Raw genomic sequence first — 72,089 nt, forward strand, 5'->3', positions numbered from 1 at the left:
CCCCTCACTTAATGCCCAGACCGATCTTTTAGAAATGTTTGATTACTTAAATAGGTAGCCTTACCCCTATAGATTACTTGTTAGTAGGTTCTGTCGTATATATTTTTATGCGTACTCCGGGCCTTATGGATTCAGAACCACCACATTTATTATTCTTATCGTTTTAACTAACTGCCATGTTTTATATTGGCTACCTAGTATGGTATTAGACTTTTTTGAAAAAATTTGACATAAGGAATTGTTTATGAGACGTTCAGCATCCCCCACTCTTCACACTTTGTACACGTGATCCGGCCTCTGGCGATTCTCGTGCCACTGCGTGAGCGCTTTCCGGGTTTCGGCCAGTCAGTCAGGCCGTGTCCGCTGCGCGCGGCTCCTCTGAGCTTGCACGGTATGTTCTGATATGTTTACATGGCCCTATTTCCGCTGATTGTTCATGCTAAAATTCCGCTCTTCGTCGTTCGTGTTTAGGGGAGTTTTATCACCATCGTATTTTATTTTTATTTTCTAGGTCATTGCCGCTCCCATCATTTGAAAAACTTTTAGAAAAGGATTTTTAAATTTTAACTACCGCTTTCACCAGATGAAGGTATATTGAAGATGAATGGTGGAGAGTGGCTACAGGGCAATGTTCAACGTTACTATGTAATAAATTGCGTATGTTAGTACTTTCTTGTTTCATTCAAAAAACTAGTTCTTTAAAAGTTTAATTTATACCTCAGAATTGGGGAATCGAATAGTTTATGTGAGCTCTTATTATATTATTTTTTGTACAGATTGCCTGAGGAAGCACCGATAAGTAGAGCGAAACCGATCGCAGATTTAACAAAAATCATTCATACAGCCAGTGCGGAATTTTCTTTGGAAAAATGTCGAAGTTTGGATGTGGTTGCCCGTCCTACAAAACAACATGCTCTTACTATCTTTTCTACTGCCTCGTGTTGTGGGAGAAAGCGTCTTTTGGCGCTGGCCTTACATGTTGTACACGGCTGATAGAGCTTCAACATGTTCCCATTTCTAACGAATGGTGATTAATAATGAATTAAAAAACAGGATCGCTCATAAACTACAACGAGCAGCGTAGTGAACGCATTATTGTAGCCAAGACAGACACGAAGTAGACCCTTACCACAATCGTACAAGTTTACATGCCAACTAGTTCCGCAAATGACGAAGAGATTAAATAAATGTATGACGAGCTTAAAGAGATTATACAGACAGTGAAGGGAGCCGAAAGTGTAATATTCAGGGGGGGGGGGAGACTGGAAATCGATAGTACGAAAAGGAAAAGAAGGGAGAGTAGTCGGTGACTATAGAATGGGGGTAAGGAATGAAAGAGGAAGCAGCCTCTGGTAGAATTTTACAAAGAGCATAACTTAATAATAGCTAACACTTGGTTTAAGAATCATAAAAGAAGGTTGTATATGTGGAAGAGACCTGGGGACACTGAAATGTTTCAGATAGATTATATAGTACACCAGTGGCTGTAATCATGTGGCTGCGTCTCCATAGAAGCCCCCGCAAATATGTTGTTGAAAAGGCAGACTTCATTCTAAATCGCAGACAGCTTTTCTACCAGAATGTGTAACGCTATGAGCGACTCACATGTGTGCCTGTAGAACTAAGACCGTTTTCTATGCAGGGTGACGGTAACATAGTTGTTATGATCATGTTTTTAATAGCGCAGCCCTTATGTGAAACGTATGTTGCCAGCGTTACAACCCTTCTATGGTTAGCTTCAAATGTCAGTTCTGAATAGTGTACCTCGGAAAGAACATCTTCTTCCCTCCAGAGAGTCCCATTTTAACTACCTGGAGAGTGTAATGTGACTACTGAAAAAGAAAAATTGCTCTCCATCAGTTTAATTAATTAGTCTATGAACCTGATATCAATGACATGCCACCTGGCATGTGGAGGGGAAGGGTACGGTGCAACGGATATGATTCTTGACTTGGAGCGGCAAACAAGCGTTTTATCGTTGCGGCGATAACATTTAACGATATCTCAATCTCCCACTACACAGGCAGAGACAACCATCGTAGTAAAATCAGATGTATTACCGAATCTGCAAAGTGATACCTTGTATAAACCTGATATTTACAACTTCTCTGTGCTGTTAAATTAAGAGACTTCGTACGCGGCGAGGCATTTGGCTATTTTAAGAAAGAGTTCGATAGTGAGGATGTACCCTGTGACAGAGGTACAGCATGTTCCCGGCGCTCCACCATGAACCAAAAATGAGTTTAATATTGTCGTCCTATGAAGCATGATGTAACAGATAAGAATTTTTTTCTACCTGATGAGAGAATACTTAGAAGAAGTGTAGTCTGTGCCTTACTGTTACAGGATTTTCACTACAAGTAAGGATACTTCAGCGATGTGAAAATGCCTGTATGCAAAGATTTCCTCTGTCTTCGAAAATAAAGAGAGAAATCTAATTTTTTTTTGAGAATTCGAGGTTTATGGTCAATAACATCGCTGTCTCAGATTGGGTAAAGTGGATTCTTAAAACTGGGAGGTGGAATTGGTTAGAACTGCTGTACACGTCCAAGCTGCAGCTGCTTGTTTCACACTGCATCGTGGATGGCAGCGTGCGCAATCACGAGGAGTCGGCAACCAGATGTAATGGATTAGGTCAGCTTGTGACTGGTGGTTAGGTTCAAAGAATGTGACGACAAGTCTGCTGTTGCCCACAGCGGCGAGGACTGGCGAAGTGATCAATGTACCAGGTGAGTGCGATAGATGTGGACATTCCAGTCATCCCCGGATTCCCTCCGTGGCCGAGATGGTGCACTCTGGCATACAGGCGTGTCCACGACTGCAGTGTGATCGAGGTTATCACGAGGTAAGGAGAAGTTTTCACCGACCTCTGAACACTGATGAGGGGTTTGGCGCATGGCGTGTGGACTTCTGGACATGAGCACGTGGGATGTGCTAGTGTTTTAGCGATCTTTGATATCTAGCCATGGTATCTACTGCTACAGACTGGATCGTAGTTTAAGTTTTTAGTGCTTAGTCCTGCTCAATATATTTTAGTGGACTCTATCTCGCAGACGTACTTTTTGTTGTCTCTATCCTGTCACACATCACACCTCTTCCTCCATCCTTCTGTATGTAGTGGAGAGAACCAGTTTAGGGATTCTACAGTACTTTAAAAACCTATTTGCAACATCAAACTCCCGATTGATCCATTTATTGTTTCCTATAGTTGTGTTGTGAGTACGCATCTGTACAGACCCTCTTGCAAATTGTTTAAAGACATGGCATGCAACTGAGCTGGAATTTGAAATTTTCAGCTACCTGCAATGTGATGGACCTCCTAACAAATGTCTGTGCCGGTATCCACCGATAGAAGGCAAGTGGGAAAAAATCCAGTAGGGTTTGGAAACCAGCTGGTTGCTGGATTGAATCCCGCCAAATATTCCAATACATCCATCTACACGTAGCAAGAAAAATTGTTCCACACGAAGGATATATATTTAATTAATTAGTCAATCAGAGTAAGGGAATATTTACAAGGCGTCCACTGTTGGGAGTTTACCAGGTAAATACTGCTTTGTTTGCGATTCAGTCATAGTGGCAGTCGTACCCAACAGGACGAGAGACAGGGAGAGAGAGAGAGAGACAGAGAAAGAGAAAGAGAGAGAGAGAGAGAGAGAGAGAATGTGTTTAGATGGGAATTCCTTAGATGTCAATGTCAGAGGGTAGCCACCGTCTCACACTTTTGTTCGTGGATGAGTATGACATTTGGTCTGTCAGTTGCACAGCTCCGGACCACAAGTGGCCTGCGTGTGCATTGGTGCAATCTGGCACTATGTGTGGACTGGCAGATGAGGGGGGTGTTGTAGATGGCGCATGCTTCGCAATCCAAAGATTTTTAACAGTGTAATTACCTCTGATGACTGTCACATGACGCTATTCCTTGTGCAAATGGAATAAAAAAGCTTTCGATTTAATTACTTCCTTTCGATATATTTTACAAGACCTGCATCTACCCAAACAGCAGAGAATCACGAATAAGAGAGATTCAAACCCTGCAGATTTAATTTTTTATAAATAAGCAATACACCATCCGCTATGTAATTCAGTTTCCTGTCATGAGATCCTTCCACTCCAGGCAAATAGCCGCCTATTTCAAGGTAGGGGGAGGAGGGAGGAGGGGTGTGTTGGGGGATTTACCAGAGAGGGAGGATTTGATTAATATATCAATTTTATTAATTAGTCGGTCAAATTGGTAGAGTGGGAGAGGACTATTCGAATAACTCAGGCCAGAACGTGTACCTGTATCAACAAGGTTAAGGGGGGAGGGTTTGAGGTTTCCAGAGGGATTGGGAGGAAGAGGGGGAAGGGAAGAGTTTGGGGTTGGGGTTTCTCAGGAGGACCTAGGGGGTTATAATCCACTTAGTGGAACAATAGATTAAGGATCTGTCAATCAAAAGAGAACAATACCTTATCCCCTGAATGTATACTTACCCCTGATGTAGGCAACCCGCACTAACAAAACGCTATGATGCCCACTTTGTTCCTCTAGTCTCATGTAGCCGCCTGATACAGGTAGTGGGCTCTTGACCTATTTAGCGGAACCCAAAACCCAACCACACTATGACGCAAGTCAAGGAATCTGCAGCCTACATGGCTGCAGAAGCTTTTGACCCTCTGATTCAGACTCTTCTGCTTCGCTCTGTACCAGGCGTCCACAGTTGGGTCATGTCGACTATGCTGGAAATGGTGAAATCTCGGTTCATCTCAGAAGCAAGACTAGCAGCCTTTACCAGTTATGGTTGCTGCTTTAAACAAGAAAGTACCTCTTCTGGTCGAAAGGACACACATCTTTGGTGTGGAAGGGAGCCCCACATTCAGTTGGCTGCACTTTGTGTTCTCATGGCATCCGGAAGAAACCGTTACATGTCTCGAATGACTCCAGCCAGCATGCACACGCAGTGCACATTGGCTTTCTTCCCCTCCTTGGCAACCGAGTCGGTTAGGGACGCCACAACTATCAATAACCCCATCCTCTCTGACTGCCCTGATCTTGCAGGCTGAGAAGATTCTTCTGAAACAGGACAAGCGACGGCATCTGATTGTGGAGGGTGTGTGTATGTAGGATTGGTGGGGTGAGTTGTGAATGATCTAGGTAGTTTAGGGGTGTTCAGTGGGATTGAGGAGAGATGGGAATTTGATGAGTTGATAAAGGGTCCTTGTGTGCAGAAGGTAGATGAATGCAGCCCGTGGGGCCGTATGCATGATGTTCCAGTATCCGATGGGTTTTATAGAATGTGGGTGGGACAGAGATCCATGCAACATTCGCATATCAAAGGATAGTTGGGATCAAGGTGTGGAGGACCGTGGAGGGGTGCAGTCCCAAGTTTGTCCTATAGGCAGTCTTAGTGCATTGCGGGCTTTCTGGGAAATGCTAAATCTGTGATTTAGTATTTCACTGGTAAATATTGCTAGACATATATGACAACGTTTTGGTACATACAGGCTGCACCCTGAGATATCAGGACTGGGCAAATGGTCCCTCTTGCCTCCCACCTCCACCTCCCTTGCTGATACCTATACGAGTACTTACAGTATTTCGAAAAGAAGTTTTTATTCACCTGACGGCTTGTACCCTCCATCCGTAGAAGGACAATGTACAGTGGTCCACCAGTCCATGGATGACCAACAACATTCTCGCCATTGCCACTGTGAGAACTGCAGTGAACGTTGCCTTGATTGGTCGGCGATCGTAACTTCATCGCCCAAACGTCTTGTCTGTTAAATGGCAAACGTGCACGTTTTCCGCAGTGAACGTTAATTTAATTATGAATAACTAACGGCTGTTGTCATTCACAGGTTTTCTAATGCACGCGAAGGAATAGGCACTGCATCCAAATGCCTTCTCCTTAGATAATATATACAGTTTATATTTCCGTCTCAAAAGTATTTAATCTTCCGTTCGTCACTGAAATAAATCTGCTCTGGATGTAACAATTGGTTTATAGCTGTTCAATTAAAAACTGCATCGATAAGTCTTCTGATGGTTAAATTTATTACATGTTTCGTTACCCGTACCAATGACATAGAAATGTTAATTGTTGTGATTTCCATTCCTAAAACACAAGGTTCTGGGGGAATCTAAATGGCAGTGAACAGCAGTTCGTCGATGAACGGCAGCCACGGCCAGGAACCAAAGAAGTTGTGGAACTGGGGAAATCTCAGCGCGGTGCTGTTTGCGGGTTTGGCAGCCGGCGCGGCTGCTCTCAGCACGGCCTGCGATGCCTTCTGACGTAAATTCCGACGGCGGAGACGCCGCCGCCGCCGCCGCCGCCGCCGCACCTCCACCACTCACAATGAAAAACGATTTCCTTCCCGCGAAAAGCGGCGCCCTCGCGAACGGTGAGCCGAGCGCCACTACTCGGAAACCGATTCCCAGCCGCGTCGAGCAGCCGCCAGTTCCCTCCTGCTAGAGGATTCTGGAACATACACTGTGTTCGAACATTATGAGTTCCCTCGCAGAAAACGATCTATTGACACCTAGCCAGCACGGATTCAGAATACGCCGTTCTTCTGTAACACAACTAGCTTTTTATTCACTTGTAGTAAAGGCTGCTATCGTCAGGGGCTCTCAGTCTAAGTCCGTACATCTACATTTCCGGAAGTCTTTCGAGACCATTCATGACACGCGATTTCTAATCTGTTTGTGTACCTCAGTAGCGCCGCCTCAGTTACGCCACTAGAATCGTCATTTCCCGTCAAAAAGGCCACATTTTATAGTAACTAAGGAAAATCCATCAAGTAAAACTGAATCTTGTGTTACTCAAGGAAGCGCAATAGGCCCTCTGCTGTGCCTATTTAAATAAATGATTTATAAGACAGTCCGAACAGCCTTCTTCATCACAACATCAAAACCAATTGTAAAACGATTAAAACAAGATGTATGTACGGCGCAAAAAGTGGCACTGTTACACGTTAAATCACACAAACCTGAAGGTCAGGTCAATGCTTATGGATTATAATGACGAGCAACTTAAACTGGAACGATCACTAGATAAGATAGTGGGGAAAGCGAAAAGACAGCCTTTTCTCGACAGAACTCTTAGAAGATGCAACTCATCTACTAAAGAGCCTGCATACACTACGCTCGTCCGTCCTGTTCTGGAATACTGCTCTGCGGTGTGGGATCTGTGCCTTATAAGACTGACACAGGACATCGAAAAATTTTGCGAAGGGCAGCTCGTTATGTATTATCACGGAATAGGGGAAAGAGTTTCGCGGATATGAAACTTGGGTTGTGACGGCAATGTTGAAGATAAAACCTATATTCGTTGCGGCGAGATATTTTCTGGATATTTCAATCACTGACTTCATCATCATATTGCGAAAATATTTTGTTAACGCCTGCCTACATAGGAATAACAGCACATCATAATAAAATAGGAGAAATCAGAGCTCTCAAGGAAGGATTTCACTCTTCGTTTTTCCCTTGCGCTTTTCGATAGTGGAACGGTAGAGAAATGTTCTCAAGGTGGTTCGATGAACCCAATGACAGACACTTAAGTAGGAATTGCAGAACAGTCGTGTCGATGTAGATGTTAACTACTGGTTTTCATTTTTTCTCATTAAAATTATATTTCACACATTTATGTACAATTATTCAGATTATGGCACAGACATGTAACTATGCCCTGTTATGCCAGAACATGATTTGAATACTATACATATATTTAATACAGACTAAGTTTGGATACAATATTTGATAAGTCCTTAATGAGGATAAATTAATAGTTGCTTGTTACTCTAGGAGTGACAGTTCGGAAGGTAAACTGAATAACGATCAAAATGTAAGATGACAAACCACAAATTTAACTTTTACTTGAATATTTTATTATTTCATTTTTTATGTTATTTTACGCGACTTGTTCCGTGGGTCCTAACTGAAGAACTAATCCTCGTAGTCATGGAAAGTGTTAGTACATGAAGTTAATGTAACAGTATTTAATAGTAGGTAAAATGAATTTCACATTAATACTTTGAGACGACAAGCCGCTGAGTACATAAAACAATAATCAATAATTGCCAGGAACTCCTCAACAGAATAGAAGGAGTCAACCATGAAGAAATTCTTCAGTCAGGCAAGTGCGTGGATTACTGCTAATACTTTTTAGTTCTTGTGATAGCGGGTTGAAAATGGATGCAGTGGAATATCACATGCTATTCTGCTAAAGAGTCAAAACAGTGCAATCTAAATACAGACTGGATTTCTACCTCGTATTATATGACTGAAAGCTGCTAAATCTTGGGAAAAATTTACATTATTAACAAAAACAACAGTAAACAAAGCGAATGATGAGAGACCAGTGTAAGAGTTCCCAGACACCTAAACAAGAGGTTTGTCAGCTTAACACCGCATATTGCTGAAACTGAACCCATGACAACAGCGGACAGCGAAATTTTCTCCCAACCAGAAACCTGTCAAGTCTGCGTCCAATACCTACCCCCTTTGGGTCACGGGTTACCTGCACCGAGACCGTCGTAATTACTCTTAACTACCTGTTCTCCAGACACGACCGAACTGCGCACCGATAGACCTCCTCCACTACAGCAGCCAACTGTCTGAGGAAACAGCCTTATTACCGCTCTAGCTGTCACAACAGTTCCGATATGGAAGGTTCAACTACCATTCGCGTTAAGCTACGTTGCGCTATGAAGGTTATTCTTATATAGCGAAGAGAACGAAAGATGACGGGACTCTGACGTGGTGCTGTTCAACATAGAAAGCAAAAATGGTTCAAATGGCTCTGAGCACTTGGGACTTAACATTTGAGGTCATCAGTCCCCTAGAACTTAGAACTACTTAAACCTAACGAACCTAAGGACAACACACACATCCATGCCCGAGGCAGGATTCGAACCTGCGACCGTAGTGGTCGCGTGGTTCCAGACTGTAGCGCCTAGAACCACTCGGCCACAATGGCCGGCAAGATAGAAAACAAACCACTGCCGACGAATGCTCAAGACCAAGGATTCGACTGTGCATTTTAGCTTGAGAATCAATGTGGAGCTCCGGATGAAGCTCCGCTGGAAGTAAGTAAGACTTTGAACCAGACGAAGAAATGGGAACGAAAGGAAGGGGCTTCAATTTCCAAAATGTACCCGGAGGAGCTGGGTTGCCTGCATAATCGAGGGTATGATTTTGACACTAGAATGCCCGAGCAGTAAGCAACAATGAGAACTTCATGCTACCAGGGGAATGACAGAGATCGGCACACAAGAGAAAACACTGATCTCAAAGTAGAGTTACTAGGTATCTATGATAGCAGCAGTTTTCTGTTAAGCGCCGAGAAGTTAGAAGAAAGGATAATAGTTTCTAGCGGAAGAGCAGGTAGAGAGGATCTAACACGGAAAACTCCACATCGCACCCCTTCAGATTTAGTGGTGAACTGGAACAGTGGATAGCCCATCGAAAACTCAACATATATCAAGCATGAAAACAAGAAGAAAGTAAACTGGACTATGAAGCAAGAAGCAAAATAGAAACAGTGAACGGCCCAAGATCGTGATATGCAACATCAAGCGATCAGCAAAGACTATCAGCACATTAATAACCAGATGAACCTCCTCCTTCGCAGGCCAACACCATGACCACATAACAACGACGCTGCGGCTGTTCAACTTCATTCGATGTTGCACATCTTAATCTTGGACCGTTCACTTTTTCTGTTTGGCTAATTTTTCACAGTTCATTACATCTTCTTACTGTTTAAACAAGACTTTTTATGGATGGTTTGCTTAAGCGCGGTAGCATCGGAGTTGGAATACTGAGATAAATGTCTATCCAGTTGTCTTTGCATTATTGCCAAACAAAGTAGGGTATTTCCGTTCTGCCGTTGCAACTACAAGAATGTGAGTGGTTTTTTTTCCTTCTTTTCACCACATGCTTTTTGCTTTACTGAGATAAAGCATCATCGGTGGTCTTTAATTAAAGATACTTGTTATTTGATTTATTTTTGAGATCGAAAAACAGGTCAGCAACAATATGTTGTTTTTTACTTACAGCGATTTCTACTTGGTTCCTCGCCGGGAAATTCCGTGTGGAGTTTTTCTTTGTTGGACACTGCTACTTTTAATCTAATTTTTAGTTGCTCTGCAGAACCGAAAATTGGACTACAAGTATCAGTGTGTAACAAAAAAAAGACAAAAAACAGAAAAAACCGCATTTTCTTGTAGTTGCAACGACAGAACAAAAATGGCCTAGGAACTGTAAAGCAGTTACGGATAATATGGCAACACAGATGAAGAAATTAACAGAAAAGAGACTTAAATCCTTCGTTTCCGAAATCTGATTGAAATTATTCCAGAATGGAAACCTGCAAACCTGACCGTAGATTTCGAATCAGCAGCGATTTCTTCGATAGAGGTTTTACTACCTATAGCCGAAGTGCTTGGGCGTTATTTCCACATGAAGAAGTCTCTCTGGAGAAAAGCGCTAGATCTAAGAATTACTCATCAATATAAAGAAAATGAAGAAGTGAGACAACAAATCCGCATGTGTGCTGCGCTGAGATTTCTGCAGCCTGAGGATGCAAGTTATGACTGGCTCGAGATACATTCACAGGCACTGTATGTCCACAGCCTTTCTCAGGTTTTTGACTACTCTATAGATAGATGGTTGGAAAATGAAGAACATCCTTTGGAGCAGCTACGAATGGTGCCATCGAACGGTCGACGCTGTAGAAGGCTAGAACCAAAAAATTAATAGCCTGCTTGCTAAACCAAATCCTAAAATCATTGGCATAATTAGGTGTATGAAAACAGAAGCAAAAAATCCAACCTGCGCGTTAATGAGAGCAGAGCTGAGTATGGAAGGTAAAAAAAAAAAAAAAAAAAAAAAAAAAACGCTTGGAGAAAATTGTAAAAATGTAAGAAGAGGATGGTGAGATCATGGATTACTTGAAAACTATTTCCTACCTACAAAACTTTGACTACATTGATCAGAAGATGTATATAGATAGAAAAAGGTAAAAAAATTAAGTAGCAACTTATAAACAAAAAAGTTAAAAAAAGATATATTGACCATGCTTATAAGCTGATTTTAAACACGTCATAATGACAACAATTTTTTTTTTTGTCATTTAGCCTGTCCAAAGCATGGAGAAAGTGTGATGAAAATCGGATTACTTTTAAAAACCTATGCTCATTTCTATGACCAGTCATACCGAATTTGGTTTTCCGTGGTTTTTCAGATCATTCCAGATAAATGGTGGGATGATTCCTTAAGGAGGGCACGGTAGCTCCCTCCCCCACCTATAACCACAAATCTGGGAGAAAGCTAAATGTCTAACGATAATAGCAGTCGATTCGATGAAATACGCCAAAAGCAAAATTTGGATTCGCTAGGTTCTTATGACGATGAATGAATGTATTCTGCGCTAAAGTTAAACGTATCAGTGGAATGTAAATTTTGTTTCTGTGAGTGAACTTGACATTCCCTTTATAAAGTTTCTAATACACACACACACATACTTTAATAACGTAAAGATAAGACTTATGACTTAATCAAATGTTATTCAGTGTCTTTGTAAAGTTAGCTGTGATCAGTTTCTAACTTGTACAGAATGTACAAAGAATTCTCTATCTGGTTACCTACACATCCAATATTTTACTATGGTTCACACTAACGTTTGTGCAGTGGCGTAGCTAGGTACTTTGGTACCCAGTGCAAACTTTTTGTCAGCTCTCCTCTTAGTTGCCAACCTCATGAAGTCTAAAATACAACACCTCTGTGCAAGAATTTTTTCATATACGTGATTAATTAAACAAAATATAATGTTAACTACTTCGTAAACAGTTTTTATAGATGAAAGTGATTAAGTATAATGCATTAAAAAAACCCAAAAGTTTAACTGATTCTGAAGGAAGCAGGACAAGTAACCGAAGCTCACTTAGTGACAGGTGACTACCACGTAGCTTAGAATTTGTTCCTTCCCTCTTCGGCTGCAAATTTTGAAATTGTCTCATCAATATCTATATCTTTAGTAAGCCGATTTTTATTGAATAACTTCTAAATCACATGGTCGTGCTTGACTCATAGTGGAACCAAGATACTTCTTAATTGATCTGACTTTTGAAAAAAGAAAATACTCTTACTCACAGCTATCGAAACAAACGAAGTTAAGAAAAATCTTAGTGCCAAAATAAAGTTGGGAACAGTTTCTGGAGAAAAATCCTCTTAATCGTGAAAGTTGTGGAAGGACACCGTCTTCAGGAATGTTAGGATAACTGTCAAATGATTTTCGTATACTAGTGGGAAGTTTCGTTCCTGAAGTTTTAATCAAATGACTAGGATCTGAAACAGCATCAGACATAAGTTCCATTGTTTTGCAACGTGTACCTATTTCTTGTAGAACCCTTTCGATGCCCTCTTAACATTGTCCTTCTCAGTTCACAGCGTTCTGTTAGTATGGGTAGAAAATGCGAGCTCGGTAACTTCTAGGTACCGTCCGTCAACTCTTCTACCTACCAGGCAACGTGGTTCCTTCCTCGATCTTCTATGTGAGCAAATTTCAGTGGGCAAAGTTTTCGGTACACTTTTGAAACGGTCCACTACTGAGCCAATAATAGCTTTTGTCAATGGAAAGAATTGTGCCAGAGTGTAATGCCGTATGTCATAACTGAATGAAAATAAGCAACGTGGCCTAAATTTCGTGTTGGACTATCATTTATCGCAGGTACTCTTCTAATGGTGAATATGGCAGCATTCAGTTTTTGAACAAAATCCTGAATATGTGCTTTCCATAAGAGCTTTCCATCTATCCGAACGCCCAGCAACTTGGAGAGTTCAGATTAACTATTCATATGCCCACTCTATCTAATCAAAGTGTCAGTTTTAGTTGAATTATGTATTAGAAACTACAATAATTGAGTCTTCCTGTGATTTGGCATCGGTTTATTTTCTACAGGCCGTGAACTTGCGTCTTGAACTGCAGCATTTGGTACATTGGCTATGTTGCACTAATATCCTTCACCACCAATCTGGTGTCATCAGCAAACACAAATATTTGAGAATCGTCTGTCATATTACAAGACATATGATTTGCATACAGGGTGGTGAGAACCAGTCTGAAAACTTGTGAGGGTGTTGCAGTGTAGGTGTTGAAGTGTTGGCAGAAGAGCCAACACCGTGTTGCTAGAGGAGGCCGAAATGCACGCTTTTAAGCTCACGCAGACTGGCGTGAAGTCTGGAACATTACAAGGAAATGAGAACTTAGAAAAACGGACGCACTTGCTGTAATACTTAACTTTAATCCATAATTGTAGAACATCGGTCTGACGGTACAGGCTTCACATGATAAATATCAAATGCTATGGCGCCTTGCTAGGTCGTAACAAATGACGTAGCCGAAGGCTATGCTAACTATCGTCTCGGCAAATGAGAGCGTAGTTGTCAGTGTAGCATCGCTAGCAAAGTGTGCTCTACAACTGGGGCGAGTGCTAGTAAGTCTCTCTAGACCTGCCGTGTGGCGGCGCTCGGTCTGCAATCACTGACAGTGGCGTCACGCGGGTCCGACGTATACTAACGGACCGCGGCCGATTTAAAGGCTACCACCGAGCAAGTGTGGTGTCACCGCCAGACACCACACTTTCTAGGTGGTAGCCTTTAAATCGTCCGCGGTCCATTAGTATACATCGGACCCGCGTGTCGCCACTGTCAGTGATTGCAAACTGAGCGCCGCCATACGGCAGGTCTAGAGAGACTTACTAGCACTCGCCCCAGTTGTACAGCCAACACGTCAGTTGTGCTGAGAAATTATTCTCAAGAAAATAATATATACGCTGCGCTGTTCCCGACTTAATTAGAATTTAAGTTAGCCTGTCGAACCGTTGCTCCGGCTAATTCAAACTGCCCGCCAGAAATAATTAGTGCCCATTGCTCACATACCGCAGATGATAGCGCACGAGACTTCTCTGCGTTTGGCTCGGGTTCGATCCTTACTACTATCACATGTCCGATTTTTATATCGTTATCTTGTTCGGTTTTAGGAAACCAAACGAAGACGTTTGGCGACACCATCTCTTGAGGGAAACTCGAATTCGCGAGTTCAACGGCCTGATTGGTTAGTTTCAATACCATTACAATCTTTTCAAGCTGTTTCTGACCACCCTGTATGTAACAAACTGAAGTAGTTTCCGCACTGACTCCTAAGACATCACTTTGTCTCCCCCTCCCCCTCCCCCTCCAAACACCGACCCCCGTCTAACCGCTCACAAATCAGACTCCACATCACAGCCTTTATAATTACTGTGTAGAATGACCTTCGGCTGTCTGTTCTTAAATTTAGAGGCGAACCTCTTGTAAAAATGGAAAAATGATCCAGCTTCTGCCGTAATAACACATTCAGACGCTTCAGAAGATGCATAGTGTCCGCAACATTTTGTTTAACCTGTCTAGTGCCCCACAGAGAAAAGATAACACAGCATTTGCAGTTGATAAACCGCTTCTGAAGCAAACTGTAAGTTAATCAGCAAAGTATATGAACTGACATGAAGATTATCCTTATGTATACAGCCTTTTCAATAACTTCAGTAAACACCAACTGGATAGAAATAAGTCTAAGACTATCTATATTATACCTTCTTCCTTTTTTATAAAGCGCTTTCACTACTGCGTATTTTAGTCGTTCAGGAAACTGCCCATTTCGGAAAGAAGAATAACATATTTGCCGTAATTACTATGCGATTATATGGCTAACATATGTAACACAGTGCTTTGGTATTATACTACATTTTCCGTCGTATCCATGAGAGACCCTAGTCTTCAGTGATTAAATCATTGATTCAGTCTCCTCTTTTTCATTGTATCAGAAGTGTACTTCAGAGAGGAGACTTGGAAAACTATTTTCTAACAGAATTAAGTGATTCCCTGTAGAAACTAAGTGTTTATTTAATTCACCTGCTATATCAGAAAATTATTGTTAAATACTACACATAATCTGAATTACAGTACCAATAACAGTTCTTTAGGAATTACTGGCTCGCACGTTTTGAAGGCTGATGTTGACGTAGAAATGCACTAAGAGATCAAGATGAGGTCTTTCAAAAGTTAACCATGATCAAAAGTTGGCAGTACATCATTGACATAAAAAGCTAATGACAGATACGTTCTATGAGTACAACTGAGTGATCGATATCCGGCATCCTGTCCTATCATCTTCCGAGACGTTCCAGGAGGTACGGCACCTGGAAGCGCCGTTGGAGATGTGGTGTTGAATTTTGGCGTACCGCCACTATAAGTGTGTACACCCACTGATGTGATACCGGAAAAACTGTCTTGATGAGACGGTGGTCACCTAACACTCCGAGAAGGATTACAGTTTTGTATATCAAAGTCTTTCAGAGGATTTAACACTGTTAAATGGGGCAGAATTCATCAGTTGTCGTTTGACTGTAAAAATATAGGGTGTACTTGTAGTGAATTCTTCATTTTTATGTAATTTTCAAGTATACATACAGAGTGCCGAAGCACTGTTGCTCCAAGAATTCCAAGTCATTATTCTGTTTGAAATAGCACATCTACTCATAGCGAAGTGACATAATTCTTTTTCCTTTGAGTTATCACTCTTCTGACTGGTTTCATGCGGCCCTCCAGTAATTCTTCTCCTGTGCCATCCTCGTCATCTCAGAGTAGTACTTGCAACCTACATCCTCAATTATTTGCTTTATGTGTTCCAATCTCTCTCTTCCTCTCCACGTTTTGCCCTCTTTAGTTCCCTCTAGTACCATGGAAGTCACTCCCTGATGTGTTAGTAGAGGTCCTATATCCTGTCCCTTCCTCTTCTTCTCCTCGGCTGTTGTCACATTTATCTTTCCTCTCCGATTTTGCGCAGAACTGCTCATTCCTTTCCTTATCAGCCCACCTAATTTTCAACTTCATCTGTAGCACCAAATCTCAAATTTCCGATTCCCTTCTGTTCCGCGTTCTCGCAGTCCCTGTTTCACTATCATACAATGCTGTTCTCCGAACGGACATTATCAAAATATTCTGCCTCAAATTAAGGACTATGTTTAATACAGGTATAATTTATTGTCCAGGAATGCCTCTTTTGCCAGTGGTAGTCTGCTTTTTTGTCCTCCTGGCTCCGTCCATCATTGGTTATTTTGCTGCCTGGGTAACAGAAATCCTTACCTTCATCTACTCCGTGGCCATCAATCCTGACGTTAAGTTTCTCGGTGTCCTCATTTCAGCTACTTTTATTACTTTCCTCTTTCTTCAATTTACACTCATTCCATCTTCTGTACTCATTGGACTATTCATTCCAGTCATCAGATCTTGTAATTCTTCGTTGTCACTCAGAATAGCAACGTCATAGCGAATTGTATCATTGTTATGCTTTCACCTCGGATTTTAATTCCACTCCTGAACCTTTCTTGTAATTCCATCATTGGTCCTTCAATGTACAGATTGAACGGTAGGGGCGGAAGAGTACATCCCTGTCTTATACCCATTTTAATCCGAGCATTTCGATCTCGGTCGCCCACTCATATTTTACTCTTTTAACTCTTGTAAATATTGTATACTACCAGTGGTTCAAATGGCTTTGAGCATTATGCGACTGAACTTCTGAAGTCACCAGTCGCCTAAAACAACACACATCCATGCCCGAGGCAGGATTCGAATCTGCGACCGTAGCGGTCGCTCGGTTCCCGACTGTAGCACCTAGAACCGCACGGCCACTCCGGCCATATTACCCGACTCCCCTTACAGCTTACCAGAATTTTTCTCAGAATTTCTAACATATTGCACCATTTTCCATTTTCGAACGCTTTTTCCAGTTCGACAAATTGTATGAACGTGTCTTGATTTTTTGTAGTCTTGCTTTCATTATTAACAGCAACGTTAGAACCGCCTCTCTAGTGCCTCTATCTTTCCTAAGGCAAACGCGTCGTCTAACAAATCCTTAATTTTCTTTTCCATTCTTTTGTATATTATTTTTGCAAGCAACTTGGGTGGCTGAGCTGCTAAGCTGACAGTGCGATAACTCTCGCAATTGTCAGCTCTTGCAGTCTTTGGAATAGTGTGGATGATATTTTTCCGAAAGTCATATGGAATGTCACCAGACTCATACATTCTACACATCGACATGAATGAATAGTCGTTATGTTGCCACTTCCCCCAAGGATTTTAGAAATTCTGATTGTTGTCTATCCCTTCTACTTTGTTTGATCTTAAGTCCTCCAAAGCATTCTTATAGTCTGATTCTAATACCGGGCCCCCTACGTCTTCTAAATCGACTACTGCCTTTTCTTTTATCACATCAAATAAATCTTCCCCCTCACAGAGGCTTTCAATGTACTCTTTCCATCTATCAGCTCACTCCTCTGCATTTAATGTTGCAATTCCCGTTGCACTCTTACTGATACCAGACTTGCTTTTTATTTTACTGAAAGTTTTTCCGACTATGCTGATTCAGTCCTTCCAATAATCATTTCTTTTTCGATTTCTTCACATTTTTCTTACAGCCATTTCGTCTTAGCTTCCCTGCACTCCCTATATTTTTCATTTCTCACCGACGTGTTTTTCTGTATTCCTGAATTTCCGCGAAAATTTCTGTAATTCCTTCTTTCATAACGCAACTGAAGTATTTCATCTTTTACCAATGGTTTCTTTGCAGTTATCTTCTCTCTAACTACGTTTTTCTTTCTAACTACTGCGAGTGCCCTTTTAGAGATTTCCATTTCTCTTCAATTGCGCTACCTACTGAGCAATTCTTTATTGCTGTATCTTCAGCCTTAGAGAACTCCTATAATATCTCGTCACTCTTCAGTATTTCCGTATCCCACTCTTTTGCGTACTGCTCCTTCCTGACTGATCTCTTAAACTTCAGCCTACTCTTCATCACTATCACATTGTGATCTGAGTCTATATCTGCTCCTGGGTGCGTCTTACAATCCAGTATCTGTTTTCGGAATCTCTGCCTGACCACGATGTTATCTAACTGAAATCTTCTCCTATCACTCTGTCTTCCGAGCATACATCTTTCTCTTGCAATTCGTGAACAGAGTATCCTCTATCACTAGCTGAAATTTTTTAAAGAACTCAATTACTCCTTCCCCTCTCTCGTTCCTTTTCGCAAGCCCATATTCTCCTGTAACATTGTCTTCTGCTCGTTCGCCTACAACTGCTTTCCAGTTCGCCATGGCTATTCGAGGTTTATCTTCGTTTATATACTGTATTACCGTTTCCATATCCTCTTATACTTGCTCCCACTTTTCATCTTCACATTGCAACGGCGACATGTATCGTTGTCGATATTGGTTTGCTGTCGATTCTGATAAGAACAACCATATCACTGAACTCTTCACAGTAACACACCATCAGGCGTATGATGCCTTACTATTCATAACGAATCATTCGTAGGTTATACCATTTTCTGCTGCTGTTGATGTTACCCTGTACTCATCTGAACATAAATCCTTCTCATCACTCGATTTCACTTGACTGATCCCTACAATATCTAGATTGAGTCTGCGGCCGTTGTGGTCGAGCGGTTCTAGGCGCTTCAGTCCGGAACCGCGCTGCTGCTACTGTCGCAGGTTCGAATCCTGCCTCGGGCGTGGATGTGTGTGCTGTCCTTAGGTTAGTTAGGTTTAAGTAGTTCTAAGTCCAGGGGACTGATGAACTCAGATGTTAAGTCCCATAGTGCTCAAAGCCATTGAACCATTTTTACTGGATTGAGTCTCTGCATTTCGCTTTTCAGATTTCCGAGCTTCCCTACCACGCTGAAGCTTCTGACATTCCACGCCCGACTCTTAGAACGTTATCCTTTGTCTTGGTTATGGTTATTCAACCTTATCCTCATGGCATTACACCCCCCCCCCCCCCGTCGATCAGAATGGGAGACTATTCCGGAGAATTTTGCCAACAGAGAGATCACCATGATACTTTTTGAATTATACGTCATATGTCATGTGGATATATGCTATGTGTCTTTAATGCAGCAGTGGTTTCCAGTGTCTTCTGCATCCTCAAGCCGTTGATCATTGTTGATTCTTCCGCCTTTAGGGGTAGTTTCACAAGCCAAGCAAGAGAGTGCCCAAAATCTCTTTCCGCTCGTCCACCCTCTTTCACAAGGCCGTTTATAAAGTGAGGGTGACTTATACGCCTAAGGTCTTCGGTCGCCAATGCTGATTATCAATTAAAGTTTATACGGTGGCGGGTTTCGAACCCGGGACTGAGGACGTTTTACTAATCAAAGATGCTACCCCTGGATCATGAGCAGCATGATAATAATACTTCTTGCTAAGGTACTGCATCCTTACGGTAGATTATTCCAAAGGTAACTGAAATACATACTCAGCATTGTATAATTTGTATATAAATACAATGTATTAATGCTAGTAACTATTATGATTTGGGTAATGCAACCTTAATTAAGTAATGCGATTTCAGGTCTAGTCCGTGGCAAACAAATGTGTAAACAAATCAAAATGAGTTTTCGCTCTGCAGTGGAGTGTGTGCTGATTTGAAACTTAGCGGATTAGTAAAACTGTGTGATGAATCACAACTCGGGCCTGCGACCATTGCCTTTCGCGGGCAAGTGCTCCACCGACTGAGTTATCCAAGCACGACTCAAGACCCTTCCCCCCTCCCCTGCCACCTTCCCACTATTTGCTGATGACAGGCACTGAAATGTAATTCTTATTCACCGATAACAGGCAGCAACTTTTAATTAAAATTTCCTTCCCTGCACGGAAATTACTTAATGTGTGTACAAGTGCAGTTTGTGACGCAGGACTGACGACATGTGGAAGTTTGTGTCTAGCCGTGAGTCGTGTACGGACAGCCTAAGCAATTAAGGAGACCGCTGGCGTAAAAATTTTCACTGTCGTCATTCCCCTGTACAAGCAGACGGTTATTAGTATTTGCAATTACAAATACATTTCATCTATCTCTTGCTCTCTTTGAGGGACTAGCATTCCAGGAAGAAAGGATGATCCCGGCTCGTGTCCTGATCGGGCACACGGTTTTATCCCGGCGGGACGTTTCAGCTAAATAAATATTGCTATATCCTGCCATGTGCTATTCTTGTTTCCATATTAATGTAAATGCGGTATTACTGAACAACAATTACATTCCTAGTGCTTTTAACACCATGACACCTAGCTGTCTGGATCCTGGGCCTGTTTTCAGCCGTAATGAATAATTAGACCATATTCGGCAAAAAGAAAGCTCCCTGAAAGCTAAATAAATTAGTTTACCCTGTTTCGTGGTAGTCTAGGTATCATTCTTTTTCTTGTGCTTTTTCTCGCATTGCCGAACGATAGTCATGGTTATGGAACGGATATGGCATGGTTAGTTTATGGCGTGGCCGGGAGTCGTCAACCCAACCCCATTACCCACCCCACTACCCTACGGGATGGAATGTATGTATTCCAACTGTTTGCGAGTAGTGTTATTCGAGTGAAGATAAGCGAAAGTTTTCTACACGTTTCCGAATCATTTAACTGTGGTGGGACCTGCGTACCACCTCGACATTCACCTTGTGAGATGGGATACCAACTAAAAACAACAGCCAGGTGAGCCGGCACACCGACACTCGTTTAATTACCGGGCGGATTCGGTTCGGGGCCGGCACACTTCCCTTAGTTAGTACACTATGTACGAAATGCGTTTTTCCGATAGAAATACTTTATGTTTACCCACCAAGTGCTACGCACCGAGATCAGCCTACAACGAGTTAGAAGCGTGTCTAAAATTTGAAGCAAAGCATAAAAACGCTTTCAAATTAATCTAGCCGGCCGGGGTGGCCGAGCGGTTCTAGGTGCTACAGTCTGGAACCGCGCTACCGCTACGGTCGCAGGTTCGAATCCTGCCTCGGGCATGGATGTGTGTGATGTCCTTAGGTTAGTTAGGTTTAAGTAGTTCTAAGTTGTAGGGGATTAATGACCTTAGAAGTTAAGTCCCATAGTTCTCAGAGCCATTTGTGCCAAATTAATCTAAGCTTTAAGTATGACCAAAAATCAATATCGGCGAAGATTAACCAACTTATTGCTGGGAAGGTGATTACATAACTGAATACACCGACATATGAATACAATTCCCGCGCGAAATACGTAAGCATTAATTTAGAAACACAAAAAAGCACTTTGGGAGCAAATGAAACACAGTAGACATTAATAAATCGAGCACTGTAATAATGCGCTGAATAGACACGCAGACGCTTCACACAATGCACATTTATCAATCACCTCGAAAGCGGCGAAAAACAAGAAAAAAAAACAATGCATTCACTCACTAAAAACGTATCAGCTGGCTCATTCTGCGTTCAGACACGTAGACATAAATCATAGCACATTGTCATAGTAATCAATGTGGACCCGGGTTAGCCCAGCCACGAACGTACAAGTGGTCATCAACAGATTTAAGCAAAAGTGAGACAACTTGTTTAGTACAGATCAGCGTGAAACGATACTTAAATACGATGCTTTTTATGAGGGCACAGTACTAGCTACTACTTGCTAATTTTCAAATTTATCTTTGCAGTTTTTAACTCCAACAATGTGTACCTAATTACTGCACAAAGGAACTGATTTTAGTGAAAGGGACAAAGTAAGAACGTCGATGACATACTATGTATGTATCGATGTATGTTAGTAGTTAAAGCAATGAAAATGCAGCACATACAGCAGACCATAGACACGAATGAATGGTACTTTTATATTTGGAGGGAAAGAAGATTAGTCTGGTAGCACAAGAAATGGGATCGTTTTTCCTCTTCATGTTTGAGCACAATGTCAGAATAGAAATAAGAAATACTATTTTGTAGTGAGGCAGCTATTAGAGACTGAAGGGTTGGGTGGAGGGGAAGGAGGGGCGGACCAAAAATTTAATATAAAGTCGAGGCTGCGTTGCAAGCGGCACTCGTCAAAGCCTGTTCATCGCAGCACAGTAGTCACTTTTATTTCGTTGTATCAGGCCGCTGTTTCCTCCTGAAAATCTTTTCTGACATGGTATTGGTGCTGAAGCTTAGGCAAAGGAATTTTTATCTGAAGATTATTTCGTAATCATGGAAACATGTTTAAAGGAGGACCTAACGGAAATAGCTCCGATAGATTGTTTTCAGTGAACAAGAGAATTTCAGGTGGTAACAAACAGAAAGGTGATCATTAACAGTTAAAATATTTTCTGGTTGTAAAACTGGATAATAATTCTTCTTTCTAGTGAGGAAATATTCAAATATGTTCAAATGTGTGTGAAATCTTATGGGACTTAACTGCTACGGTCATCAGTCCCTAAGCTTAGACACTACTAACGTAAATTATCCTAAGGGCAAACACACACACCCAACCCTGAGGAAATATTCGTTGGAGAGTTTTCTGAGATCATCAGAAATGACGAAATACATTCGAAAATTGCGGGTCCAGTACCACCAGATATACGCAGTTTACGAGACGCAAATGAAAATTTGCGCCTGGTGAGGACTCGAAATCGTATTTCCTGCTGTACGCGAGCGGTCGCCTTAGCCGCTTCGGCTGTCCGAGAACGTTTCACGGACAAACCCAAACGTCCATTGTCAGTGAACTGCTACAGCATACTGCAGTAGGTAACAGAAAGACATATCAATGAGATGAACAAAGATGACACTTTTATCCAAATTAGAACACAATGTCGGAACAGAAATAAGAAATACTGAAACTTCCTGGCAGAATAAAACTGTGTGCCGGACCGAGATTCGAACTCGGGACCTTTGTCTTTCGCGGGCAAGTGCTCTACCAACTGAGCTACCCAAGTGCAACTTACGTCCACTTCTCTCAGCTTTACTTCTGCCAGTTCCTAGTATCCTAACTTCCAAACTTTACAGAAGCACTCCTGCGAACCTTGCAGAACTAGCACTCCTGAAAGAAATGATATTGCGGAGACATTTAGCCACAGCCTGGGGGATGTTTCCAGAATGAGATTTTCACTCTCCAGCGGAGTGTGCGCTGATATGAAAATTCCTGGTGGATTAAAACTGTGTGCCGGACCGAGTTCGATTCTCGGTCCGGCACACAGTTTTAATCTGCTAGGACGTTTCATATTAGCGCACACTCCGCTGCAGAGTGAAAATCTCCTTCTGGATAGCAAATACTATTTTGAAGTCAGACAGCAGTGAGGGTCTGAAGGGGTGGATGGTAGGGGAGGAGGGGTGGTTTACGATGGTTTCTTGGACATTACCAAAGATGTGACATAGTGGTTATTAGAGAGTGCGATGAGCACGGGTGGCAATGCATGTTCTGCAATTTGATCCCGTGCTGGTCTTAAGATTTGTGAGGAGTTCTCCTGGTTGGAAATTCCATTCCTCCACCAGCGCAGTTAACAGCTTCTGGATGGCCGTTTCGTTGATGCATTCGAACGTGATGCAGTACGTTTCCCCAACCCATGCTACAACTGGCCAATTGGGATTAATATGGGCAGGCCAGCCAGTCCACCGAATATCCTTACGTTCCATGAGCTGCCCCCCCCCTCCACCTCCCCCTGCGCTGTTCAATGCAGTCGCACATTGTCATCCATAAAAATGAAGTCAGGGTAGAATGCAATCTTGAGAAGACGCACATGGGAAAGGAGTACAGTCTTACAATGACATTGATCAGTGTCTGTACCGCGTTCGAAGATGTGGAGGCAAGGTCGTACATGCAACATTTGTGGTATCGATAGCTACGATGTCACGGCGTAGGTACAAGTTCTTAGATTGGCACAACGACACCGACACCGACGACAGCGCCCTCTATTCGGCGCTGTGCAGCTCCACGAGCGACGCTCCATATTCAGCCCATTTGTTCACGAGCAAACGACCAATCAACATTGTTTCTATTTCATAGTGGGCGAGGCACTACCGATTTGCCTTTGTAACTTCTAGTAGCTGTGGGCTTTGACACATGAACGGCTTCTCAACTACGTGCTCATCTGCACGCAATGTTTAGTAATATTATAATTTGTATGTGACCATACACCAGTAAAAGAGATTTAACCTATACGCAGTACCGAAGTACTTCACCTTTTCCTGCTCCTACTCGCGTTCTTCTCTCTCTGCCTATTTTGCAGTCACAGTTCGCAGTTGGGATACAAAACAACATTAAGCTTCCCCACACCATAAAAACTGGACGAACAATGCGATCATGTTCGATAATGTTTCTGGTTGTACTACGTGCCCCTCGCCATATCAGGGTATGACCAGAATCTGCTCTCATCGGAGAAGAGACGTAACCCCACTCCTCGTTGGCGCTGTTCCTATGTTCTTCGTACCATAGCAGACGGTGCCACTGATGTGTTGGTGTCAACGGAACACAACGTACTTGTCCTGGTCAAAGAGACCACTCCCATGCATTCGCCTTGCCAGTATATATCGTAAGACTGCGTGGACAGCATTATTGTTAAATGCAGTTGCAATTGTATTACCTGTTTGAGATGGATCTTTTCTTGCCTGTTGCACATTGTGGCGATTGTCTGCTGCTGTAGCTGACCATTGTCTACTACCTCATCTCATTTGGAGAGCAGTGCCCGTGGTTCGGAACACTCTCCAGCACGTGAAACAGTGCTGTGGCCAGTACCAAACTCCAGGATACACTCGTCATCCATCGTCCTCCTTCCAGTTTTCCGATGATTCTTCCTAGTGTTACGTCATACAAATGTGGTCCCCAAGTCATGTCGTACTGAAGAACACCACGTCAGTTCACTGTAGCTGCTCGCTAATTGTCACACGCTGTCTTTTCCCTTTCCCTTCAACTGTCTCAGTGGCGGAGCGCTGCCCATTTGGCGACACTGTTGCCTGCCCTCACGGTATGTAACATTCATCTTTCTGTGTGCGACACTTTCATCCATTTCGGCTGAGTTGTTAATATTTCTCCATCTATCTCAACCTTAATATCTGCAGGGCAGTGTACATAGGGGATAGAAAGGCTACAAGCTTCATAGAAAAACACGACAGATTCCAATGGGACACATTAATTACAGATACATATCCCTAAACGCCTGAGGACGCTGCAACGCGCATCAAGAAACGCAGTAAGTCAACGCGCATCAAGAAACGCAATGTCAACGCGCATCAAGAAACGCAATAAGTCCTACCCCATACGTGTGTCGTAAATAACTTCAACCATCCAGTATGTAATGTACTGCTCAGTCCACACATCATGAGTTTTCACACGATGCGTCATCCGTCACCCAAGGTGTCTAACTTAGCGGAGTACAGATTTAGACTGATGGCGTGTCGCAGGAGCAGATCCCGTGGGGCCGCAGCCGATACACTTTGCTGGCGCCTCTGTTGTCTCCCCACGGTGAAACTCGTGGGCGGCTGCGTCACCGGCCAGTTGGAAGAACCGCTTGGCACCTCTTGATCGATCGCGCTGCCGTGCCGTCCTTTCTGGGGAGAGCTTCGTTTCCGCAGAACTTCTAGGGTCCAGTGACAGCTCTCGCTCAGGACGACTTTTTTATCGCCACCTCTGAAAGAGAGACAGCCGGCAGCAAATGTGTTTTATTTGTCCAGCCTTTGTGATCTTGTTGGCTGTCCTGCTGAAACTGAATTACAGGACAGAGCTGTTGAAAAAATATTGAGAAAGGATACCTCGATCGAGTGACATAGATCACTAGTATCGCCTGTGGTCGAAATTCGAACACTTGAGTTCCTAAATTATTGAAACTCGAATGTTTTTATATACGTAATTAATTCAATGTATGATAAATTATGTCGTGTATCTCAGTGTTACACTCCATGTAAAACTGTGTCTGTAATTTTAAACTCAGAACTGATCTTAGCAAATGGTGCATTGTGGCAACGAGTATTACTGTAATTACTCTTTGATTTATTTTTAATTCCTCGATCATTAAAAGTGATTTCTTGACACAGTGATTTGAAATCTAAGATTTGTGTCAACGGTGGCTAATTTACTTTTCCCGTATCACATAAAGTAACCTCACATGAGAAACGTTTTGTATTACAAGATCCTTACTATAGATTCATCAAACCGCATTTCTAACCCTCAAAGTTGTTTTGGAAGTGTGTTCAGTGCATATTTAAATGTATGTTTCAAAACAACATTAGAGTTATCATCATCAATGTCCACATTGTTTCTATTACTTTGTCTGTGTAAAAATTGTGTCTCTCTAGATCTTCGTCTTTCAGTCCGACCTGTTAGTGTTGTTTTTCGAGGCATAGCCCAAAACAAATATAATGTATAATAAGGTAAGGCGTAGCTATTCAAAATGAAAAATGAGACATTAGGGTCTTACTTCAAATTTTGTGGTGATGCTGACTAATGAACACAAAGTTAGGTCGGTTTACACTTAAAACAATTAAGCGTAAACAACCAGCCCCATAAACAACGTTACATAGTCTGTGTTAGCCCCAAAGTCTCCGTTACTAAGATATTTTTTTCAACTGTTGACAACATCAGCGACCTAACGGTTGTGGCACTGTAGCTGCTCGGTATGCGTGTGTTACCGGAAATGAACCATCTGCAACACTTAAACGCTGACATCCCTAGATTATCATTTCACGAAAAGTTATTAGTTTCGTGTGTCATTTCTACCGTAGTACCTGATCAGTACGTGGGGTACCAGTTGGTAGCAGTGTGAGAGATAAAGGTGAAATTTTCTCGTTTTGGTCTTTCTACTTCATTTTACCTTTCTTAATGGCTACGTACACACATGATTTTTTGTGCCGTCTATGATTAAGTACCTTTCGTATTTATAACTTCCATGGGCCTCCTTACATAATTAATATTAAACATCGGTACTTCAATTTTTGATGTCACGTGTTAATATTATTATAACGCGAATACTGCAACCACGTACAGATTTGGCATAAATAAGTTGTTTACGTTTAACCATTATCGGTCTTGGATTTATAAATATCCATCGTCAGATGATTCTTCATCTTTCATGCTGGGTCCTATCTTTGTGTTTGTTAGTTAGCTAATTACGTAACTAAAGTTTATGTTATTATTACTCGTGTGAAGTTGAGCAACGGTTATTACGTCGATTATTAGTGAATCCTGTAGTAAATAATACATAGCGCACGACCAACAAAGCGAAGTTTAAAAATATACCGCAGACGTACTTGATTATTGCGCCGCTACGGAACATACAGTACGTCATTAAACAATGAATTAAAATAAAGTGGGTTATCAACATGGATGGTTGTAGGAGAAATCTTAATGCAGATTTAAGAAAACAAGTAAACAAACCCTTTTTGCTGTGAATGAGGCTGGTTGCTGTATACATGTTGTATTCATCTGAATTAGAGGAAGACCTTACTAAGAACAAAAAGTTGTTGTTGAAATATAAATTACTCTGACATAATTGTCTTACAACATACATAGACGATCTTTCTTTCTAAAACATTTCTATGAAAATGAATTTTTTATTACATCCAGACATGCTTCACTTATGGGATTGATTTTGTGTTTTTGGTAACCAAATAATAACACTCTTACAGTGAAGTTATATTTTCGACAAAAATCTACACTGAGTTTACGGGGGTAAAAAAAAGGCAACACTGCAAGAAATAAATGCTTGAACATAAATGCAAATGCTTGCCGAGCCAGGAGATTGTGCTTCTGCATTTCACCACGATCGGTGCCTATCCAATGTCCTCAGTTGTTGTTGCGTTAACCAATTAGCCAGAGAAGTGAGTAAGTACAGACTTCCTGTACAATGTCGTATATTTGGCATTGTAAATGACATTAATACTAGTTAATATTCACGGTACACTATTTACATACATACATTCACATCTTCTCACTTTGATCCTTCGAGTCTGACTCACTAGAGGATATCCGCTGCAGAGGCAGGTCAATATTGAAAATGTAACCATTATAGAAAGAACTATGAAATATAACGGTAAAATGTCCCTGCAAATAGAAAACTGTTTTAGGAAATCAGATGTCGTATGTGGCTTTCAGGTTAACAACATTCTAAAACAGCGAGCAAAACATAATCTGAAATGGACATATAACAAATCTGATCGCTCTGGAGTATATAAGACTGATTGCAGTACCTGTGACAGATATTATATCGGTTAAACGGGCCGTTCTTTTAACTTAAGGTTTACAAAGCATTCGCAGCCACGGAACAAAACTCCTTTGGGATAGAGTTTATCTGAAACTGGCCATATCACTGAGAACTGCATACCTATTCTCCACAGGATGGAAAAACGCCGTGTTCTAAATTTGTCAGAAGAACTCTAAATGTAAAAAATTGCTCAATTAGCGTAGCAACTTCGTGCCAATTTTTTTTTTTTTATGTGTGATACAGTACAATACAGCTTCCGCCCTCTAACTGTGTTGGTGAGGCAGTAAATTTAACCACGGGGCAGCGACGCTGCGTCGCTGCAATACACTTAAGAGGTGTGGCGGTGGGACTTAAAGAGTCCCGTACCACCCTCCAACAGTGACAGTACACATCATTCAGGCATAAAAACTTAGTCCGACGTGCGCGGAACGTAGTGGACGTAGAATGGGGGACTAGTGCCGCCATAGGCTGCATCCGTGGTGAGCGTGCCAGGCCTATCGTCAGCCATGGTCGGAATCTGATTTGTCTATTATGGTTAGAGGAACCGGATGCTGATGCCATCGGCGTGGAAGTGTGGTCCCAACGTGGCCTAACCCATCGACAGTGTCCCGCAGTGCATCCACTTTCCCATAGCGCCGCCGGGTGTTGTTGCGTGTGGTCGTCTTGAGGGTGACGATACCCGCTTCCTCGTGTAGAGTCACAATTCTCGTGAGTAGCTGGGCGTGCAGGCTCCACCTGAGAACCTTGTTCTGCAGGCGCTGCAATGTCCGCATCCTGGTGACACTAATCGTGGCCCCTGCAGCGGAGCCATATGTGAGGGCAGGCAGCATAATTCCTCGATCGATGCGGCATTTGGTATGCAGGTTACGTTCCCTAGTGCGGAAGAGGGTTCAAAAAGCCCTGGTCAGCTTTTTCCGCTTGTTGGCGACATACTCCGCAAGACAATTGAATAACAGCTTGTGGTCCTCTCGAACCCCTAAATAGGTGGTTGTCGGAGACCAGGGCATCTGCACGCCTGCAATCTAAATATTGTGGAGGAGTACTGGGCGCCGTTTGGTGAAATAGACTGCCATAGTTTTGGCGGCATTAAGAGCTATTTTGTTTTTCCGACACCATCTAATGGTGGCATTCACCTGTCGCTGGAGGCGGGCGACGACGGCATCAGTCATCCGGCCAGTGGCATTAAGTGCTGTGTCGTGAGCATGTTGTGCCAGGTGGCACTCGGTGATAACGGGCACATCATTCACATACATATTAAAAAGAATAGGAGACAACACCGATCCAACACCGATCCTTGCGGAGTGCCCGCCGACAACTGGCGAATGCCAGAACGCATTCCCCTTTCAGCCACTAGGGAAGTCCTACCGCGGAAAAAGTCATCCACGATCTTGACATAGATATCCGGTATAGGGGTCTGCGTCAGCATCTTGTGCACTAAGTTGTCGTGCCAGATCTTGTAGGTGTTCTGCAAGTCCAGAAAAACGGCAGCTGTCGACTTGGCGATGTTGAAGCCTTTGCTGAGGTGTTCAGTGATTCGTAGGACCTGAAGTTCGGCAGGGAGGTGGAAGGAACCCAAACTGTTGAGGTCGAATCGTCCCAGCCACCGCCAGAGGTTGGGAAATACGGTGGAGGATCATAGATTTAAGTATCTTCGCCATGGCTTATTTATTTGTTTTGCTTTAGGGTGCAAAATAACTAGAGTCACACACGCCCAAGTCAGAACTAGAGTACAAGAACACAAACGACTGTATGTCAGTCCCAATTAACGTAATATAGCTAAAAACCGTCACGTGGAAAAAGTGCTAAAAGAGACACTATACAGAAACGGAGGTTCAAAACTAAAAATTAAATGACCTTCGCCGTATTGCTTCGGCTGATATAAAGTAAAACGCGATCGACATCCCGCGCGTCATTCGCTAAAACGACGCCACTTAGCAACTGACGATGGCTAAAAAGTCAGTGCCCAATATGCAGCCGAGTTAAAATAATCTCCTCCCGGCGGGAGGGCCGAGAGGAGGTTGTCCAAGGCGCTGGGAGAGGCTTAATAAGCCGAAACGTATTCCCGTGTACAGAGGACCACTGGCGATGCCAAAGGGAATCACCGGAGAGAATAGAGGTACCTGCGGACTGAGGTACGAGGACTGCAGCCTAGACAGCAGTGTCAGCAGCGTCGTTTCCTGGGAGACCGACATGACCACGAACCCACAGAAACATGACACTGGCTCCACTAAGAATGAGCAAGTGACAGTTTTCCTGGACCCGCTGCTCTTAGGGATGGGCAAAGTACAGCACACACAGACTTCGAAGGGCACTGGGCGAGTCTGAGCGGAAGACACAATTGAAAAGCCTATGTCGCCGCATGTACTCCGTGGCCTGATATTGGGTTAAGAGCTCGGCTGTAAATACTGAGGAGTGTGCTGGAAGCCGATATCGAAAGGCGCGGGTGCCAATGACGAAGGCACATCCGACGCCATGGCCAGTCCGAGAGCCATCAGTTTATACAAAGTTTCTATCGCGAAGTTCCATGCGAAGGTCGTGAAACTGAAGGCGATAGACCGAGGCTGGAGTAGTGTCCTTAGGAAGCGAATGAAAGCCAACGTTAACATGGGCCGCTTCACGAAGCCAAGGTGGTGAAGGGTTCACACCCACCGGGAAAGTTGCATGTAGTGTGAAGTTAAGCCGCCGTAAGAAGTGCCCAAAGTGGACTCCAGGAGGTAACAGAGAAGAGGGAGGAGCCCCATACTGACGAACGAAGGAATCATGACAGAAGGACGCATAGGAGGCGTGGCCATGCATGGCAGACAAACGGCATGCATGCCTACTGAGGAAAAAGTCACGGCGGTAGGATAGTGATAGTTCAGCAGCTTCAGCATACAGACTCTCAATCGGCCTAGTGTAAAAGGCACCGATGGTGAAACAGACGCCACGATGGTAGATAGTGTAGAGATGGCGTAAGAGGGATGGGCGTGCTGACACATAAACAAAGCGCCCATAGTCGAGTTTCGAACGGCCAAGGGACCGGTACAAACGGAGGAAGGTGGTTCGATTGACACCCCAGGAAGAACAATTGAGGACACGTAGGACACTGACGGACCACGTAAAGTGGGCTACCAGGTGAGATATATGGGAGGACCAAGAGAGTTTGTTCAAATGTTCAAATGTGTGTGAAATATAATAGGACTTAACTGCTAAGGTCGTCAGTCCCAAAGTTTACACACTACTTAACCTAAATTATCCTAAGGACAAACACATACACCCATGCCCGAGGGAGGACTCGAACCTCCGCTGGGACCAGCCGCACAGTCCATGAGTGTAGCACCTGAGACCGCTTGGCTAATAACGCGCGGCCCAAGAGAGTTTCCTATCGAGCATGAGACCCAGGAATTTCGTAGTTTCAACGAACGGAAGAGGAAAAGCAAAAGCCATTGTCGATGCTCCAGGAGTAAAGGCGATGAAGACAGCGCTGAAGGCGCCACTCAGTGAAACATGTCCGTGGAGAACTGCAATTGATGGCAAAATCGTCAACAAAAAGGGAGGGCAGACATGCCATTATAGGGTTAATAGAGATAGCAAAGAGGACAACTCATGACGGAACCCTCAGGTACACCATTTCCCTGGATAAAAGGTGTCCAACAGGACAAAAAACACGTGCACCTTGAAAACTCGGTCTTGTAAAAATGCCCGAAGACAACAAGGCAGGCGCCCATGGAAGCCGCACACGTAAAGAGTATGGAGGATATCAGTTCTCCAGCAGGTGTCGTAGGCCTTCTCCAAATCGAAAAACACGGCCACAGTCTGGGATTTCCGCGTAAAACCATTCATGACATGGTTGAACAAAGTAACGAGAAGGTCAGTTGCAGAACGCCACGCTCGAATTCCACAATGTGCATTCGTTAGCAAATGTCGAGACTCGGCCCACCACAGTAGCCAGGCATGAAAAATATGTTCCTTCACCTTGCAAACGCAGCTGGTAAGAGAGATGGGGCAGTAGCTAGAAGGGAGGTTTCTGAGCTTATCAGGCTAAGGTATGAGTCTGACAGTGGCTTCACGCCAGCGTCAGGAAATGTGCCCTCCACCCAGATGTGGTTGTACGTGTTAAGCAGAAAGGTCTTGCCCGCAAGAGAAAGGTGCTGCAGCATCTGAATGTGAATTGCGTCTGGGCCAGGGGTGGAGGATCAGGATGAACTGAGAGCATGATCTAGCTCCCTTATAGTAAAGGCGGCATTATAGCACTCACGATTAGGATAAGAGAGGAGTATCGCCCGACCCTCCTCCACTTCTTCCCGATGGAGGAAGGCAGGGTGATAGTGGGAAGAGCTCGAATCTTCCGCAAAATGGCAGCCCAAGGTGTTGGAGATAGCAATACGGTCCACGATGACATCGTCAGCTACTGTCAGGCCGGATATTGGGGAATGGGTCGTGGTTCCAGAGAGCTGTTGGAGGTTTCTTGGCCCACACGACAGAGGAAGGTGTGGAACTGTTTAAAGAACTAGTGAATGAAATCCAGCTAGCTCTTTTGATATCCAGAAGAACGAGACGACACTTTGACGCATCTGTTTATTATAAATGCAGTTTGACTGCATAGGGTGGTGGTTAAAAACGCGGAGAACACGTCTCCGTGCGCGAATTGCGTCGTGGCATACCTCAGTCCACCAAGGGACTGGGACACGATGCGGTAACGTTCTGAAGCAGTAAGGATAACGTTTGTGAGATATTCCACCTCGTCATCACAACAAGAGAAATCTCGTTCTTCGATGGTCGACGGCGAGGAATAAAGCTGCCAGTCAGCCTTAGCAAGCTGCCATATGGGTGTGCATGCAGATGGGACAGGAGTCAGCAAACGGAAAGCACGCTGGAAATGGTCACTCGAATAGGTGTCAGAAAGAACGGACCACTCAAGACGAGGGACAAGATGGGCAGTGCAGGAGGATAAGTCCAACTTGGAATAAGTGTGAGAGGAGTGAGAAAGGAAAGTGGGTGCTCCAGTGTTAACACAGAAGAGGGTAAGTTGGTTAAGAAGGTCACCAAAGAGGGCACCTTTCTGACAGGTCCTGGGAGAACTCCAAAGGGGATTACGCTCATTAAAGACACCGAGTAGCCAAGCTGGGGGGGGGGGGGGGGGGGGAGAAAGCTGCGCAATATGTTGAAGGAAGTCAGACCTGGTGACAGTGAATGATGGTGGGACATATAAGGTACAGGGGGAAAAAGTCATATGGGGAAGGAAAAGGCGAACTGCAACACCATGAAGATTGGTAGTCAGGGAAATGGGTTGAATATGAATGTCATGAGCAGCATGACGCCCCCATGAGATAGCATATCGATCTCATGTGTAAGATCAAAAAGTATCGGTAAGAAACGTAAAAGCTCAAAGTGGTCGTGAGGGCGCAATTTCGTTTCCTGAAGGCAGAGTACAAGGGGACGCTGAGACGCTAAAAGCAGCCATAAGTCCTCTTTGTGGAGCCAAAGGCCGCAAACGTTCCACTGGAGGAGAGTCATGATGATGAAGAGATGGAGCGGTTTCACCTCGGTGGCTGACGAGTGACAGCTCGGAAAGAGGTGCTACTACAGCACACAGAAGCATCAGCTTGTTTGTGCAGTCGGTATGTGGAGTCCAACGCTGTACAACAGTTGTTGGTGTGCACCGGCGGCACAGAGGCTGATTGGGCTATGGAATCATGTGGCGATACCATTGAAGAGGATCTTCGAGGTGGCGAAGCAGAAGACTGTTTGCGCCTTTGGTGGACTTCTTTAAGCCTTTCCGGTTGGATGAAGACTCAGATGTTGTTTGGTTGGAGAGATGGAGGAAGTCTTCACGAGAATACTCCTTCTGTCCTTTCTGGTCTACTGGTTGTGTATCTGGTGGCTTCGCCCCTTGGGGCGAAAATTTGATGGCTTGTTCCACAGCTGGGTGGGGGGATGGCGATGCAACCTTGACACTGGACGATTTCACAATCTCCGAGCTGAATTGGAGGTTGCATGCCGACATGACCATGTCCTTCATGGAGCGAGGGATAGCAAGAACAGAACTATACGGACCAGATGGGAGAGTGCAGGATTCGTGACTAGCCAGTAACTTACGGACGACTGGATAAGGCACCTTTTCCTTTACCCAGATCTCTTGAACAGCTCAATCATCAAGATACACTGGACAATCCCGAGAGGAGGTGGCATGGCCGCCACAGTAGTTGATACATTGGGGAGAAATAGGTGGACAATCGCCCTCCACAAGTGACACATGTGGATGGGTGTTGACAAGATGTTCTAGTGTGCTTGAAACGAAGACACTGATAGCAGCGCATCGAGTTTGGAATGTACGGCCAGATGGTGATAATTTCGTTTCCAGTTTTGAGCTTGGACAGAAGCACCACTGTATCAAAGGTGAGAAAAAGAGTACAGGTGGGCACTAAGAAGGAATCTACCCTAATGAGAGAGGTAAGACTGTACTTCAGCCTCGGTTACACTGTCGAGCAGCGTGGTGTAAATTACACCATGGGAAGAACTGAAAGTTCTATGGGCCTTCACATGAACAGGGTAACCATGGAGAAGCGTCATTACGTTTACTTTTTGTAGAAGTGGGAAGACGATTGACTCATCACGAGGAAATCATCCATGATGGCCAGCGTCTCCAATGGCACACTCCTTCCAATTGGGGGCCCCTTCGCAAGGGGGCGCACCTGCCCTAAGGTGATTGTTCACACCTCAGGTCACACCTGTCAAACATCTGACAGAGGGACCAATCGGCAATTTGGGAAGGTTATAGCTCAGGCAATTACCCCTCCCTGGATCTGGCCTGTACCAGGGGATACATGCAAACAATACCTGTCGACCTGGACCTGGATAATACGTGTTACCATGTCACCTGTTATTTGTCAGTCATGTGGGTCAGTCTTCAGAAGCGCACACGGAGAAAGAAGAAAAAGGAGGATCCTCAAACGCCGAAGTGGAGGAACGAGAGTAGCAGGGAGACAGAGACAGGAAATGGGAACGAAAATCAAGGGTGAGACTGTTCACTCATCAGGAACAGAATGCAAAAGGGAAAAAGAATAGCAAGAGGATAGACATGCAGGACGGAAGGGAAAAAATGCTGCAAAGGCTAGGGCCCCATGGTAGCCAAGCACAAACACACCAAAGATTGGCAAGCCCCAGGGTAGATTTAGGAAGCTGATGGGCCTGTTGTTGGTGGGGACTGCATGGTCCTGGAACCGCTTGAGGACTGCAGTCAGCTTGGCTTGCTTCCACTGAGGGGGAAAAGAAAGACATGACGCAACAATTTAAAATATTGGTGAACAAGATGAGAGGCAAAGATGTTCATTTAAAATTCCGTCCAATTCAGGACTGAGCAGCCACGTTTCAGTCATAGGATCTGGTAGACTTATGCAATGGACGTCAGTTGGGGGCCAGACAGAGGTGGCAGATTGCGAAAAGTGGCAACAGCTTTCAGGACATCATGTTCATCCTGTAGTTCGTCCAGAGAAAGATCCTGGGCAAGAGGGTGATTTTGCGCCTTGACTGCATCCTCCAGCACTTCCACTATTTGGAGGGTATCATATGACAAGATTTATGCCATGAGAATACGATGGGAAGTCGCCGGGATAGAACATTGCAGGGCGCTAATGACAGCCCAATCAGACTTATCGTGTAAGAGGGAAGTGGACATCCAGTTCTCCCATTGTTCAGACCTCCAGTCAGCGGCCCAGTGGTATAATTCGCGCTGGAGGTGTCTCATTTGGCGTTTGTCACGAGGATTGCGAAACTGCTTCCACCACGGGCGGTGGCGGTACTTTTGCACCTTCAGCTTCCATAACAGGGAAGCAAATCGTCTGGTGGTTAAGTCTGAGGTACAGTGGAGATGGAGAGCTCCACTGCTTTCTGTATTTTGGCAGTAAGGTAATCCACGGCATGGGCTGTATTGGCCAGTGTTGTCAAGTCGAAGTCCTGCCGACTGGTGTTATTAAGTACCCCGGCAAACTTGTCCCAATCAGTGAGGGTCACAGTAAAACGAACATCAAATAAAACAGGAGCATCAGTAAAGTGCAGGAGTACTTGGTCATGGTCGGAGGCCACATCATGGAGAACTTCCAGTGAAAACTGAGCAGTTTGTTTTTGAATATGGTCACATCCAGAAAGTCTGGCTGGCATTTAGAACAGACTGGTATATGGGTAGGTTCGTGGGGCCATAGGTCGACAGTGCTAAGGTGTCCTCCAGGTCAAGGAGCTTACATTTCAGTTAGGTAATGCCCGCCTGCAGGTGGTGACAGTTTATACAGCTTGTCTTTGTGCTTGTAAATCTGTACCTTGGTCAGTAAGGTTGTCTTATCTGTCCTCAACTGATAACGTTTGGAGCATTATAGGCAGAGCCCTTCAACCAGCTCGGGATTTTGACGATTTAACACACCTGTTGGACAGAACTTGCTAAGATGTGCCTCGAGGGTATATCCAAGAGGTCTAGCAATCAAAGGCCAAACCGAATATCTGCTTGCTTAAGCGCTAAAGACCAACGCTTTACTGACTCGTTCAATTTGTGAATTTCCTTCTCTTGAAGAAAACATCCCATTTTTCTCAAATTTCAATCATTTGTTTGTCTGTACTTGTACATCACATCTACCAATCTCAGTCCTACTCCGATAACTGCTTTGTGTTGAATCGTTTTTTGTCTTAGAGTCTATATGGGTTATCGTATGAGACAATTTCAAAGTTTAGATTTACAATTAGAAATGTTCACGAACCTATCAATCTGTCGTGGCTTATTACACTTTATTATGTTGCTAGGACTGCTGCTGGGCATATTCGGGAAGTTAAACATTCTGACAACAAGACAACAAAGGAGATATACTTTGTTCTTTCTTTCTGCGATGTTATAACCTATTTCCGTCGCAAGCCAAACGACTGTCTACGGTGCCAGCTTAGCTCGTGTAGCGAGAGTCATCTAGCAGCCGCCAGGCTAATTTGTCAGTGTAAAAATGCTGCCAACAGAAGGAAAAAACGTCATATTATGTTTTCTCGTAGAACTGAAAAGCAGTACTGTGGCTGCCAAAGAATGGTAACTAAAAATGAAAGACATTTTGTACAAAAACATATCAAATATGGTTCTGCAAGGCGAAAGCTCTCATTGTGAATAACAACGTAGTTCACATTGTGTAAAGAAGGATTACAATTTTCGTTCACTTCTTACCTTACGCCTCCCAGGGCTGGTTCACTCACGGTGAAGTCTCGTTGGCGCATTGTTGCTAAATTTTATTTGCGAATTAAATGAGTGTAATCACTCGGAACCAAGCCAAATTTTTAATATTAGTAATTTTGAAAGCTGCGAAGGTTATCTGACGTAGTCGTTTTGTGGAACCATTAGGAATTGTACTAACAAGTAAATGTGGTCATACAACTTACCGTTGCATGAAATAACTTCGATACACAAAGATAGGGATGTTCACATTTGCTCTCAAACCAAAACATGACCATTTACAATAGTATACGTTGTTCGAAATAGAGAATTAGTTCACAGTACATGTAACTAATTTTCTTTCTGATATTTTGTTAGACTGTTGGGCATTCTGCAGCAACGGCCGTCGGTAGCACCATTGTTGCACATTACAATTTGAATTACAGTTAACAGTAAAAGTGCGAAGAAAATTAACCAAGACAAACGTTCTAACAGGGTAAAGTAGTAGCTGAATCATTACTTAGTTCTACTCATTAAAATCTCTACGTCAAGGTACGGTTTAATATCAAATCATACCTTCACGATTCTTCTAAATGTCAGTGCTCTTGATGCACGCTAAATTAACACGTCGTATTTGAACATAAACCAGCTTTTTATTCATTTAAAAAACAGTCACAGTACTTTATTAAAAAATGTAAGGTATTATTATTCTTGATAAGAAGGACGTGATGTAAAAAGACGATACTGCAAACCCAAAAACTGTGAAGTGTAGTTAAACTTACATTGCAATAATACAGCAAGCTTTTGTGGAGTCTACCTTTCCGGATCTCACATCTTGCTCTAGGGGACTGAGCGATGAGACGATACGGAAAAGAGGTCTAATAAACTTACGTCCAGAAATGCTGGCTTCCATGCTACAGAGCATTTATTCAGTCATGAATTGTTACAGACACTGCGATCTAATACGCGCTGTACCATGCAGGGGAGGCAAAGTCACCCGCAAGAAACGCCCATAGTTCTCGCCCGTCGGGTGACGTGGAGGGAAGACTGGTCCCAAAATACAGTCGCCAATTATCTCGGCCCATATATTCCGGCTGCCCATTGCTGGTAGATCTAGTTCGGTCACAGACTTGGATAGCATCAGTCCTGATTACTAGGAAGACGTTACTTAGCTACGTTCTTCGAGTCGGAATTGTGTGTAACAGTACTTGCACGTAGAGGGCACTCGAAGCACAGGAAGCAAGTTAAGTTACACGATTCTTTTCTTTTTAGAAATAAAGTGTATATACACATCACTTTGAATTCCTGCCACCGGCCATCGAAACTTCTGTCTTTTGTTTGTGTTTATGCTGACTCCCACTGTAGCCGACACTACAGTGCACCTCACCAAGTAGCATATTAGGGGGGAAGATGATTATTTTTCACTTTTTGCATTACAAAGATACATTTGATCTCCACTACAAAGATATGTTTGACATTAATGACTAGCTGAAACACGGTATTATTAGTTTCGATTTTAGGCCAAGTTGGTTACGTTCCACGGGTGGTATAAAAAGTAGTTTTGAGTAAGGCTGCAACATTTATCAGTCGGTACTATTGTGCCAAGTAACTCCAAATTTTTTTTCACATCAAAATTGATGTCAAAAAAATAGGTTAGCAACACACACAAAATTTTAATATCAAGTGTCACAATGTTATTACCGTTATTACTACATCTCCCTGTCGCCTAAAACGTGTCTGTGAATTCTAATCCCTAAACCGTCATTAATATTTGTCAAATTACGTAAAGATGTTGGCATTTCGATCACAGGCTCACTATAGGCTGTTTTTCTGGTGGTCCAGAGATCTAACATTCATCACTTTCTGTTTTTAGATGTTTTTCAGTAGAACAAAATTATTTTATTTCCGTCTATGATCACAAAATTGTTAATTGCTTAGACCACCGATGTAGGTCAGCGATGACCATCTTTAGATGTGATTTAAGGCAGGTCCTGATATAATGAAGCCATGCTGGTATCGTCAATAGATAGTACTACATGTCACTAACTGTTATGTTCTACACTAGGAAAATATGATTCACGTTATGGACTTGCTTATATAGATTTTTAATTACGTCTTTGAACCAGGACCAACATGCAGTTATGTTTCACTGGTTTTCTCATTACCTAGACCACATTTTCCAATCTTTTAGCACAACCGACCATACTAAAATGATATGTTTTGATGACATTATTAATGCGTTGTATCACATAAACTACAGATTTTCGTAATACGCAAGGAACATCACGTAATGCATGAAACATGAAATGTAAACACAACACGACACGGTCAAAGAAAATGGTGGTCGTGGTTCCCCACAAAGAGGAAAGCTAGAAATCTCGAAAATATGATCATGCATCAAAATAAAATGATGAACATATTTCGGGTACAAAACATACGCTGTTTGATTGTCCTGATTCGAAACTACATTTACACATTTCTGACTGAGAACGAAAATTCTATCTTGCTCCAAAATGTAATAGTTTATCAAGGTTCCTAAGAGTTCGAGTAGAAACTATACGTGCCACTACCGCCATAAAAAGCTAATTAGTCATGTAGTAACAAATTCTATGTTCCAAAATTGGTTTATTGAAGGCAAAAGAAGAGTTCCTACAATCCACTGTAGAGCTGATACGAAAATGACCCATATGAAAGTAAGGGAGAACGGAATCAAAGAACAGTGGAAGATGTTTCATTAAAATTGTAAGTCTTAACATAACAGCTGTCCTATTGAACATCGCATATGCTCTACTGTTGGATTCACATTAGGCCACTGTTTTCAATGATAATAATAATAGTAAGAGCAATAGTAGTGGTCCATTTGCGGCAAGGTACAGTCGAGGTATAATAAACTGTCGAGATGAAATGTTTATTTATCGATACATTTATGTGTGCATTAACAAGTTATCGCAATGAAGTCGTTACACATATAATTCTTTATCGTCATTGGTAGGTCGATAACATTTACCGTTGGACCCCACATACAAGAATGAATTTTAATTGCCAATCAGTTCAGCATATGTACGAGTATCGGAATTGTCAGCTTTTGTAGGACCAAGGAATAAACCATAGAGAAACATTCTGAAATCGTGTTAGGAAATTTTTAACTTCCGTAAAAATGTATACATCTCAAAGGAAGCACAACGTTATCACGATTATTATTGCTGCCATTGTTGCTTTGCAAAGAAACATGATCCACTGTAGCTATACCAGTGTTTTGTAGAAGACGAGAAATAAGTGACGAGTGTCGATGTCAGTACGGACAGACTCCTGGTTTGCCGCTGCCCTATGACTGGTGGTTCTCGCAGGGTATTCAACAGGTTCGTATAGCTTCTAACCTTTATTTCTCTAAAATATTTCAAAAACGCAACATATTAGACAATCATTTGTTACATGTAAGTATTTGCCAAGTCCTTATGGAAGGTGAACAAAATCGACGGTTAGTTGGATGTATGCTTCTCTCGTAACACTTGGCGTGAGAGCAACGGGAATCTTTCGCACCGTAATTAATGCACGCAAACTTACTCTCTGGATTAGAAACACAGACAAATAATTAATTCGGTGCCACATACCATTAGCAGATAGAATCTGGATTATAGTTTGGTAACATGTTCTGCGATCAATTACTGAAATCGTTTAGTACCGTCAAGTCTCTGGGAGTGATTTTAGCTAAAGCAAGCGTGTAAATCTCACCATAGGGATGGCATACTGTAGATTAAGATTTAACATACGGGTGCTTTACTAACGAAAGAGATCGTTTGTGTATGAAAATTGCTACTTTTCTTTATGGTCTTATTTCTTAGAAAGCAGAATAATTGGAATCATATCATGAGAGTTTCTGCCGCATATAAACCATAAGATGCAACATAGGAGTCTGTCTTTTTAACATTTAACTGTGCAAATAGTCTTCAATAGCTCCTCGTTTGACTGTCTTTAATGGGTCGAAAGAAATATCTCACATTTACACAGCTGCCCTTTCGTTTCGACATTATTCAGATATTAGGACGAGAATGATCTTCACACAGTGCGTCAATAACCACTGTTCGGGAAATCGTAGTTGGTATTCTGAACTGCGTCTTCTTTTTAATGTGATCATGAATTCGGATACTTGTCAAGTGTAAATAATCTTGGTGTCACAGTAAAGAATACAAACGACAGTATGAAGCTGTGTCATCCTAACACATTTATTCAAGAATGGTAAGACTCTTATAAGACTCTTAACACCAAACCTTTGGTGATACTTGTGTACAAACAAACGCCGTTTAAGTTTCATATTACTACAGCTCGCAAACTGTGGAAATCTTCCGACATAAGAACTATGGTGTCGACTATCAGTATGTATTCCTTTCCTACTCAATCAATTTTATCCAGTAGACCATTTTCTTTTTGCCTTGGTACTTAACGAATATGCTCCTTTGTTGTGTGTGCACAGCATCTTTCAATAAATCCCCAATCATAAAAATGTCAAAAACTTGTATATTAATTTTACACACATGAGAAAAAGTTTCGCATCACCCCGGTTCCCAGAACTAGTGAAGATAGACGTTGACTGTGGATATTGTATCAAAGACACAGTCCCTTTGACTGTTGAGAAATGTCACTAAACCCGCCCAAAAACGTACACAAACATACATGACCAGCGCCCATTAGACTCAGGGGGACCGACAGTCGATGAGTTCCGGTCATTCCACGAGGATGGAGGTACACTGCTCTTGTTGTCTATAGTCAACCATGACTAGACGGTCAATACCACTGTTCGATCTCGTCCGCCTTGTTACTTTGTGCCAGAAAGGGATCTCCACAAGGGAAGTGTCCAGGCGACTCAGAGTGAACCAAGGTGATGTTGTTTGGACATGGAGGAGATACAGAGATACAGTAACCGTCGATGACATGCCTCGCTCAGGCCGCCCAAGGGCTGCTACTGCAGTGGATGACCGCTACCTACCGATTATGGCCTAGAGGAACCCAACGCCACCATGTTGATTAATGCCTTTCGTGCAACCACAAACTGTGGGGAATAGGCTGCATGATACGCAGCTTCACTCTCGACGCCCATGGCGAGGTCCATCTTTGCAACCATGACACCATGCAGCATGGTACAGATGGGCCCAACAACGTGCAGAATGGACTGCTTAGAATTGGCACCACGTTCTCTTCACCTATGAGTGTCGCATACGTATTCAACCAGACAATCGTCGGAGACGTGTTTGGAGGCAACGCGGTCAGCTGAAAGCCGTAGGCACACTGTCCAGCGAGTGCAGCATGGTGGAGGTTTCCTGTTGTTTTGAGGTGGCAATATGTGGCACCGTAACGGCTTTACGATACGTGACTGCCATCCTCCGACAAATAGTACAAACACATCGGCAGCATATTGGCGAGGCATTCGTCTTCATGAACGAAAATTCGCGCCTCCATCGTGCACATCTTGTGAATGACTTCCTTCAGGATAACGACATCACTCGGCTAGAGTGGCCAGCAAGTTCCCAAGACATGAATCCTATCGGAACCCGCCTAGGATAGATTGAAAAGAGCTGTTTATGGACGACGTGACCACCAACCACTCTGGGGGATCTACGCCGAATCGCCGTTGAGGAGTGGGACAATCTGGACCAACAGGGCCTTGATGAACTTGTGGATAGTATGCCATGACGAATACAGGCATGCATCAATGCAAGAGGACTTGTAACTGGGTATCAGAGGTACCGGTGCGTACAGCAATCTGGACCACCGCCTCTACAGGTCTCACTGTTTGGTGGTACGACATGCAATGTGTGGTTTTCATGAGCAATAAATAGGGCAGAAATTATGTTTATGTTGATCTCTATTCCAAATTTCTGTACAGATTCCGGACCTCACGGAAGCGAGGTGATGCAAAACTTTTTTTGATGTGTGTATTATTTGGTTACTATTTATGAAACCGTATTTAATGGAAAATCGGTGTAAACTCCCTACTTCTAACGTTCCGTTCTGATCATGTATCACTGTTTCGCTGCTGTTTTTGAAAGTAACAAATTCATTATCTGTCTGAATTTGCACTACTCGTCTTTTTCAAGGGCGATGTTCCACAGCCATCACTGACAGAAGTTCGCGTTTCACAGATTTACAGCCTGCCAAGAAGAATAACATTATGTTTCTCCAAGGGTCAGTCATACACGATCATTCTCAGGGTCGGAAACAATCTTCGTAGCATAACTACGGATAAGCTGTCAAAAGTTGACTGTTGTTCGAACTTTAGATGCTTTGTACTGTACCATGGTATATTGCGAGAGGTTTAAACGGAATTCATAATTTTGCGTTGCCATGTTTTTTCTTACTTTTCAACTAGTAGTGTGATTGAGAGGTGAGCGTGGTACTTGTGTCGCATTTTCTGATGAAGCAAGGATTAATGACACAATCGGAACTTGTGTGTGATTACACAATTTGCTATGGATGATAAGAGTATTTTTAAGCAAATATTATTATAGTAACTAATTCGACACAGTTTGGTTATTTCTGACATCATGATTATTTACGTTCAGGCATGATAAAAATGAAGCATTCTGCGGCTAAAGATGATCGTTTATCGGCAAAATTATGGTAAAATACATTCAGTTGAGTAATGGCAGGTGTTTTCAAGAAGATATACTTTAAATTTATTAATTCTGAACAAATCAACGTGCATCAAACTGTCGGACTTTGTCAAAATGCAAGAGGGGTGAGCTGTGGAACACTATGTCACCAAAAGCTTGGAGTTAAGAGTCTTATAAGAGTCTCACCATTCTTGAATAAATATTTTCGGTTGTATTCTGTATTCTGTTGTGTGACACAACGATTATTTACACTTGGAAAGTATTGCGACTTGATGACCATACTAGAATGAAAACGCAGTCCAGAAGAAGAATCGAGACTGCTGGTAGAGAAATAATATTACTCTTTACTAGGTTACAGATTAGAGTAACTGCCAGATCACTTTTACACTCTACCGATAAATATGGGAACATGCATTTATACAACATCGAATTGCACAGTTTAATTATCTCTGGATTCCGAATGAATAACTGAAATCAAAGCCTTACGGCTGTGTTTAGTTATTATTCCTTCGCAAATGTGAAATCACATGCAGTCGTGTTGTATATTATGCTACATATTTTAATATTACGCAAGCGTTCATAAATTAATGAATTACTGCGTATCCGAATAGGTCATAAAAATCACAAATTTTGTTTGCTTTTAATTTCAAATTAGTGGAAGGAAATTTACTGGCGAAAACCATAAATATAATTTTACTTTTTCCAAGAGCTATATCCTAAAGGCTGCAACTTAAACAGGTCAACATAAACTAAAGAATAGAAATTTACACACGTAGCTTTATGTTCCCGTTGTAAAGAGTTGCCATTTACCCATGAATAGCTCAGTGAGTAATTTCGTCCTTAACATAATGTACAATTTTTATTTGTTATCAATACTCATCCAGAGGGAGTTCGAGACTTTACTTCTTCCACCCACCACACACTGCAGTTCTCAGGACTCGAAAGTCCTTTTCACCGTGCGCCTCCTAAGAGCGTCTAATGTTTACTCAGCGGGACTTTCCCCATTCTAATGATTTTCTCACGCTCCCTTATATTAAGGGAGCAGGCGGTTCTAACATCACATGGTTTGTCCTCCTTAAAAATCTCTCAGTGGCAGTATAAGGTCGAACAGAATTCCGCCTTACCTCAGTCATGTGTCGCTCTTTGTGACTAATCCGGAGAGGGAGGAGGCAAATGCAGTTCTAACAAAGATCACAACATTAGATGAGACCTAGAGCCAAAGTACATCACATTTTTCATGTCTCAAAATGTGCGACTGTAACCTATGTTAATTGCCCCTGTATCAGTTAGCCTCAAGAACAGCTTTAAGACTGAACCAAGATACACCTTCGAACACCCCACTGTTTCTCCCACCGTTGAAATGATGGATACACGATGGTGATTTGACCCGCTACTGAGTAAGAGTCAGTGTAGTAGTATATATGGGCTTTTTAACTTGGAGACTGACAATATGCAGCCAGCGCTTAGCGGAGGGTACGCCATACTGACGTTTCCGATTTTTTTCCTATTCATATCACGTAACGAGTAACGTAAGAATCTACATCTACATCTACATTATTACTCTGCAATTCACATTTAAGTGCTTGGCAGAGGGTTCATCGAACCACAATCATACTATCTCTCTACCATTCCACTCCCGAACAGCGCGCGGGAAAAACGAACACCTAAACCTTTCTGTTCGAGCTCTGATTTCTCTTATTTTAATTTGATGATCATTCCTACCTATGTAGGTTGCGCTCAACAAAATATTTTCGCATTCGGAAGAGAAAGTTGGTGACTGAAATTTGGTAAATAGATCTCGCCGCGTCGAAAAACGTCTTTGCTTTAATGACTTACATCCCAACTCACGTATCATATCTGCCACGCTATCCCCCCTATTAGGTGATAATACAAAACGAGCTGCCCTTTTTTGCACCCTTTCGACGTCCTCCGTCAATCCCACATGGTAAGGATCCCACACCGCGCAGCAATATTCTAACAAACGAGTGTAGTGTAAGCTGTCTCTTTAGTGGACTTGTTGCATCTTCTAAGTGTCCTGCCAATGAAACGCAACCTATGGCTCGCCTTCCCCACTTTATTATCTATGTCGTCTTTCTAACTGAAGTTGTTCGTAGTTTTAACACCCAGGTACTTAGTTTAATTGACAGCCTTGAGAATTCTACTATTTGTCGAGTAATCGAATTCCAACGGATTTCTTTTGGAACTCATGTGGATCACCTCATTCTTTTCGTTATTTAGCGTCAACTGCCACCTGCCACACCATACAGCAATATTTTCTAAATCGCTTTGCAACTGATACTGGTCTTCGGATGACCTTACTAGACGGTAAATTACAGCATCATCCGCGATCAGCCTAAGGCAACTGCTCAGATTGTCACACAGGTCATTTATATAGATCAGGAACAGCAGAGGTCCCAGGACACTTCCCTGGGGAACACCTGATATCACTTCAGTTTTACTCGATGATTTGCCGTCTATTACTACGAACTGCGATCTTCCTGACAGGAAATCACGAATCCAGTCGCACAACTGAGACGATACCCCGTAGGCCCGCAGCTTGATTAGAAGTCGCTTGTGAGGAACGGTGTCAAAAGCTTTCCGGAAATCTAGAAATACGGAATCTACTTGAGATCCCTTGTCGATAGCGGCCATTACTTCGTGCGAATAAAGAGCTTGCTGCGTTGCACAAGAACGATGTTTTCTGAAACCATACTGATTACGTATCAATAGATCGTTCCCTTCGAGGTGATTCATAATGTTTGAATACAGTATATGCTCCAGAACCCTACTGCAAACCGACGTCAATGGTATAGGTCTGTAGTTCGATGGATTACTCCTACTACCCTTCTTAAACATCTTTAAATGAAAATGCTTGTACCTGCGGGTGTGGCGGGTTACCTTTGTAGTTGGCAGATCATAGAAATCAATGTCTTAGCCCATACTAGATTGTCAAAATTCATGACTGGCTTCGGCTCTGCAGCCGTGAACAGATGCGAAGAACACAGCAGTAACACGTAGATGCTTAGTTAAAACATGCTACATGCCTACATGTCGCTGCTGTACTTGTTGCCAATCCACTGGCTACCATAATTTAATCAATAAAAAAACACCTGTAGGTATCCTAATCTCTGTAATTTAGTGATCCATACACGAGGTATGCATGCTGGCAGCGTAATGGTTGCACAGTCTTCTTCTAAAACAGGCTTTATAAATTTTATCCATTATGGTTTCGCGAAAACTACTTCATATCTCTTACGAGGATCCACATTTAATTTTTGTTACATTTTAATACGTTATGATATTAATTGCATGATTATAGGTGATTTCACACCGAATCTGACAGTACCTCCAGCAGTGCGAATAGGATCGTCATCCCTTCACACAGTTGGACAAGCTATCGATCTCATATACCCGCTTTGATAGCAGCCGGTTTCTTATGTTTTGATGTCACACTTTGACCACTACTACGAAATTATACGTACTTTAACCCGCATAAAGCTAATCAACTGCCCTCTCACAGATGAAATATCGTTGCTACTCGACAAGTGGTGACCATATCTGACAACGTTCCCCACCTAATGACAGCAGCAGATTTGTGACTGAGCTCCGACAGCGCTTGGCGTGTACAGCTGGCCGTAGCATTAATCTAAAATATCTTTGCTAATCCATATACACAAACGCAGTGCACTGGAGGAGTTCTGAGTCTTACTGAGTCCTAATGTACTGTCAAACAGTGAATAACTGCCAATGGCAGTCACGAAAGCTAGAATTGGTAGGTTTCATGAAATGGTGGGTCTCATGTGGAGTATTTCTATTTAATAACATAAATAATAATGAGTTACGCGAATGCACGAGATCATCTTTCACTGCAGTTAAGACCTGTGCTGAATGGTACATCTTCAGTTACCTACACACTTACTACATCCAGCTGAAAAACGGACGTCGCAACGTAGACCTGCTACTGTCGTGCTTTCAGTCTTGCACTTGCAAGCGTGCCACTTTTCATCAGACGACTAGACAAGTAATCTTAATAATAATTCTAAATGATCGACGTGAAAGGCTAAATACGCTGACACGTACAATGCTGAATAACAGTCATAGTAAGTAGGCGTACGTCATACAGCTCGAGGAAGCAGCCATCACTTTTTATATTACAATAGAGCTTACAATAGCTTGCTTTCATTCGTATCAGCGCATATCTTTTGTCTCTTAATGGCAAGCATTGTGATTTACGCCAGACTGTCATTTTCTCTCTTGTAGATGTTTACCAGTTAAGCTCAGCAGTTACTATAATAAGGACACTTTTCGTGAAAAAGCTATACAATGAAACAACGATTCTAATATATTTATGCTTAGCACTGGAAGGAGAAATTAATGCATGGAAGTTTGCTTTTGTGGTGAAAATATCAGCAGCTAATTCTTTTTTTTTTTTTAGTGCATTATGAATAAAGTAACGTTAGGAAGTTCTTTACTGAACTCTATGGGGAGCATAGGTATAAACATGAGGATACTAGCGATACCGCGTTTCACCAATTAACGTATTTTCGCTGTTTTATAAATGCGATTCAATATGAATGACCCAAACATAAAATTGAATTACGTAACAGACTCAAACACAAGTAACATTTAAAGAAAATGGTACTTAGAGTGCCTTCTTCATTATACGTGAAGCTAAACAACAACTTTGTTTCTATGCAACTCAACTACTTTGTGGTCTGACGCACGAACTGTAGCCCAATCCAAAGTTGACATACATTTAAAAGTCCCGTACCGCTTGCGACAATGGTTAATTTCATACAGCTTCTACTGGAGTATTATCGCAGCATACATCCTCTCAAAACGAAATTACACTACTGGCCATTAAAATTGCTACACCTCGATGATGACGTGCTACAGACGCGAAATTTAACCGACAGGAAGAAGATGCTATGATATGCAAATGATCAGCTTTTCAGAGCATTCACACAAGATTGTCGCCGGTGGGGACATCTACAACGTGCTGACATGAGGAAAGTTTGCAACCGATTTATCATACACAAACAGCAGTTGACCGGCGTGGTCTGGTGAAACGTTGTTGTGATGCTTCATGTAAGCAGGAGAAATGCGTACCATCACGTTTCCGACTTTGACAAAGGTCGGATTGTAGCCTATCGCGATTTCGGTTTATCGTATCGCGACATTGCTGCTCGCGTTGGTCGGGATCCAATGCCTGTTAACAGAATATTGAATCGGTGGGTTCAGGAGGGTAATACGGAACGCCGTGCTGGATCCCAACGGCCTCGTATCACTAGCAGTCGAGATGACAGGCATCTTATCCGCATGGCTGTAACGGATCGTGCAGCCACGTCTCGATCCCTGAGTCAACAGACGGGGACGTTTGCAAGACAGCAACCATCTGCACGAACAGTTCGACGACGTTTGCAGTAGCATGGACTATCAGCTCGGAGACAATGGCTGCGGTTACTCTTGACGCTGCATCACAGACAGGAGCGCCTACGATGGGGTACTCAACGACGAACCTGGGTGCACGAATGGCAAAACGTCATTTTTTCGGATGAATCCAGGAAGCGTGTATTCGTCATCACCATACTGGCGTATCACCCTGCGCGCCGGCCGGAGTGGCCGAGCGGTTAAAGGCGTTACAGTCTGGAACCGCACGACCGCTACGGTCGCATGTTCGAATTCTGCCTCGGGCATGGATGTGTGTGATGTCCTTAGGTTAGTTAGGTTTAAGTAGTTCTAAGTTCTAGGGGACTTATGACCACAGAAGTTGAGTCCCATAGTGCTCAGAGCCATTTGAACCATTCACCCTGCGTGATGATATGGGGTGCCAATGGTCACACGTCTCGGTCACCTCTTGTTCGCATTGACGGCACTATGGACAGTGGACGTTACATTTCAGATGTGTTACGACTCGTGGATCGACCCTTCATTCGATCCCTGCGAAACCCGACATTTCAGCAGGATAATAAACAACCGAATGTTGCAGGTCATGTACGGGCCTTTCTGTATACAGAAAATGTTCGACTGCTGTCCAGGCCAGCACATTCTCCAGATCTCTCACCAATTGAAAACGTCAGGTCAATGGTGGCCGAGCAACTGGCTCGTCACAATACGCCAGTCACTACTCTTGATGAACTGTGGTATCGTGTTGAAGCTACATGGGCAGCTGTAACTGTACATGCCATCCAAGCTCTGTTTGACTCAATGCGCAGCCGTACGGCCAGAGGTGGTTGTTCTGGGTACTGATTTCTCAGGATCTATGCACCCAAATTGCGTGAAAATGTAATCACATGTCAGTTCTAGTATAATATATTTCTCCAATGAATACCCGTTTAACATCTGCCTTTCTTCTTGGTGTAGCAATTTTAATGGCCAGTAGTGTATTATTCAAAACAGTACAAACGTGACTGTACGGGTGATTTAGTAAAATATCTGGAATACCAAAAGAACTAATTGGACACAGTTCGTCGAGTCTTCGCGCCACATTGCCTTCAAGGAATCCAGCTTCAACAGTCGCAACAGTCACGATATCACTGTTTCTTTTATGGAAGGAATTGTCTCTTAGGTCGCTTCCGCATGACAGAACCACTGCCACGAGTCGTACTATTGTCCTGTGAGCAATTTATATATCCGCTTTTTGAATTGCTTGTAATGCTGCTCAAAGGTGAAATCATATTCTGCAGAGGAAGAATTTCGTAGAACACCTTAATAAACACTCTTGTTTTTTGGTAATTTCTTTGATTTCATAGTACTGAGAATCATCAGATTCTCTACAGTATTTATGACGATTTTCAATAAAAACTTTTATGATTATGGTCTATTGCATCACCAACGTTCCATTCCCTCTGGTTATTCATTTAGTTTTAACAGCTATGCGCTGCACGCGTCCGCAACGATATTTTCGAAGATTAGTTGCTTTGCTTGTATTCCTTCTTGATGCTGACTGGGGTTAGACTTCTTGACGTGGTAGTCCACATGTTTTGCCATACTAAGACAACACCTCATGTCTCGTCTCTTAATAAGTGATTTGTGCTGTAAAGCGGCGATTTTGTAACAGTATAATAAACAGACAGCACTCCTCTTTATCTTGTGAAATTATTTAATGCACTGTCACTGTTCGAGTAACATACGACGCAAAAACAGCATATTTGTGTGAAATGTGGTCGGTGAAGAGTAAAGGTAGTGATAAAGAGCATTGTGCTCTGCAACGATTTGACGGCAAGCAACGTGCAGAAATGTGTGTAGATTATAATAGTTGTAAACGCATGGAACAAAAAATTAGGCACCCGCCGGAAAAATTACGGTAAAACCCTCTAACTGTAGCCTTGATAAGGCTTTCCATAAGGGGAAGAAAAAGATCCACAAGTTTCTTTAGCTTGGCCGCTCAGAGACCATTAGATCCCTAACAGCTGTAAAAATGCGACGATGTTGATTACTACACCCACCTAATTTCCCATATAGTTCCAGACATTGTACATGGGATTGAGATCGAGCTGATTCAGTTAGCTGGTCGATGTGCGTCAGGGTAGTTGAGTGCCCCTCAAACAGGTAACATATGGGCGGAGCCTTGAGAATGTGAATAATGTCATACTAGAAAAGTATCCACAGCATACTCCTTACCAAATTGTAGACGAAAGAAAAATATTTAGTCATCGAGAATGTTGAAATAAACATCCTGGTTCACGTTCACGTTCCAGATAGTCACAGACATTTTACCTGGAACTAAAATCGAGTGATTTAGTTGGCTATTAAAGATGCATTCGGGTGATTGACTGTCCATCAGACAGGTAACATACGCGTTGAGCCATGTGAACGTGGCTATTCTCATACGAGATAAGTATGTGCAATATAGCTGTTATCAAACTCTACAAGAAAGAGCAAGTGTCACCGAGAATGTTGAAATAAACGTTCAGGATCACGGTAACCTGATTCGGTGCGCCATAGTCATGGTACGAAATACATTTGTACTCGACACTTTACATGATCTGAAAAGAGGTGAAGTTTAGTTTGTACACCATACTGAAGGCCTCCAGTCTGTTACCGCCCAGTGTCTGTGCTGTTTGGCCCATTGACGAAGAGCAGCAGTATATGCAATTGTGAAGAAAGTCCTTTCGCGAGGTAGCGGTTTCCAAATGTCCATTGCTTACAGTTCCCTCCGCAATCGTTCCTCATACCTGTTGAAATGAACTTGCGTTCACTTACTCTAGCAAACCCTGTGGGGTTTCAGATGGATAGTATTTGGCTATAAACGACACTTGCCTCCGGTCCCTGTCTGGTAGGTTCTTTTGCCGAATACTACTCTTTACGCCGTTTTATGTGGCTTCGCGTGGTGCGCTGTTACCTATGCGTACCCCGCATTGATATACCTCAAAACATACATAGTGACCGAACATCAAGAATTATCTCGAAGAGAACGGCCTATTAACACAAAGTCAAGACGGATTTAGAAGACATCGATCTTATTAAACATAACAAGTTCTTTACTTACACGAAGCGTTGAGTGTTATTGAAAACTTGTTTCACATTGATTCCTTATTTCTAGATTTCCAGAAGATTTTTGACGCTGTACCTTATAAGAGGTCTACAATCAAATCGCGTGTTTATGGAATATCGTCTCAGTTATGCGACTGGATTCATGATCTGTAAGAGAGGTCACAATTCGCAGTCATTGACACAAAATCATTGAGTAAGACACAAAATATTTCTGGCGTTCCCCAAGTTAGTGGTATACGACCTCCACTGTTCCTTTCTATAAAAACGGTTTAGGAGACAATCTCAGCAGCCGTGTTAGGTTGTCTGCAGATGATGCTGTCGTTTACCGTCCAGTAAAGTCATCAGAATATCAAAACCAATTGAAAAAAGATTTCGATAAGACATCTGCATTATCGGAAAACTGGCAGTTGACCGTAAATAATGAAAAGTATGAGGTCATCACATGAGTGCTACAAGGAATCCATTAAACATAGGTTACACGATAAATCTGAAGGCTGTACATTCAACTAAGTACCTATAAATACCTGGGAATTACAATTACTAACAACTTTAATTGGAAAGAACACAGAGAAAATGTTGTGGGAATGCGGCCCAAAGACTACGATATATTGGCAGAACACTTAGGAGATGTAAGAGATCTACTCAAGAGAATGCCTACACAAATCTTGTCCGACCTCTTTTGGAGAACTTCTGCGCGGTTTAGGATCCTTACCAGATACGACTAACGGAATACATGGAGAGAAGTGTTCAGAGAAGAGAAGCACGTTTTGAACTACCGAGAAACAGGAGAGTGAGTATCAGATCAGGGTCATGAAACAGGATTCGGAGTGCCGACCCACTCAAGGAGAAACCATCTTCACAATAAAACAAGCGAAATCCGAGCTCGCATGGAAAGATACACGTGTTCGTTTTCTTCCACACGCTGTTCGAGAATGGATCAATAAAGAATCATTGTGAAAGTGGTTCGATGAACCCTCTGCCATGTACCTAAGTATGATTTGCAGAGTATCCGTGTAGATGTATAAAGCAGAAAATTTCGTTCACGATTTGTTCATGAGGACGTCTGAAAACAGTACCTCCCATCTCCCTTCAGGTTTCATCTTCAGTCGATCGCATATTCCATACAACCTACTGGGGCATATACATGTTTCGTAATCAAGACTTATGTCAGCGGTGGACGGTCATATGGCCACTCCGAAACTAACATACATTGTCTGTAGCAACCAAAGCGCCAGTGTGCTCTTTTACGTGGGGGACTACAGTTTAATCCAGGGATCTTATGTCGCAACAGAAGCCTTCCGTTTACCGTAACGTGCTGGATTATTCAAGACTGTAAACGTGCAGAAAACCATCAGTCATCTCAGTTTGTGCAACGACTTGCATTTCAGCATCCTTGTATTACACAGCGATGAGGAATGATTGGTTATTCCGAAGAATGGCTCGACATGCTGGACATGAGCTGTCAGTTATTACATTTTAATACGACAGTATGCCATCTTAGAAAATTTATAACACTCATAAGTAAGATTGACAAATATGGACTGTTATATGGATATATCTCTTGTTATGTATTTCATTGTTACTGTCTAACCAGCTTTCAGGAAACACTTGATTATGGCACTTTGAAGCCGAAATCATGACTGTGTAAGTGTAAATGTAACACTGTAAATAAACAACAGTGTAATGGCGGTACTGACTTAAAAGAAATATACACTCCTGGAAATGGAAAAAAGAACACATTGACACCGGTGTGTCAGACCCATCATACTTGCTCCGGACACCGCGAGAGGGCTGTACAAGCAATGATCACACGCACGGCACAGCGGACACACCAGGAACCGCGGTGTTGGCCGTAGAATGGCGCTAGCTGCGCAGCATTTGTGCACCGCCGCCGTCAGTGTCAGCCAGTTTGCCGTGGCATACGGAGCTCCATCGCAGTCTTTAACACTGGTAGCATGCCGCGACAGCGTGGACGTGAACCGTATGTGCAGTTGACGGACTTTGAACGAGGGCGTATAGTGGGCATGCGGGAGGCCGGGTGGACGTACCGCCGAATTGCTCAACACGTGGGGCGTGAGGTCTCCACAGTACATCGATGTTGTCGCCAGTGGTCAGCGGAAGGTGCACGTGCCCGTCGACCTGGGACCGGACCGCAGCGACGCACGGATGCACGCCAAGACCGTAGGATCCTACGCAGTGCCTAGGGGACCGCACCGCCACTTCCCAGCAAATTAGGGACACTGTTGCTCCTGGGGTATCGGCGAGGACCATTCGCAACCGTCTCCATGAAGCTGGGCTACGGTCCCGCACACCGTTAGGCCGTCTTCAGCTCACGCCCCAACATCGTGCAGCCCGCCTCCAGTGGTGTCGCGACAGGCGTGAATGGAGGGACAAATGGAGACGTGTCGTCTTCAGCGATGAGAGTCGCTTCTGCCTTGGTGCCAATGATGGTCGTATGCGTGTTTGGCGCCGTGCAGGGGAGCGCCACAATCAGGACTGCATACGACCGAGGCACACAGGGCCAACACCCGGCATCATGGTGTGGGGAGCGATCCCCTACACTGGCCGTACACCACTGGTGATCGTCGAGGGGACACTGAATAGTGCACGGTACATCCAAACCGTCATCGAACCCATCGTTCTACCATTCCTAGACCGGCAAGGGAACTTGCTGTTCCAACAGGACAATGCACGTCCGCATGTATCCCGTGCCACCCAACGTGCTCTAGAAGGTGTAAGTCAACTACCCTGGCCAGCAAGATCTCCGGATCTGTCCCCCATTGAGCATGTTTGGGACTGGATGAAGCGTCGTCTCACGCGGTCTGCACGTCCAGCACGAACGCTGGTCCAACTGAGGCGCCAGGTGGAAATGGCATGGCAAGCCGTTCCACAGGACTACATCCAGCATCTCTACGACCGTCTCCATGGGAGAATAGCAGCCTGCATTGCTGCGAAAGGTGGATATACACTGTACTAGTGCCGACATTGTGCATGCTCTGTTGCCTGTGTCTATGTGCCTGTGGTTCTGTCAGTGTGATCATGTGATGTATCTGACCCCAGGAATGTGTCAATAAAGTTTCCCCTTCCTGGGACAATGAATTCACGGTGTTCTTATTTCAATTTCCAGGAGTGTATTATGACTGTGGCCCCACGTTATGAAAAAACTTTTAAATGTCAGTTACTTGTCGGTACTAATGCCGGTAACGCAAAGAACGTTTATATGATTGATGTGCTCACGCACAGTGTTGGCCTAAACATTCACATCTTGACCATTACATCAGACAAGTACCTCCTGTATCACGGCTACGGACAGATGTAGTATCGAAAGTGTAAGTCTGAAGTATCTAAAGTGTGGTAACAAGAAACAGTGTCGCTTTCTGTGATTTACTTCATAATCTGTGCGTGTGCAGCCCGCCTCAGATACTGCGGAAAAAGAAACAGCTGGAAAAATCTGCAATGGTAACTTATGTTTATCGATAATAGTTGGTTTTGCCCTTACATCAGTAATGGTCTTTTGGGGGGACCGGCTTCGACCTGTGGAGTGGGAACTTCAGAATTATATTAGCGTTGGCCTGCAGCGCAGAGGACCACTATCGTGTGGATGACTTTAGCCTATAACGACCCACATGTAATGGAAAAACACTGTACAGTGCTGAAGATTTACAAGCATAATTTCCTTTCTTTACATGGAAGTAAAACTCAGAAAGAAGAAATCTTTTAGCCAGAACTGCCAACGCACAAACGTCTTACATATGCCCAACCACTCTCCAAAATGCTCGTTAACTGTCGTCGTCAGTGCAGTCACGAGTGAGCTTCCGTGGGACGTGAGGGCGCGACGTCTCGTCTACTTGAAGCATTCGGTAACGATTTGTGACAAGTGGCAAAAAATAACATGCATATTCTCCTCAAGTATGTCGTTTCATGCCTCGTTGATTGTCTCTATGCCCTGTTTCCGGTATTCGTAATGACCGAAGCAACTACAATGAGTAATGAAACTGTTCGACGACCTGTTATGCAGATTTAAATACTCACGTAGTGACCAATTAAACGAACAGTACGGAGGACTAACAATGATTAGGCTTAGTGTTGACTGTAATGTAGTTTTGTGTGCTGTATTTGAAGGTGAAGGAATTGGGCTCATGTTGGAAATGCGTCTTACTCCTGGCCAGATGAGGCTGCTCCTAAGCGCAGCCGCCGCTGCCGGTGTATATAGCAGAACAGCTACATTTTAGGAGGCAATTAAGAATATGAGAAGGGCTGATCTCAGGTATGCTACACGACGGGCAAAGTATCTCGGTCAACATTCCCTGCTCTGTGTGGATTGGTGGCAGATGGGACCTAGGAGCAGAGGGTATATCAGTGGTCTGATTGCAGAGGACGGTGTCAGAGATTTTGGGCTAACTCGCCGAAACGAGTCTGCATAGGGTGCTAGTAATTAAAACCCCTGGATAGATAAGAGAGCGCCTCAGCTTTCATGGGTTGCCCTGACCGTGTCTTTTTTATTAGCCTTCCGGAGAATGCTGTTTTAGGCAGCGAAAGACAACTTTTTGCTTAAGTTTGCGTAATGTGTTGCGTTGTATTGTGTAATGCGTTCTACGATCCTACCGCCTCATTTTTATGCATCAGGTTTGGGATTGTGAAAGAAAAACTTTGGCCCCCTCTTCGATATAGGACCGACCACAATAATACGTAACATGTCCCTGAAGTGAAAAATAAGAAAATTGGCTGCAATTGTATATACTAATTTAGTGCTACTGGTATGCTGTAAAGAACTACAAAAGCTTTAGCATAATTCTTTCAGTTCCCTCTTTTTTGACTGCAGTGGATTAATCACATTTCACATAACGACTTCACTAAATGTCTGTCAACCGTCTCATAGAAAATTTCTGTATAATCAGATAGTGATTGTTCACAAGAGAAAACATTATCAGACGTTCGTATTTTAGTAAACTCAGACAGAACTACTACGGTAAGGTATTCAAAATTCGACAGTAACACCCTCACACAGCTCGTATCATCGTAAGTCCGTCACTCACAGCGATCCAGATATCAAGAGCCCTCTCGTAGGATGTGAGACATTACAGAACGTCCGTGGTGTGGTGATACGTCGGTAATAAGAGCTTTCGCTCCTTACTTCAATCTGTCAGGTAGTACCCTACATGACAGAGCCCCTCCTCAGCAACACCACCATAAAACTATGCACAACATTAACTACTTAATATTTTGACCCTAATGGTGAGACTGATGTAGACATAATGTAACAGATGCTCCACTGTTTCAGCTATCTCCCCATAAATACTTTAATAAGGGTTGTAGACTCTCATTTCCACTGAAATTAAAGCGTCAATGTTATTATACAGATTTACTGTCAGAAAAACTCTTACACACACTAAGCTAACATAATTACTTTTAATTAGAGATGGGATGAAAAATGCTGTAGCGCAGTGGACGAAGTCTAGAATGAGTGGAATCCTACGTCACAGTTCCTCTTGGAATGTGGATAACGCAATCTGACTGTATTCATTGAAATGACAGAGCTTCTGAACAGCCAACTACACGTTAATGCCCCAGTATATATCGAGCTACATTTGTTTCTGTTTGGAGGGGCGAACACCATACGAGGTGAAAAATTCCGCTCTAATATTCCCACCAGGCCAGCGCAGTGGAATGCTTATCACGCACCATTGGGAGTCTCCAATGCAGCGAAATGCATGCCACAGTAACGACTTGAACGTGGTACCAGCCTTTACTGTTCCTTACAGGACCCGAAAATGCTTCTCAAAACCAGACACGAAATTGCAGTACCTCAGACACAAATGAATCGGTGTCAGAAAATTCACTCAGGTGTACCTTCCGGTATCAAACGGAAAATCAGCCAGTTACCTTCAAGCTGACCTGGAGTACATGGTGGGCGTTGCGGCTGCCCCACAACACTTATTCGGGCAGTCTGATCAGGAATTCTCTTCGGCTGTCTAATGGTCACCCATGTCTTCTACTCACAATATCCAAGACGCGCATCTCCTCTCTGATAAGCGGCTTCCAAAATAGTGTGTCCCATGTGGAGATACTTCAAAAAATAGAATTCTCCAGTGGCGGTCTGTGAACTGTGTTATTCGCCACTAGCGTATATTTTAATGTCGAGTACTGCCTCCCTCTAACAGATGGGCAGATCCCCTTCGATCAAATCTCTCTTTACTGCGACACAGAACATGTGTCCTCCATTAAACACCTCAACATCGCCAGTCAAAAGATCACTTCTCTCTACGTAGAGGATACTGGCGTGCGAACCAGAACGTCCTTCAAACAATGCAAGAATTCTAGAAATACCTGGGTGGCAAATGTCTAGCTGCGCCATCGCATTATTCAAACTGAGGAAAAAAGTTTTCTTTCACTGTCTAAAGCCGCATTCTCCGGAAGGGTCATAGAAAAAGCGTTGTCAGTGCAACCCAGGAAAGCTGAGACGTACTCTTTCCTCTACAGGAGTCAATTACTAGTGCCCTACGCCAACTCAGTCTCGTGAATTAGCCTAAAATCTCCGGCACCGCCCTGTGACCCGAACTGCCTTTAGTCCTGCTGATCGCATAAGACTGGTATACCTCCTGCTGCTGAGGCCCATCTGCCACCGTTTTATCCACAGAAGGAAGTGTTGACCGAGACTCTTTGCCTTTCACCCAGATTAGCGGAGATGGGCCATTCATATTTTCTTTATTGCCTGCTAGAAAGTGGCTGTTTTGCTATCTCCATCAGCAGCGCTTATCACGCTTAACAGCATCTTTATCTGCCCATGAGTGAGACACATTTCCAACATCTATTTGTGCACCATGAAATACAGCACACAAAACTACGTTACCATCAATACTAAACCTAATCTTCGTCAATCCTGCATTAAGGTCACAACTGAGATCAGTTTGGTGAAAGAGGGCAAGTCCAAAGGAATAGCCGCATTTCGAAGTTTTCCCCACTACTACACCTCATGGTACAGCCACAAATCTGTGTGCTAGTCTCTAATTTTATAAAATCATTGTATACAGTGTAACGACTCAAACACTGGCAGCTAGGGCCACATCCCAAGGGATTTCAAACCGACTCCGGTTGCCTGAGAGGACGTCCTGGGCCATTGATCCTGCTCCATATGTTTCGACATGATATCAAAATACGGGGCTTCCGCAGCCATAAGCGTGCAGAAATGGGATTTAAACCAGCAGGACAAGGTGGTCAACAAATTATCACAGCTGGGCCATCCGATGATGCAGAAGGTGTGACTGTCATCGCTAGATCTCTGACTGCCCGTGTTTCCCACCACCCTGTAGCCATCGGACACCCGCCACCATCCACTTTCTACGCACAACATCCAAGACACGCATCTCCTCTCTGATAAGCGGCTTCCAAAATAGTGTGTCCCAGGTGGAGATACTTAAAAAAATAGAATTCTCCAGTGGCGGTCTGTGAACTGTGTCATTCGCCAATAGCGTATACTCTGTATACTCTTTGGCTACTGGAGAGAGTCTGCTGCAAGATCGAGTGGAGCGAGTGGTGAGTGGTCAGTGAGTGGGAGCCTTGATGGCGGACGCCCTGAATAAAGAATGAATTATATCTGAGATGCTCCATGGAGTGGTTGAGGACAGAGAATGATTTTGAGATGCTTTCATAACATGACAGAGAGCCACCTATCTCCCTTAGAGTGCTAGCGAAAAATGTATCTCAGGAAAGTTTACAGCAATTTCAACTAGATATTGTGGCAGCTGGCCTGCTTCTATTGTCAACAAAAAATGCCTACATCGGCACCACCATACCTGTGTGCTGGGTCGGCGGATCGTCTGTCACCTGCAGTCTGTCTGTTTCAGATGTCTGTTCATGTCCAAAGTCAACTGTTTGGCTGCCTTCTTCACCTACTCTATCGTCAGCTCTAGCAGAGAACCATTTGCCCACTGCTGCCCTGCAGTAAGAACCCATTACCAAACACATGTATGAACGTTCATTATCTCCTAAATCATTGAACCTATATCAACCAAACAAGGTACACTAATCAATTAACACCAGGATAAAAGCACTGTGGCAGTGAGATCCACCTACCTCCCTTGGAGTGCTAGTGAAAAATGTATCTCGGAAATGATTACAGCAATTTCAACCAGATATTGTATATGAAGTATTCATTGTATACACAGTATTACAAGGTTTATATATTGGGAGAAATGGCAATTTTATCTGGAATTTTTGGGATTATGAGCATCTATATACGCCTGACGGAAGTTGAAATAAAGGGATGCCTCAACACATGAACTGTATGTTACTCTTTCGCTACCAGAGAGCGTCTGCTACGAGAGAGGGTGGAGCAAGTGGTGAGTGGTCAGTGAGTGGAAGCCCTGATGGCGGACGCGTTGAACAAAGAATGAATTTTATTTGAGATGCTCCATGGAGTGATTGAGGACAGAGAGTGATTTTTGACATGCTTTCATAGTATGATAGAACGTTCAGAAAAAGATGAAATCAAAAGAATTATTTGCTGTACGAGCTAGTTGTGTCGCTACTGTAGTGCAAAGATTATATTTTGCTCAACAATATCTACGTTTTGGTATCCAAGGCAAATCATCAATCGTATATTCAGAATTCCGATTATTTTTCACATTCCGGCTCTTCAGTTAAAAGTATGTCGTAAGAAGAGTAAAGAGTATGTAGAGTAATGATTGTCCGAATCAGTTTTCACAATTCATAATTACACCGAGGTAAGAACATAGTATTCAAATAAACGTGATCCAGCTTCGGAGTGACAGTTGTTAAACTATATAAAGAAAAACCTAAATTAGTTACAAATTTTGGCGTGCACACACTTCATTCAACATGTAAACGTCACCACAGATACTCAGATTTAGGTTATGACATGTTCGATATGCCTGCCATCATTGGTGATGATGTGGCGCAAACGAATAGTGAAATTCTGCATTATCCACTGGAGTGTCGAAACATCGATGCTGTTGATGACCTCCTGAATGGCAGTTTTCAGCTTAGCAATGTCTTTAATATAGCCCCACAAAAAGGAATCGCAAGTGTTCACACCCGGAGAATATGGCGGCCAATAAAGGCCCATGCCAGAGGCCTCTGGGTACCCCAGAGCCAGAGTGCGGCCCTCGTCTTCCGAAACCTTCACGTACCATTCGGTAGTCACCGTGCCATCAAAGAATATCACATCGATTATTCCATGACTGGACACTGCACACCACACAGTCACCCGTTGAGGGTGGAGAGACTTCTCGATCGCGAGCTGCGGATTCTCAGTCCCCCAAATGCGCCAGTTTTGCTTATTGACGAACCCATCCAAATGACAGTGGGCTTCGTAGCGAATCGGTTACACGAATGCGTAGTGTCTGTTCGAACATCACACATTCATATAATTGATTCGCTTCAAGGGGCAACAAATCCACCTTTATCAGTGCCGATGCGCAGTTACGTCTGACCTCCTGCGGGAATCTCACAGTAGCGAGAATGGAGAACAATGTCAGCGACTGCAGATAGGTAGCGCTGGGTGGGAGTGTGGGTCGGTATAGAGGCGTGGCGATATAGTTCGCGCAATTTCGATAAACACTGTGTCCGGGTTGAGCAGTAGCTTTACGCAACTGCCTAGTAAACAGAACATCCCGGGTTCAAATCGCAGTCCAGCACACATTTTCACTCGTCGCCGTTGATTGCATCTAACGTCCCGATGCAGCAAACGTCAACAGTCCCTCCCATTTCCTTTCCTTTCTTCCCCCGTCCGCCTTCAGTTTACATGTCCTGTACCATTGCTGCGTGGTGTCACTTCTTTCGGACATGTTCACCAAAGAACAGACATCACTCATTCATATAATTTCATCATTGCAGTTTAAATGCGATGTGTGTGTGTGTGTGTGTGTGTGTGTGTGTGTGTGTGTGTGTGCGAACCAACTGGAAAAAGTTAATACAGAATTAAAATCTAATAAATTGCCGAAGAAGTGCACCAATAACTTGGCTACGTTGCTAGATGCACGCTAATGCGCCAATCTAAATTGTAGGTACATCAAGTATTCTTTCATGATGAAATTTACTACATAAAATCAATTATTATATATCTACGATAATAATCGAAATTATTTTGTCATAATACCCTGAAGAAGTGTGGTATTTTTCGCTACACTACATTTTTCTGCTGGTCTCACTGGTGTTTATTGTGTATAACGTGCCATTATATATTTTGTGGATTGTTTAAAAAATGAAATTCCAATAGCGTGAAATACAACTTTACAACAATGATAATCAAGAATGTTATAAAATTTGTCTCTGTGCCCTAAGCATACCACCCACCGTCGATTTTTTGTTCAGTAATGTGAAAATCGTATATGAAAAAGGTTTCTAACAAATAGCTCTGTGGCAGGCTGTATGTGAATTTGCACTGCCGAAGAAAAGCAAACTTCAGTACCTGTTGGGAGCCCGAATTTTGTTTTAGAGTGTGTGAAGAAATTGCCATTAATTAACTAAAAAAATTGGAAATTCAAACTTTTTGTGAGTGTAGCCTCCGAGCCATAATAATCACCTGTAAAAAGGTTTACGACACTATGTTTGCTTTTTGAACATTCCTCTTTTGAAATATATAGCTGTCAAGATACAGAGGGTAAGAGTTGTTTTGTTTGTGGCCATAGCTCCAAACTGAGCATTGCTATCATATCGCTTCTTTTATATAATTATGCTGGACTCGAAGTCCCTTTTTATGCACTGAATTTTTAATCAGCTTTTTGCTCTCGCCAGTTACACGTGCCTCTACATGAATGCTGAACTGTTGGACCGAAGTCCAAAGGCAGTACAGAACTCGTACAAAGTCGCAGTATGTCGCAGCATCCTTACAACAACCAATCTGGAGACATGCTAAAGAGCCCAAGCAACTGCCTCCAACGTATACCTGCAGAGAGACGCTCGTGAATATCACTTCTCGTAATTTAGCTTCGCTCCGAGGCAGATGTCTCAGGACACTTGACTTCCTTTGCCTTTGTCTTTGTCTGTGCATTATACCGCATGTGTCTTGAAATATTTTTGTTCCTTTATATAATCTATCTTTTGTCAGCCACACCCATTTCCTATGAGATTGGCATTTGAGGTAGCTTCACGTTCCCTGGTAGGTGCTATTGTGAACAGTATAATTGCAAAAAACGCCTAGATTACATTCATTACATTCCTGACTCTCGAAAAAGTACAAAAGTAGCGCTTTTACGAAAAGGGAATGAGTCAGGAGTTGTATAAAAATATGAGAGCACCAAAAACACATGTTACCATAGCTAACACTAGGCAGGAAAACCACTGATATTCAAAACAGACGCCAGTCTTCTCGGAATGGATTAACACAGGTCTTGCATGGTTTTCAGGGTACCCTTATACAGTTCCTCTTGCAAATTAGTATCAAGTTCGGTTAACGATGACGGACGTGGATAGCTATCGCGCACGCTTCTCTTCAAAGTACACCACAAAGGCTCTGTAATATTGAGATCTGCTGATTCTGATCGCCAGGGCTGACAAGAGCGATCCTGGGCGGTGCGAATTGTCTTCTTGAAACACAGTATCACTATTGGGGAAAAAACATTGTACCATAGGATGGACCTGATCAAACAAAATCGTCACCTAAACATTGGCAGTAATGCGTCCTTGTAGAGTAACCTTGAGGCCAATAGAACAGCACCATATGGCTGCCCGGACGACCACTGAACCGCCGCCATGTTTCACCCTTGGAACATAAACATCACAAGTAATTGGAAACAGTGTGTAACAAGACTCATCCGACCAAATTACTTTCTTCCTTTGTTCCATAATCCAGGTTTTTGCGCCTTCAGCACCACTTTTTCCTGTTAGAGGCATCTTAAGCACTGAAGTCGTTTTGGAATTCCAGTCCACCCTGCAGTTCCATGTTTATGGAGTTCCCTTACTGTTGTTTTAGTGATAGGATTCGCGACTGCAGCGTTGAGCTCTGCAGTGTTCTTGCTGCTGTCGTCCTCTCATCATTCGTCACAATCTTCATCAGTGACCGTCCGTCAAAAACGCAACCACATTCTCATCCCCTTTGTGAATTATCAGATGATGTTTTTCCACTTTCCCCGTATGCCCTATAAACTTCGATATGGTTTTTCTTGAAACACGAAATACCTCAGCTCCTTTCGTTACGGAAGCACCCACCTTACATGCACCAATAACTTGCCCACGGTTGAAGTTGCTCCGACGTAATGTACTCTTAACCGCACAGAACACTTTTCTGATTACGACTCACACTTGCAACTCCTTGACGTACTTCGAGGTCAGTCCGCAGCTCGTGGTCGTGCGGTAGCGTTCTTGCTTTCCGCGCGTGGTTTCCCGGGTTCGAGTCCCGGCGGGGTCAGGCATTTTTTCTACCTCGTGATGACTGGGTGTTGTGTGATATCCTTAGGTTAGTTAGGTTTAAGTAGTTCTAAGTTCTAGGGGACTGATGACCATAGATGTTAAGTCCCCTAGTGCTCACAAGGGAACCTCCCCATCGCACCCCCCTCAGATTTAGTTATAAGTTGGCACAGTGGATAGGCCTTGAAAAACTGGACACAGATCAACCGAGAAAACAGGAATAAGTTGTGTGGAACTATGAAAAAAATTAGTAAAATATACTAACTGAGTAGTCCATGTGCAAGATATGCAACATCAAGGACACTGTAGCATAAGGAGCGTCGTGGGCTAGTGGTTAGCGTGCGTAGCTGTGGAACGAGAGGTCCTTGGTTCAAGTCTTGCCTCGACTGAAGATTTTATTTTCGCTAAGTTATGATCTGTCCGTTCGTTCATTGACGTCTCTGTTCACTGTAAGAAGTTTAGTGTCTGTGTTTTGCGACGGCACCGCAAAATCGTGCGATTAGTAGACGAAAGGGCGTGCCTCTCCAATGGGAACCGAAAACATTTCATCGCAAGGTCATAGTTTAACCGATTCCTCCACAGGAAAACATCTGATATATTCTATACGACACTGGTGACGGCATGTGCGTCACATGACAGGAATATGTTGTCGACCCACCTAACTTGTACACTTAGCGAATGGGTAAAAAGATTCCTCTACCTTGCCCTATTTAGGTTTTCTTGTGGATGTGATAATCACTCCGAAAAAAGTGATGAAAACATAAGAGTTTGTCACATAAACTGAAAATAAAAGTTCAAACTTTTCACTCGAGGGAAGACTTGAACCTAGGACCTCTCGTTTGGTAGCTGCTCTCGCTAACCACGGGACCTTGGCGCTCCGTTACAGCCATTGTCCTCGATGTTGCCTATCTTAACATGGACTACTCAGTTTGTATATTTTACTAATTTTTTTCATAGTTCCACACAACTTCTTCCGGTTTTCTCGATTGATCTGTGTTCAGTTTTTCAATGCCTATCCACTGTGCCAACTTATAACTAAATCTGAGGGGGCTGCGATGGGGAAGTTCCCTTATCAGAGCAATTTGAACCATTTCTGAACTTCGAGTTCAGTTACAACGGCGGAACTTGCATTTACGTTCAAGCACGCATTTTTCGCTGTGTTTCCATATTTTTGTCCGAACACTCTGTCATAATAACATCGCAGTAGAAAAGAAAAGGAATCGTGATTCCACAATCGTGTTTATCGCTGTACATCGACAGTTGTACGTAAGAGTAACACCGGTAGGTTTCCATGGTAACGATGGTGCACAGTGCGTCTCGCCGATACAGGATGTCTGTCACTGAAGGGAGATCGCGATAAGCGAGCATCAAATCGAACGCGGCGTTCCGGGCTGCGTGAATGCACAGGCGGCGCAGACCCGGCGCGATAGCGCGCTGGCCCGCGCCGCGGTTTGCTCCCCATTATTTGGGGCGCGCGCTCCGCTTGCGGTCGGTATCCGCCCCATCGCGCAATCCGGTGTTAATAGCCAATCATTGCGGATGAGCGTCAGATGTGGCTATTGTGACTCGATTAAACTGCGAAAGCAGCGGCCGCCGTTTACTGAAACAGGAGCAATTACCCAAGTCCCGCGGTCCGCTGGTGAGTGAGTGAGTGAGTGAGTGAGCGCAGTCGGATGCCGGCTTTCGCCGGACGAGCCCCGTGACGAATGAATGTCGGCGTTGGCGGACATACGCTGTTGCAATTTGACGGCCAAACAGTTGACTGTGAAATACATTAACCTCTTCCGAACCGTAGGATGGTTTAATGTGGCTATTTATGAAACTGAACTGAATGTAAGGGAAATAACCTGAAACAAAAGGTCTGTTCGTCTCTCTTGTGGAATGAGGACGATTTACAAAATTACGGACAGGTTTCAAAGCCACCCAGGCCAGTGAAATGTGGGAAAGGGAACGGCGTAGTTGAGATGGACGAGTGGCATTATGTATGAAATGCGCCGACGAAGCAATGGTGTAATAAATACGCTCTCAGAACTGAAGCCAGTACTGATAATTAAGGAACATTGCAATATGGCTACTCAATTACTCTTTTTCCTTTCATGAAACGATAATCGTTATGGCTACGTTATGGTATGCTGCTGGGTAGCTTTTGGATGTGGGCACTGACGCGTCAAGTGAGGACGGAACACTCCAGCCACTTTCGCCTTTGATGTTCCTTTCCCAATTTATAATACTATTTCGTCCAGAAACTTCAGAGAATAATTTTGTTCCTGGCATATAAGTGACGTCAGCGCGTTAACAACGGTGGCAGCGTGGACCGACAACTGTAGACCAAAGATGTGCATTCGACCAATCAGTTGAGTAGAAAGTGGTAAATACAGTCCAATTAAAATTATTTGTCAGTTGACATTTCAAGAACTGGAGCTGGTTTCTTCCAGTCAGAACATTCAACCTCACGACCAAACCGTTCGCCGTTGCCGAACTCCCACAATCGATATCTTCGTTTTCAGTTTCTTGTAGGGCTTTCTTTTTCCACACATTTGGATCCAGAAACTTAGATCGCACCCTTTACTTTCGTATTTTATCGCACATGATAACCACACGAAAAACTGAATACACATGTACACAACGGTGCTAATGAAATACACACGATTCAAATAGATCATAACCTATCCCGCGCTGTCTCAGGCGTCTTGTCACGGTCCGCGCGGCTCATCCCGTCGGAGGTTCGAGTCCTCCCTCGGGCATGGGTGTGTGTGTGTTGTCCAAAGCGTAAGTTAAAGTTAGATTAAGTAGCGTGTAAGCTTAGGGACCAATGACCTAAGCAGTTTGGTCCCATAAGTTCTTACAACAAATTTTCAGATATTTTACATAACGTGCCACCAGTGGATCCTTCCTCACAAGACGCCGTTCAGCTTCACATACACCATACTGAATAGCCAAATATACTGTTACACCTGCGTAATATAATGTAGGGCCCCGCGAGCAATCGAAACTGCCACAACACGACATGTTGAAATAATGCTGGAGGGAACTGCGGAGTTGTCCATAAATCCGTAAGAGTACGAGGGGGTTGAACAGCACATAACACGACATCACAGATTATGTTCAATAATGATCATACCTGGGGAGTTTGGTGGCCAGCGAAAATGTTTAACCTCAGAAGAGTGTTCCTGGCGCCACTTTGTAGCAGTGCTGGAAGTATGGGGTGTCGCATTGTCCTTCTGGAATTACCCAAGTCCGTCGGAATACACAATGGACATGAATGAATGCAGGTTATCAGGCAGGAAGCTTACGTACGTCTCACCTGTCAGAGTCGTAACTAGACGCATCAGGGGTCCCGTATCACACCAATTGCTCACGCCCCTCAGCATTACAGAGCCTCCACCAGCTTCAACAGTCCCTTGCTGACACATAGGATCCTTGGAGTCATGAGGTTGTCTTCATAATCGTACATCTCTACCCACTCGATGCAAACTGAAACGAGACTAGTCCGACGAGGTAACATGTTTCCAGTCATCAACAGTCCAATGTCGGTATTAAGAGGCCCGGGCGAGGCGTAAAGCTTTGTGTCGTGCAGTCATCAAGGGTACACGAGTGATGTTCCGTTGAATTGATCGCAAGCTGACACTTGTTGTTGGCCCAGCAATGAACACTGCAGAAATTTGCGGAAGGGTTGCACTTCCGTCGCGTTGAACGATTCTCTTCTGTTGTTGTTAGTCCCTTTCTTGCAGTATCTTTCCGGCAGAAGCGATGTCGGAGAGTTTTGATGTTTTACCGGATTCCTGATATTCGCGATACATTCGTAAAATGGTCATACGGGAAAGTCCCCACCTCATCACTACCTCGAAGGTGCTATGTCCCATCGCTCGTGTGCCGACTATAACAGCCTGTTGAGACTCAATAAAATTTGGATAACTTGCCATTGTAGCAGTGGTAACTGATCTAACAACTGCGCCAGACAGCCGACCGCAGCTTCGTATTCTGCCTGTTTACACATCTCTGTATTCGAGTACGCATGCCTATACTACTTTCTTTGGCGCTTCAGCGTATAATCACAGAAATCGACGGAACTGCCGAATTTTTGAAGGCTGCAAGCTCATCATTGCGACTGGGACATCAGAGTTATAGTTTTAATAACTTTACGCTATCGGGCGGCGCATTACAGTGGTAAGCGTATAAATCTGACGTGTAGATGGTCATGGGTTTGAATCTCGTCAGATGTAGCGAAACTTTTTCTTTATTTAAATCTAATCAAAGGACTCTGATTATTATTTTTATTCCGTTAAGTGGTTTAGTTATAATTTTTTATTTCGAATAATTTGCCGCATCATTTTCATCATCTTATTCACTTTTTCATTCCTCTTATTTTTCTTATCATTCTTTTTTCGTTTGGAATTTGCCTTGTGCAATAAAGTGCCCAACAGGAATGCCCATCAGCTGATAACTTGGAGCCGGTCGGAGTGGCCGACCGGTTAAAGGCGCTACAGTCTGGAACCGCACGACCGCTACGGTCGCAGGTTCGAATCCTGCCTCGGGCATGGATGTGTGTGATGTCCTTAGGTTAGTTAGGTTTAAGTAGTTCTAAGTTCTAGGGGACTTATGACCACAGCAGTTGAGTCCCATAGTGCTCAGAGCCATTTTTTTTGATAACTTGGCAGCTCGTGTAGCGGATGTTTCAGGTAACCAATGAAAGCGAGAAATTACAGTCTGATTTTAGAGTTGAAAAAGAAATTTTTCTGTATTGAATATGACCGTGGAGGTTAGCTTTAACCGCTGTAAACAAAGTAATCATGATCTTAGTTCAACCGAATACTGTCGACCCGTAATTTGTCGGTTATATTACACGTCACGAGGTTGTGGCTAGATTAAGACATGAGTTTAAAGTCAGAGCTACAAAATGTGTAGTCTGCCACATTCAGACGTTCGTCGCTTAAAATCGGTTATCGATATAGCAAATCGCAATTTCCGTCATACCCAGTAGCAGCCGCTTCCAACTTTGCAGATTAACAGAATTTGTAAAGCGGCCCGTCGCCTGTATGTGTCAATTATAACTGAGCAGGTAACCGGCAGCCGCTGTCGCAACATTGCAGCGGTAAGTAACAGACGTCATCTCTCAAGTAATTTTAATTGGACTATAGTGTACGTGCGGATATAGTGCGTTAATATTGTGCCACAAATCGCAATGGAGTAACATGCGTATATCAAGTGTTCTAGACAATCTCCAGACTGTTACGAAGAGAGAAGAGTGTGTAAGGTTCCTCGCGCGCACCGTTACTCCTGAACAGCAACAACGACGCGTAGACATCTTGCGCGATCTGTTAGAAATGCAAAACACGTCACTTGTGACGAGTCTTGGTATTATCAGTACAAACCTACCAGAAAAAACGGAGACAGTGGAAGTTCACTTCAAGAGTCAACATTCTAACGACGTAGTCGACATTCAAGTAAATTTGATGCACGAGGTGGACAACATCGTAAAACAGAATTTTTCTGACACTTTCACTTCGTGAACGTTCTGGGCGTTGTACTGTAGTCCGGAGAGGCTATTCGGAACACCTGACTTATTAAAATCAGCATCTTAAATTCCGTCTACCTTTTCTTAATCAAGTCTCGAATCATTTAGGACTGAGGAGTATTAATTTGGGTAAATTCCTGATGTCGGACGATGTGTACTCGACTGAACGGAAAGAATAGTTTCCAGGTCTGGAGCCAGTTATGCGGTACAAATGGTCATTCCATAACTTTTGATTCAAGCAGACAATGGTTCAAACGGTTTCTTCACGTGGTATTTTCTGATATCACAACTTGTTGTTATTGTTGTTGTGGTCATCAGTCCGAAGACTGGTTTGAGCCGGCCGCTGTGACCGAGCGGTTCTAGGCGCTTCAGGCCGGAAACGCGCTGCTGCTACGGTCGCAGGTTCGAATCCTGCCTCGGGCATGGATGTGTGTGATATCCTCAGGTTAGTTAGGTTTAAGTAGTTCTAAGCTCTAGGGGACTGATGACCTCAGATGTTAAGTCCCATAGTGCTCAGAGCCATTTGAATCATTTGAACAGTTAGTTGCCGGCCGGTGTGGCCGTGCGGTTCTAGGCGCTTCAGTCTGGAATCGGGTGACCGCTACGGTCGCAGGTTCGAATCCTGCCTCGGGCATGGATGTGTGTGATGTCCTTAGGTTAGTTAGGTTTAAGTAGTTCTAAGTTCTAGGGGACTGATGACTACAGATGTTAAGTCCCATAGTGCTCAGAGCCATTTGAACCATTTTTTTAACAGTTAGTTATTTGCTTCCCAAACAGCAAAACTCATTTACTAGTTTAAGTGTGTCATTTGCTAATCTAATTCCCTCAGCATAGCCTGATTTAATTCGAATACATACCATAATCCTCGTATTCCTTTTGTTGATGTTCATCTTATATCATCCTTTCAAGATACGTCCACTGCCTTCAACTGCTCTTTCAAGTCCTTTGCTGTCTCTGCCAAAATTGAAATGTCATCAGCAAACCTTTTCTTCACCTTGGACTTTAATTCCTAGTCCCAATTATTCTTCTGTTTACTTTATTGCTTGCTCAATATACAGACTGAATAACATCGGGGATGGGCTAAAACTCTGTCTCACTCCCTTCACTACCATTGCTTTCCTTCGTGCCTCTCTACTCATATAACTGCAAGCTGGTACAAATTGTAAATAGTCTTTTGCTCCCTGTATTTTACCCCTGCTACCTCCATAATTTAAAAGAGAGTATTGGAGCCAATATTGTCAAAAGTTGTCTCTAAGTCTACAGACGCTATAAAAGCATGTTCGCCTTTCCTTAACCTGTCTTATATGAGAAGTCGTAGGGTCAGTATCGCCTCGCGTGCTCCTACATTTCTCTGGAATCAAAACTAATCTTCCCGGAGGTCCATTCTTCTGTAAATAATTCGTGTCAGTATTTTGCAGCAGTAACTTATTGAACTGATAGTTCAGCAATTTTCTCACCTGTCAGAACCTGATTTCTTTGGAAATGGGATTATTAAATTCTTCTTGAGCTCCGAGGGTATTTCGTGTGTCTCACACGTCTTGCTGACCAGATGGAGGAGTTTTGTCAATGCTGGCTCCCCCACAGCTATCAGCATCTCTAACGCAAAGCTGTCTACTCCCGGTGCGTTGTTCCGACTCACGTCTTTCAGTGCTTTGCCAAATTCTTCACACAGTATCATATCTCCCTTCTCATCTTCCTCTACGTCCTCTTCCATTTCCATACGATTGCCCTCAAGTGCAACTCCCTCGTATAGACCCTCTATATACTACTCCCACATTTCAGCTTTCCCTTCTTTGCTCAGGACCGGTTAGCCACATAAGCTGTTCAAAAATTGTGAAATCTTATGGGACTTAACTGCTAAGGTCATCAGTCCCGAAGCTTACACACTACTTAACCTAAATTATCTTAAGGACAAAC

The sequence above is a fragment of the Schistocerca piceifrons genome, chromosome 4, assembly GCF_021461385.2.
Source record: "Schistocerca piceifrons isolate TAMUIC-IGC-003096 chromosome 4, iqSchPice1.1, whole genome shotgun sequence".
Lineage (NCBI taxonomy): Eukaryota > Metazoa > Arthropoda > Insecta > Orthoptera > Acrididae > Schistocerca > Schistocerca piceifrons.